This window comes from Amblyomma americanum, chromosome 4, assembly GCF_052857255.1.
Source record: "Amblyomma americanum isolate KBUSLIRL-KWMA chromosome 4, ASM5285725v1, whole genome shotgun sequence".
NCBI classification, from domain to species: Eukaryota; Metazoa; Arthropoda; class Arachnida; order Ixodida; family Ixodidae; genus Amblyomma; species Amblyomma americanum.
The window spans coordinates 63,206,973-63,265,713 of record NC_135500.1 but is presented as its reverse complement, the minus strand read 5'-3'; the positions used below and the strand labels follow the sequence as shown (position 1 = coordinate 63,265,713).

The 58,741-nt window shown below is 47.0% G+C and overlaps 2 protein-coding genes across 6 annotated transcripts; both read right to left on the bottom strand.

The window, feature by feature from the left end:
- Positions 1–292: 292 nt before the first annotated feature.
- On the bottom strand, positions 293–22,737 carry LOC144127984 (arginine kinase-like). 4 transcript variants are annotated; one of them, XM_077661015.1, is made up of 10 exons: positions 22,355–22,737; positions 20,848–20,904; positions 17,280–17,618; positions 15,726–15,887; positions 13,204–13,257; positions 8,930–9,132; positions 4,720–4,946; positions 3,752–4,078; positions 2,162–2,366; positions 293–785 (listed from the first exon to the last, which is right to left on the bottom strand). In XM_077661015.1, the coding sequence occupies exons 1-10, from the start codon at positions 22,366–22,368 to the stop codon at positions 643–645; spliced, it is 1,731 nt and encodes a 576-aa protein (XP_077517141.1). In that variant the 5' UTR covers positions 22,369–22,737; the 3' UTR covers positions 293–642. The 4 variants fall into 4 exon arrangements, with proteins under 4 accessions (XP_077517141.1, XP_077517142.1, XP_077517143.1 ...); XM_077661016.1 differs by lacking the exon at positions 13,204–13,257 and having other exon boundaries at positions 8,930–9,111; positions 22,355–22,736; XM_077661017.1 differs by lacking the exon at positions 15,726–15,887 and having other exon boundaries at positions 22,355–22,735.
- Positions 22,738–41,967: 19,230 nt separating this feature from the next.
- LOC144127983 (arginine kinase Lit v 2.0101-like) lies at positions 41,968–54,179 on the bottom strand. 2 transcript variants are annotated; one of them, XM_077661014.1, is made up of 7 exons: positions 53,976–54,179; positions 50,424–50,513; positions 49,277–49,482; positions 48,729–48,955; positions 48,000–48,326; positions 45,234–45,438; positions 41,968–42,249 (listed from the first exon to the last, which is right to left on the bottom strand). In XM_077661014.1, exons 2-7 carry the CDS (start codon positions 50,477–50,479, stop codon positions 42,107–42,109), a joined length of 1,164 nt encoding a protein of 387 aa, XP_077517140.1. In that variant the 5' UTR covers positions 50,480–50,513; positions 53,976–54,179; the 3' UTR covers positions 41,968–42,106. The 2 variants fall into 2 exon arrangements, with proteins under 2 accessions (XP_077517140.1, XP_077517139.1); XM_077661013.1 differs by having other exon boundaries at positions 50,424–50,498.
- Between the last annotated feature and the right edge of the window lie 4,562 nt (positions 54,180–58,741).

Sequence of the window (58,741 nt, the reverse complement as noted above, 5' to 3'; positions counted from 1 at the left end):
CGGCATGTACTGCGAAGGCAAGATAGCCGAGTGGATTTCAAGAGAAAGTAATCGTTGCAGGGGCGGCAAAAAGTTAGGTTGGCGGATGAGATTGAGAAGTTTTCAGGGATACGCGGTGGCCGCAGTTGGAAAATGACATGGTTAATTGGAGAGACATGAGAGATGCCTTTGCCTTGCAGTGGGCGAGGTCAGGCTGATGATGATGACGATACCCTAGGGGAAGGCACGCACACCTAGTTTTAATGCGTTTTTACGGTTATGTCCGCTAGTGACTAGGCTGAATCAGATGAAATCTAGCAGCCAGAGCACATAAATGTATTCGCCACAATGCAGCAATGTTTTGTTACAATCTTTGATGGCGGCACTGAGATTAATACATTCAAGAAATAACCATGTCGGCCGACGCTATGAAGTTGTGCTTGAGACATCGACAAACTCCGAAACAGTCACGTGACGCGAGGATCGTGCCTTGACACTATGACACTATGCAGGAGTTCTTCAGACCAGAAGCAGTACTTTGTTTCCGATTGATTCAAGTAAGACAAAGCATTATTCGGGGGCCAGCGGAAAATCTTTGCTTTCTTTGGGTCGACTCCCTGTTGTGGGCACACTGCCCCGAGCACATATGCCCCTCTGTACGGCCTAGGCGTCTTTCTCGAGCCTGATGAGTTCCAGGATGCCCTCCTCCATGGTCTTGACGGCGTCGTACTCGGTGAGGCCCAGGCGGCGCTTGTTGGAGATGTCGTAGACGCCGCCTTCGCTCTTCGTGTGCTCGCCACGGGTGCCTACGGTACAGCAGGCACTTTTGCATGACATCAAAAATGTGGCACACTTAAGCCGCTAGTGAGTTTTGACGTCACACTTTAGCAGCAAACTATCGCCATTATTGTTGTGAAGCTCTACAAAGGTGGGCGAAGAAAACAATTCGGCACATACACTTAAGACTGCTTACATGCGGCAATGCGAAAGCATTACTGTGCCTGATTGCATTAATCTGACCCATTCACACACGCGCGTATGACACCACCACCCGGAACGCTGTACTACGAAGGGTTGCATCAGAATTTTGATACAAAAGACTGGGAAGGCATACAATTGCAGTTGCATATCTCGCGAGTTAATGAAATTGTAGTCGAAATAAAGCGGAAGAAATGGGCTTGGGCAGGGCATGTAATGAGAAGGCAAAATAACCGCTAATCCTTAAGGGCAAGAGTGGATTCCAAGTGAACCCAAGCGTAGCAGGCGGCAGCAGAAAGTTGTGGGCGGATGAGATTAAGAAGTTTGTGGGCATACGGTGAGCGCAGCTGCAAAAGGACCGGGTTAATTGGGGAGACATGGGTGAGGTCTTTGACTTGCAGTGGGCGTAGTCATGAGGATGATGATGATGTCGGACGTTCTAATCCCTGTCGCCAGCTAGGATTTAACTTGACTAGAACATTTGAGCTATATGCAGTGAAAAATGAGACACTACCCAGAGCGCTGCACGACAAACGGTGGCGCCACAATTTTGGTACGAATGTAGTCGGGAAAACTGGCGACACACACACACACACACACACACACACACACACACACACACACACACACACACACACACACACACACACACACACACACACACACACACACGCACACGCACACGCACACGCACACGCACACACACACACACACACACACACACACACACACACACACACACACACACACACACACACACACACACGCACGCACGCACGCACGCACGCACACACACACACACACCGCCGGCGCTTCTCGTAATGGAACTAGTAATGCTTTCGCATTGAAATGACCACAGTTGGGCGTGCCTCAGAAAAACAAACGTGACAACAGCGTTTCAGGTAGCAACGCAACCCCCAGTGTACCACGGCTAAGAATAGTACGGTGTGCTGACATTGAGCCAGCCACGAACATGCAGCACTCTGTTGCGGTCATGATTCTCAGCGCAGAGTTCAAGCACGGCAAAGTGCAGCAGGACGCACTGTCACCACAGGTTTAGGCTGCGTCAGAGACGACAGCTTGGCCATCCTTGAGGTTAAAGAACTTTTACGAAATTTGCAGCTTGCGGTGTTTGATCGGAGACCATTTGTCATACGTGTGTGACCGTCATTTTTTACGCGTTATTCTTTCGTTTGCTACTCACCTCTGACTTGCAGGTCGTACTTGGCGGCAATGCCCTCGAGCCTCGACATATCGGCGGACAGCTTGGGCACCTTGATGTGCACACTGGCTCGGATGGTGGTGCCCAGGTTGGTGGGGCAGAAGGTCAGGAAGCCGAAGCGGTTGTCTCGGGAGAACGGCAGCTTCTTCTCGATGGCTTTAACGCCCTTCACTAAACGGGTGAATACCTGCCGGTTTCGAAGAGCGCTAAGCGTAAACGGTTTATAGTCATGAAAGTCGGTGCTACGAACCGCAGCAATAACCGCGACAACGAAAAAAAACGAACTTGTAGCGCAGTAAGACTTGAACGTCTTTTTACACAATTTCACCATATCAACTCGTCAATGGAGCGCAGGATGAAGTCTCCTCGCACGAGTGTATAGATGCTGTATTTTGAAAGAAAATACAGCTCGAGCTGGATACCTAGGTACGCGCATATGTAATGCTTATTTTGTAATATTATGATAATTAGAGTAAAGTTCAAATCCTCTGAAAGTGCAGTGATTATATCATACTTCGTCCAATTTACTACTATTCATTTAAAGATCATATTTGTGACTTAAATATTCATTTATACTAACTACATAATTAATTAATCAGCTATTCTATTAATTACTCCTATGATCTATGATTGACAGTTTGCGCCGACACGCTCTGCCGACAGGTCCTGTACACGCCACTCATGAGACGACATGCTTTCGCAATAATACTCATGATGTGGCCTTCGTTCATTGTGCCTTCTATTGGTGACAGTTAGAGATTACGACAGATAAACGCATGCGCATTCAGGCCAAACACACAGTGTTGCCCAGGTAAGCCGCAGCCATGGGAGAGGTGTCAGCCGAAGTGCGGAAGTCTAGAAAGCGTGCCAGCTGTGATGAAGTGGTCCAGGCATCCCTGACAGTGAGGGAATTTAGAGGGGACGGCTAAGACACTGTGCTGCTAGTTTGTCTCCACGTGGAGAAGAGTAGCGATAGTCTTGCCCCCTTCTCCTACCCTCCAAAAGCTCTCACGTTCAATCCCATACGGACACTAGGGCACATACCCAGGGGTTGGACGAGAGCGCCTACTAGCCGGCGCAATGTAACGTACAGCTCCGACAATCTTGGCTATCATCTCAGCTGTTTTCGCCTGCGCCTATTACCTGTTATCTGTACGCAATCACGCAGACATCCAACAAAGGCAAAGGGTAAGGAGTTATCGTTCCGCGGTTGCATGCATGACGTACTGTGCACGGAGCACATACGTCCTACCCAGCGGATCATGACGTCGCGACGCAGCTGCTATAGCGTTTGGTCGAATTGCACAAAACATGCTTCCAGTATCTCAGCTTTGAAGAACGGGAAGCATTAGAGAGAAAGTAACGTCGTTTATCGTGGGCTGATGCAATTACAACAGCCTTGCGTCTCATATCCTTCCGATCACTTGTGCCATAACTTCGACCTGTCTGCACGCTGCTCGGAAGGTAAAGAGCTCAGACTTGTTTCGCAATGCAAACTTTTGGGGAAAATAATGAAGTGTAGCTCGGCCGCACGCCGAGAGTCTCCAAGCGAAAAAGGAACGTCCTGCACACCTCCTTGATGTTGCCGCCCTTCTGCATGGAGATGATTCGCAGGTGGTCCTCCTCGTTGACCCACACCAGGAAGGTCTTGGCGTCGTTGTGGAAGATTCCTCGTCCCGTGGGCCAGAAACGACAAGAGTTGGCAGCCTGGAGGAACCGGTCGCCCTCCTTGAACAGGAAGTGGTCGTCGATCAGCTGCTGCTGAACTTTTTTGCTCATGCCCGTCAGCGGATAGTAGGTGCCGCTCAGCTCGCCTTCCAGCGACTCGAGTACGGCCACCACCTTCTTCTCCATCTCCTTGTACTGGGACTCGGTCAGACACGGGTTGAACGGGTAGCCCTGCAAAGCAAAGCAAGGACCTGCCGCGTCGAAGTCTCGTTTTCCGTGCGTTTTCCGCTCAGAGAACGTGCTACAAGGAGGACACACAGTGACTGCAACAACTCGGACGGTGAACTTGGCGTTTTATGCTTAACCTTTTCAATTCAATTCAATTCAAATTTATTTGCCACCATGGTACAGATGATGGCGGGGACCCGTAGTAAAAGCCGAACCTTCGATCTGCTTACATTATACCGGCAGCGATAACATCAACTACTAAAGTAGTCAATGTTGATTCTCAACGCAGAACGTGTTTCAAGCAGCCTCAAGGAGCAGCAGCAACTGCTGTTTAAATGCGACTGGAGTAATAGACGATGGGCGTTTGATGAAAGGAGACGCAGTGCTAAACAAACTGCGGCCCTCCTGGAAATCTTATCGACGCCCCATAAGCACTCAGTTTCGTATGCGACCAGTTTTCTTCGCCGAGACATGAACGCTTGTTGGCGCCCGTTGTCCTCTGCGGACAGCGTATAGAATCGATTGCATGGATATCAATGCACACGCCAGTGTGCCTAACCTGCGAGCTTCGTTCACTTCCCACTGCGGGCCAATGAATGTTTAGGCTGCAGTGATGTGGGCTTTGGTCAATACAAGGCACCCACCTGGAGGGAGCGGGCGCAACGGATCCGGGTGGACACGACAAAGTCGTTTGTGGGATCAACGTTCTTGAGCGAGCTCAGGTCACCAAAATTTGTGGGCGGGTGCCGATCGGTGGGCTTGAACCCCTTGTGGTAGTCCTCGATCACCGGGTTGAACAGGTCGGCGAACAAAGTGTAGGACTCGGCGTCCGGAGCGTAGATGCCCACACCGCTGTCCAAATTTTCAATGCCTGCGACATAAGTGCCGAGTGTTAACGGGTGTCTTGGCTGGATGTGTTGAAAATGGGGAATCCTGAATATTTGCAGGACTAGAGCCTACGAATTGGCGTGGAATTCTAGCATAGCCGGCTCATTGAAACCAAAAGCCAAGTTTCACTGCTAGGCAACGACAGACTGCCAACAACTCTGTTATGCCAGTCAAAAAGGCGTCTTGGTCTCAAGTTAGCTGAGCCTAATGTCCGTAAATGTAGTTGCATACAATATGTTTATTGTTTCTATAGAAAGAAACAAAGGAAAATGCAATAAAAATAGCAAAAACCAACTTCGTCATCGGGAGGCAGATTGGCTCGGATAGCTGACTTCAACTGCGTTTCTCAATGCTTTAGATTCCCATTCGTAAAATCTGCGGAGTATGCATTTTGGGTTTTGCTGATAAAACCTCGTGTATAACACCTTAAGAGATAGAAAACTGGACTGTTTAGTTTTCGTCACGAATGAGAGGTGAACATACAGCTTCCATAGTGCACGCGCAGATGGGACAAAAACTGCATCAGCCTGGTACGGCCGCGTGCTGGGAAAGTGGCACATCGTTGCTTGCAAAAAAGCGCTATAAAACATTCAATTCCTACCGCCAAACTGTCGCCTGTCGACTTACAATCAGCTGCGTTTTTTTTTGGTTTCATGGTCACCCTTACAAAAATTTCTTCATACGGTAGATAGACTGCCCATAGAGCCTAAGATATTCTATAGAAAAATCATATCGACTGGTCTGTAGGCAATACAAATTATATAGACCATCTAAAGATAATCTATAGATTTATGACGATACACTTTTACTAGACATTTTTTTTCTATGAACAACACTGACTATTAATAGACAAAATTAAATATCGATAGGAAGGCAATAGAGTATATAAGAAGTGTATAGACAGTATATAGAACATTTTTGTAAGGGTGAAGCATCACAAAGGCTCGTTTCACGGCGCTTTCTCAATACTTCGATTGCCAGAGCATCGCTTGCAAGAATAACAATCTAGTCACCAGGGGTACCGCGCCACATAACGTCACGTCACGCAACTTATCTAGCTCACACTTTGTTTTCAGGCGCAACAAAGAAGTGGGACAGGGACTAGAGCAGCGTCCAACGCTTGATTTGCAAACTGAAATTAAGTTGCCACGCTTTAGTGCTTCCCCAAGATGCCTTGTTGCTGTTCACCTCTGTCACGTCAGTAGGCGAGCACCAATTCCCTCCTGTAGCAGGCGATTATTATTGGTATCCTTTGTGTCTTTGTCATGTTCGAGAAAGGCACTCTTATAATCGCCGCTGCGCTTGTTCTCAGGGCACGTTGCTACGTTTCTCGTCTTGAGAACCGCTCCGTAAATTACCAGCATTCACTAAATGATGCTCTGCCATTAAACAGGCATCGCACTCTCACAAGTTCCGCTTAAAGAGAGAACCTCCTTGTTTAGTGTAAAATATATCTGCCTGCTCTTCACACCATTCAAAATAGGGCAGCCCGATTCATCTCTAAATCTACAACAACCATTCAAGCGTCACTTTCTTTGCAATACTTCGTCATCTTTCTTTGCAATACTAAGGCATACACCGTGACATCGCTTTACTAACATTATTTCACAAGTACGTGCACTCCAATACATCATCCTCATTTCACCTAGATGTCCCATCTCGCACATCCACAAGATTGCACAATCATATCAGTTTTACACGAATCTATAGTGACACATTAGCTTTCAATTCAGCGAGCTATCAGATTATGGAATAACCTCCCAGAGAACATCGCCTCACTTTCTTACCCTGACACCTTCCATCACCAACTCATTGCACATTTCACTGAAGCCATCTTAACATGTTGATGCAATCTCTTTTACGTTTTCTGTTACGCATTTCGTTTACTTTTTCTCTTTTTGTTTGTATTTCTGTTTTCAAATTTTGTTGACACTAGTAAACGCACCATGTGCTTTTTAATTTTTTTTTGTCATGTACTGTGTCCACTTTTTTGGATTTATTTTGGTGTTTATATGTCAACTTTACGTTTACTTATCATGCCTTCCTATTTCGGTGTTCCTATGTCAACTGCTCTGTATTATATTGAGGTGTTTAAAATTTTTACTGATCATGTATAGTGCCTTGTTTTCCTGTTTTTGCTTGTCCCCTTTTAAATTTGATCATGATGTTTTGCTGCCCCCCTTACACAATGCCCTATGGGCCTATAAGGTAGTTCAAATAAATAAATAAATAAATAAATAAATAAATAAATAAATAAATATAGCTCAGTGCTGTCTTCCCACCTTCCCACTGTTCACTGCTGTGAAGTGTTGTGTGTAGGCTCCACTCAGCTCTTCTATATGAGTTAGAATGCTTTGTATTGCATGTGCACGTAAAAGCGAAAATTTGCAGAACCGTTTTGTGCTAGTGGAAAATGACAAAAAGGCGGGCAGCAATGTGAAATAAATTAAAGGGGAGTGGTGAAAAAATTGGAATGAGATTTAGGTAAAATAAAGTATTCGGAATTATCACGTCTAAATTAAGAGCTTCATGACGTCACCCGTGTTACGAAAGGGCCGAGCAGATCGATAACCACAATCGATATTCATGATAATTCTAGTAACGCAGGCTTACGATAACATCCTCACAGGATTAACTAGCAATAGAGCACTTGCCTCTCTGATTAGATAGTTTTTCTTCAGTGGCGTTTGTAGCGATTTGCTTCGAACCGGCCCTAACGGAGGCTGAGGAAAAGATTTGCTTTGCACCAAGAGGTTAAGTTGAAGGCAGTGTTCTTAAGAGGGCACGCTGTTAAATTAAAGCGTCAACGAATGGGCCGTGGATACGTAGCAAGCAACATTTGCGTTGTCATTGAGAAGCTGTCGTGCACCAATGGGCCGTAGACACTTCAATTTGATGTTCTCCCAGAGAGATGCTCGTCGTTTTGTACTATGTCACGAGCACTACAGTAATCGTCATGAGCAACTAATTGTACAGGCAACTACCCTTATTTCGAAAGTAGCGTGCCAAAGGTGGTGCAAGTTTTAATGAAAGTTGTGGTATGTTTTCGGTAACAAATTTTCTGTGATAATAAAATTTCCTTGATTTAATAAATTGTTGCCGTGCTTGATGTTGATGCAGTTACCAGTTCATTTGCGAAATGTGGTCAACTACTACTGCCCCCCTTTAAATTCCTTCACTTAGCCTTAGAACGACTAATAAGTTTGAACATTTTATTCCTCTACGTACTGCGTTCATTTGGAGCCAGTGTCTTCTTCTTTGAAGAGGAACGCCACTAATGCCTATCCCAGCAGACGTCAAGGATCTGAGCACGACCATTCTTGAGATGAAATACTGTTTGCATTAAAAGCATACTGACAAGGTAAAGAGAGTGTCAAATGTTTTTACCGGAATCCGTCAAGGCGGAGTAGAATTTGTAATCAGGGAGTGGTTACTCACTGCCGTGCACCCAAGTGCAGCCGTGCGGCTACAAAGAAAAGCTATATAGCTTCTACACAAAGTTCGTAACAGGGACTACCGTTGCACCGGAGCAGTCAGACTACTAATTGAGGTAACGGGGACGGCTAGCATACGGTAGGGTGAGAGCATTATTATTATTATTATTATTAAATAACTTGAAGTGGGAAAATTGATATAGTCGCTCTCGCCCTACCATAAGCTGGCCGTCCCGTTAGCTAAGTTAGTACAGTGACTGCTCCGGTGAAGCGGTGGTCCCGGGTTCAAACCCTGGACCAGTACGAATTTTTCTTTAACTACAAAATATCTGTGGAAGCTGTACAACTTTTCCTTTGTAGCCGTATGGCTGCGCTTGAGTGGATGCCAAGAGTATTTACTCCCTTGTTATTAAAGAGAGCGTTTTCGCTCTAGTGTTGAAAGCGCTACGCTTCGACGCGGTGGGATATTCCCCTTCTGATGCTCAGCATGGAAGGCCCACGTCTTTGCTTTGGTGCTACCACCAGGTCTCACCAGACTGGATGACGTCCAGGAGAGTGGCGCCCATGCCGGTCTTGCGGTTCTTCAGCTTGTCGAAGACCTCCTTAGTGAGGTACTTCTTGAGGAGAGACTTGCAGTCCCTGGCATCCTGCAACTTCCGGAAGCCGGCCTCAAGCTTGTCGAGGATTGCCCTGTCCACACCTCCTCCGCGTCCCCTGGCGTTTTCCGTGGATATTCTGGGAAGATCAGTCGGCAAGCGTTGCGTCAAGGTTCTGCGAGACACTACAAGTGAGCGAACGGCGCCTTTTGCGATGTCGAAGAGGACGGCGTGATAGCTGCTAACGAAACCTGGATGCATGTTGAGCAATACTGTTTGCATTATGCAAAGCAAAGAGGCTTTCAAAGTTTGCCCACATGCGCATCCAGCGGGCCTAGAGGACGTCCGCATTAATCCGCGTCAGAAGTCAACTTAACTCACTTGTTCGTTCAAAGCACCTCTGGCGTGAGATTTTTTTAAAAACTTAAGCTTATTGAACCCATGTGTCACCGGTTCAGTAAAGGATTGACACAAATGTAAGCCACGTATATGACTTTATATTATCCGCTAGGCCAGCCCGCTTAGAGCAGGTAAATGTGTATTGTTCTACACGTATGTCACCTGAAGCAGAATTGAATGCTTGCTTAGGAAACAGTGCTGGATCATACCAGAACTTTCCAGAGTTGTGACGCACTTATAATCACACCTAAAGGATAAGCGGGTCGTGCTTTATCTATTCTAAAACACGAGCACTTATTGGAAGGAACACAAGATGAAATTAAACCTCACTCACCCGCTACCACAATGATGTGCATATGTAAGCTTGGATTTCACACCTACAGAGCAAGCCGCTGCGATGGCTCAGTGGTTATGAAACTCGGCTGCTGACCTGAAACACGCAGGTTCGATACTTGCCGCGCCGGCCGCATTTCGGTGGAGGCTGTATGCTAGAGGCCCTTGTAGAGTGCGATGCCAGTGCAGGTTTAGAACCCCAGGTGGTCGATAATATCCGGAGCCTTTCACTACGACGTTCGTCATAGCCTGACCCGCTTTGAGACGTTAAACCCTATTAACCAAACCAAACTAAACATTAAAAGCCTTTGCTCGCCTCACCGCACCGTTGGCGGAGGCGTTTCTATTACAGTCTAGAAAACGGAACGTGAAGTAGGCTGCAGACGGACAGTTTATTGCATGAAAAAGAACCAAGAGACAATCGTAACTAATTATCAGGAGGAGTGCAGTGAGCCTGATATTGAAGTGACAAAAGAATCTCCAGTTCACGTGAGATAACACTGGGATAAAATAACCGGAATGGGGAGAATATGTTGTGTGAAGAGGGACAGATCAGACACTTCAGACAAATAACATGAGATGCATGAAAAGATCGGTAAGCGCGCAAGATAACGCCATCATTGTCGCCATATAAAAAGGGTACGTCAACATGTGCAAAGCGTATGTTGCGCCGGCAAACAAATGTGGCCGCTGTAGAAGGAAAGGCGGGATAGACATTAACGTGGGTGACTGGAAAGACTGGATACAGACATAACAGTGACCGCGGTAACATACTGTGGAGTTGCACACAGATAGAAGCATTGCTACTCAATGTCGTATCAAAAAGCAGCGAACCATCCTTGGCGACCGGTGGAACAATACAGGTGTCATAGGCGAGCCTCACGCGTATCATGCTCACTGCACTCCTCCTGGCACTTAGTTATGTTTTCGGTTTCCTGGTGAATATTTTCCAGTTGGCAGCGATAAGAAAAGAATAGGATATGATTTTATTACTTATCTAGGCAAAACCACTTTCCATTAGCGAGGATTAAAGATGCAACTGCAGCTTGACTACTTCTTTAACGCTGTAACCAACTGATGTAAGTATTTGGATGCCAGCGTGCTATTATACACATAAGTGCTTATGTGATGCCTAGCAGCTGGAGACTGAGAGCTACGTGCGAATAAATAAGGCCTAATATCTTCACGATTGCAAACGGAATTTACATTTTGGTTGAAACTGAGATACAAAAGCGGTATACATTGAGTGGAGCTCAGCAGAAAGCTTACTCTGCGGGGCGCGCTTCAAAGACGTTGCAAAGTGAATAAAACGAAATTAACGTTTACTGAGTTCACACAGACACACGAGGGATATCAGTTATTAAAAGCAGAAGCTGGATGCGACATGTGAAGCATGGGGCTTCTTCAAGTCATTTTCGAGACCGTACCTCGATAAACGTAACTCAAGTCCGCAATGCCGTGTGTAGGATGTAATGAATGGGCCACAAGATTTCCGAACTGCTGCCGTTTCAGCGCGTGACAGCAGGACCATCTTAACGTTTAAAACCCGCGCGGGCACGTGCACAGCAACATCGTTAAAAAAAGGTATATTTTGGATGGCACAAGAGCGACGGACGTGCCTGTTGTTGGGTGAATCCGGCGCACAGAAGCGGATGCACCTATGACAGGGGCAGCAGCCCAGGGCGAATCCCAAGAATTTCTGCATGGCCGAAGACTTTGGACGGGCCGTGGCGCGAGATTGAGTGCATTCAGGCCCCGCAAAAAGGAACAACCGCAGGCGGAACGCCGAATTTAGGTGCCACGCGACACTGGGGCCTCGGAGGAGGCGTTCCCGAAGCAGCCATCGCAAAACTAAGGCTTCTTCTTCATTCTTTTGTCTGCGCAGGGCACGAAATCTGCAAACGTCTTCTTTCTTTGTATTGGGAAGATCACGCACCCTGGTGTAAGTGCAGCCGCGTTCGTCGGAAAGCTATTCATTGTTGATGCACAGGTACGCGGAAGCAGAAAGCTAGCACTGACAACGCGAATAGTTTTGGACTTCGGAACTTCTTAGCTGGGCAGAACTATCGCTGTAACGCCATGCCGCATGCTACGAGGAAAAAAAAAGAGAAAACGAACATGAAAAAATCAAACTTGACAGTACTGGTAATCTTTCCCGTATGCTTTGCCTCATCGGCTTCTGCTCATGGAAGAGGTGGCAAATTGTCGTCTTCTAATTCCTTTGGTTTGTGGGCTTTAACGTCCCAAAGCGACTCACGCTATGAGGGGCGCTGTAGGGGAGGGCTCCAGATAACTTCGACCTCCTGGGGTTAACGTGCGCTGACATCGCGCAGCACACAGGCCTCTAGCATTTTGCCTCCATCGAAACCGTGGTATCGAAACCGCGCCTTTCGTTTTGGCAGCTGAGCACCTAACCCCTGAGCCTCTGTGGCGACTATGTCTTCTGAGTAGACGTACTTCTGCTATGTGCTCTTTAAGACAAAAAAAAACAGGAAAGTAGTCCTCTAAATCTCACGTGGCGGCTGGGACAAGCGGGCTTTGTGTTGGGTTGGTGTTTTCGTGGCCGGACATGGGCACAGTTGCCCTCCAAGGTCGTGGCGCTCCATTTACAAAGAGAGAGATTTGCAGTGCGCATCCGTTATTTTTTTAGCACTTCTATCAGATGCAATGAAGCGAGATCCGAAGCTCAGCGAGTGCGATGTCGCAATGCGGTGCTGCGCTTCAACGCGTGAAGCTAAATTTGGTGTTAACTCCATGCCAGAGATCAATAAGAATTCACAAAGAGAACTCTGTAGCCATGTTCACTCATATTGTCTCTTCAATTTAGAGCTACAAAATTTGTTTTAATACAGATTTAACTCAATTTACTGCACTTCACAATGGCGGGATATTTTAACTTTTTTTTTTGGCGTTTCACCTATACTTTCCGTACTGTAGGTTTAAAAATGGTGACCAATAACTTATCGTGCATTCTTAGGTTGCTGCAGTGAAGTTACTTTTTCCCAGATAGTTAAGCTTAGTATGTTGCTATGGATGGTTTGCAAGAGAATGTTTGAGAAGCATGGAGCATAATTAGCTAAAATGGTTAACACTTGCATTGCCACCCACAGTCATCTTGTAGTTGCGTCTCGTCAGAATAGTCCTAAGCCGCAAATTGTGTCCAGGACAATTTTGGAGTGTGGAAGTGCACAGCCCTTGCGGCCACTTCAATCTCCTCTCAGTAAACGTTAACTCCATACGTGCAGTCGAGGCAGTATTCCTAGTCGCTGGATGCGATTATTCGTACGTCGGCTTAAAATGCGTAACGACCTTGAAAATTAGGGCGGTTGACATAAAGAAAAGATTTATTTTGACGTCCTTGACAGTGTCGTCACATATTCCTGGAACCAACGCTAAATGAAAACCATCACAGGGCTGATGGGTCAGCAGTGCGCCTGAACTTGTAGGGCTGCCATAGGACGGCAAAAAAGGTACTTACTTTTGAATAAGGGTAATGTAGCGTTTCCCCGTATCGCCAGGCATCATCGTGCGGCTTCGTATAAGGAGGACGGGGATGAGAAAGGACGGAGTAAAGGATTAGTTGATAAGGATAAACGCGTGACAGGCTACGATGCTATGAAACCAGCAAGCAGGATCGCTCTATGGTAAATCTGTCTCAATTTCGCCTTCTGGTTGCGGTCTGCTAACGAAATATTACATGCTAGAAATTGTTGCAGGAGAAAAATTTGGATGTATGGTAAGTAAACTTAGAAATACATGCCATCCTAAAAATTCTTGATCTTTGTAAGGAGTTAGTGTGCTCTGTTCGAAGTCGTTCTCAAATGAAGCCTTCAGAAATAGCTTCTACAGTAGCTCAGAACACATGCTTTCAGTTTGCGACTTTTAAATTTTTTTCGGCATGATATTACTAATTATCAAAGAGGAAATTGTCCTGCGTACGCTACGAAAGTGTCATATGCCACAAAAGTGGCTTTTCAAGAAGCAGTCCTGACAGAGTGTTGTGCCAGTCAGACATGTCACGTAATCGCAGAGAAACCCGTCCACCTGTGCTCTGTGGCATCCTGTGCTCTGTGGCATCCTGTGGTTTTTAAAGCAGTGTTTCATTACTTGAAGGGAATACCAGTCCCTGTCAAAATCTACGCGCCCTTATTCACCGTGAAATATTTGGTGATATCAAAAAAAAATTCTCTCGGGACTCTTAGAAGTGTCGAACGCTGCCTATTTAAGAGCTGCCCATTTTTTTTTTTGCGCCGAGCCTAATATTGCGCAATGCGCATATTATGAAGGCTAAAACACTGAATTGTCGAGTTACACATTTGGCGTTTACAGCAGCATATTTTCCCGGCTTAATTTGTCAACACAACTACATCTTACCACGACGGCCGTTCAATACGTGCGGCGATACACGAGTGCAGACGACTTTCGTAGCGTAGTGTCGCCATACGCTTGGGTCAAATTTCGCAAGCTTAAACGGCAATAACAATAGTTATACACTGCCAGGAGTGATGCGGCGTAGAGGCGGCCTAGCTGAGCTGTCTGCGAAGCATGAGATGACGAAGCGACCTTCATTTTGGGCGGTGTGGGGGCACTTGGGTTCACCGTTTCGCAAGACAATGTTCAGAAGGGAGTTCTGTCTATCGTCCTGAGTAACTCTGAATGTCTCTACTTGAAATTGAGGGTAAGCTAGAGAATCCAGTTCTTCATCGACGGCCTATTCACACAGAACGTCTGAAAAATAAGGGCCGCTATCGAGTTTCTAGTCAGTTCTGCGAATGCTGTCACATACACATTTCGGTTTTGGTTTTAGGAGCGTAGTTCTCGAGATCCGCCAACGTACGAAGCATTGCCTGGACGATATAATTAATGACTAGGGTATTTGAGTGCCCTATGACAAGTCTTTGCAGGACGATACTCCTCCTGCTAAAATCTCATAGGAGGCTTTTCAGGCCAGGTTGCAAGAAAGTAAGGATGCATCTATCGCGCATGCCCCTTAACGGAATCGCCAACTCGACGCCCACTCTGGGTGTACTCCACTGTGTTCACAACGGCAGAGGCTATGAAAGAAAAGCTGTGCCGAGACATTTGCTTTCAGGACAGCGGTTCGGAGGAAAAGCATAGAACTGTTGAATCACAGGCGACAAATAGCCTTGGAAGTACTCCTCAAATGCTCAACTACGTACGAGTGGGAACCAAACTAAACGTTATGGAAGTAACTAAAACAAGCTTTCCTGGCACGTCAAGAGTGTCTAGAGAGCTTTGCTTGTGGAGTCTGTTAGGTTGAGTCAGCAATTTTGGCGGGCTGGTATGTAGTATACTATGTTGTGTTATTAGCAATCATGGTTCTTGAGCACGGGACTGAGATTCTGGGCCGTCTACGCTGTCGCTAAACGTTTCCACGCCTAATGGAGAACTCGCTTTCTAAAGCCGGTGGGCAACAAAACTTCATTGTTTTGGCACATTATGTGCAGGACTACAATTACTTCTAGGTCCTCGGATGTTGCAACGACCGAAACAGCACGTTCACTCAGGAATGGCTTTAGTTCGCCTCTGTCGCGACCCCATACATGTATGCTGTCGCCTAGCGGACATCTGTTGATTGGAGACCTGTCCGAGCATCATATAGACATCACTTTCTACTGGTAGTGCTGCATTCCATGTGTGGGTGGGAGAACTGAATCTGCGTCGTAGTAAAAACCCTTGAAATACTACTTTACCCAGCGCACTGCACACAAAGGGAAATAATTTCGCCTGTATTGGCTAACCCTTGTTTCCTGAATCCGAAGGACATATATGCTAACTTCCCGATTCAACAGGCCACATGAGTAAAATCACAAAGATGCCTCTTCGGTCCTCCTAAACAAGAGAGTTAGTTCAGTACCTTATTATATTCTACCCACCAGTTCACTGCCGCGCGGTGCCCTCTCATGCTTCGCATCTAAATTGGTGTGGCCAGCTAACTAATGAAAATAGTAGGCGGTTCATGGAAGGCGGTGCACGGACCTTCCTTTGCCGCGGCTGGATTTCTTCCGTGCCGGCAGGTAATCGGACGGTTGGTCCGAGCCGCGTCGGTCCCGGCGTCCGCCCAAATCGCGACTGTCTCGCCTGTCGAGGTACTCGCCGCCTTCGCTGTAGCTCGGCCCACAGTACGTCATGCCAGACGACCTTCACAAGATCGCCGGTGAGGCGTTAAGGGCGCACGCGAAGCTACCACTACGAAAGTCATCTGCATCGTCACAGGTACGTGCAAAGTGCTGGTAGCCCAAGTAGGCGCAGCAGAGAGAACTGGCGCCAGATTCATACAAATGTTTGTATGCATTCTTGCGTACCTACCTGGCGTATGAAAGCAAAGCGCGCTAGGAGCCTCGAGAGACTTGGTCTGGAGCGCACGGAATTACTAGAGAGATTTGCCCAAAGCATGCGCGGTGTGTGTGTTTGGTCACCGAAAGCGAATTTTTCTTCCAGCTCTCCTGTTACAGCATCCGTAAATGCAGAACAGACACGTTGTTTAGTCTCTGAAGCATTGAAGTGCAGTGACCGACGGTTGTTGTCATCTTCGCAATTCGCGAATCATTATGTCGTTTTGTCCCCTGTTTGGGCTGCCATACTAGCACTTCCGCACTGCTGTGTGAGTGTACAATTTCTTGAAATTCTTGGTTTCGCTAAAAATAGAGGCATGTGTAGGAAAAACTGCCACTGCGTGAAACTATACGCCCCTGGTATTGTAGAAGATTCTTTCCTCTGCTGATCAATAATGCGCTACCGATGTACCATGCGGAGCAAGTAAGGCGACAACCATGCAAGAAGAACGGAAATCACAAAACTAATTCATGCTGCTCTCATAACTGCTGCTTAAAATTGTGCGACAGTGCTTACCGATTGTAACTACGCGCAAAACCTGAAACTTGCTTATGCTTGCTTGCTTTTTTTGCCGGCAACTTCGTATGCGTGAAAATGGATCTAGTTTTGTCTGCTTGGATTTCACACGCAGAATGACAAAGCACACGTAAAATAGGGTTAGAAATGAAGTGCAGCACTGCAGAGGCACCTGAAACGAGTGTTCAGGCCGGAACAAGGCGTGGTTTAGAAAAAAAAAATTGGCGGTTGTTTAGCTCTGGTTAAACCTGGAGTGGCGCGGTAGCTATAGCTGGCCGAGTGGAACTTGGTCACGTGAACAACCACGTGACGAACCACGTGATCAGCGACGCCGCCGGCAGCTGCTCCGCACCACGTGGCCAAGCACGTGGAAGCGTGGCGGCGCAGCCACAGGGTGGTGGCGCCGTCACGCTCAAGGCTCGAAATGCTGCCGTAATGTAGCTATCACTAAAAAAGTGCTCGCAAATGGGTTTCTCCAGCAGCGTTAATGTGTCGTCCCCTGCAGGAAGCTTCCTGCGTGCAGAGCTGTTGTGCAGTGATCTGCGACGATGAGATGCGCGTTGAAGGTCACCTTTAGCGTTGAGAGTGCGTATTTAGCTGCCCAGCTGTCTTAGTTTATGATGCCCTAACGGCGTTTGTTTCCGCTGGTTGGAGCGTGCGCGACCGTGGTCGCCTGCCTACCTCCTGCTGGCGTAAGCAGGTCCGGGACCCCCGTACATCATTGGAGGAGGTGGCGGCGGGCAGTAGCCCATCTGCGGCTGCGGCGCGTACATCATGGAGTCTGGCTGCTGCATGAACTGCTGCGGCATCATCATAGGTTGCGGGGCCATCATGGGCTGCGGCGCCATCATGGGTTGCGGCGCCATCATAGGCTGAGGTGCCATCATCATGGGCGGGGGTGCCATCATCATGGGGGGCGGTGACGGAGGCGGCGCGTACATCATTGGCGGAGGCGAGGGCGCTGTCTGCGGCTGGTACATCATAGGAGGACTGACCGGACGCATTTCCGGCTGGCTGCCACTGCAAACAGCTCATGCGGTCGAATTCGTATCCACAGACTCCCGCCACCACGCACGTCTACTTCCAGAGTCCTCTACACATGGCGCTAGCAGAACTCTTTGTGCAAGTGCAGCCATACACTACGCCTCCTTTCTGGAATCAACTACGTGGAGGCGCCGCACGGGAGCAACGGCGTCAGCAATTTGTGGCGCTCGGTGACTTTAGAGCAGCATCATCATCATCATCAGCCTTACTACACCCACTGCAGGGCCAAGGCCTCTCCCATGTCTCTCCAATTAACCCTATCATTTGCCAGCTGCATCCACCCTTTGCCTGCAAATTTCTTAATCTCATCCGCCCACCTAACCTTCTGCCGCCCCCTGCGACGCTTACTTTCTCTTGGAACCCACTCCGTTACCCTTAAGGACCAGCGGTTATCTTGCCTTCGCATTACATGCCCTGCCCAAGCCCATTTCTTTCTCTTGATTTCGACTAGGATGTCATTAACCCGTGTTTGTTCCCTCACCCACTCTGCCCGCTTCCGGTCTCTTAACGTTACACCTATCATTTTTCTTTCCACGGCTCGCTGCGTTGTGCTTAACTTAAGCTGAACCCTTTCGTTAGCCTCCACGTTTCTGCCCTGTAGGCGAGTACCGGTAAGATTATGTTGTTGTACACTTTTCTCTTGAGGGAAATTGGGAAACTGCCACTCATGATCTGCGAGAATTTGCCATATGCGCTCCACCCCATTCTTATCCTTCTAGTTATCTCCCTCTCATGATCTGGATCAGCTGTCACTACCTGCCCTAAGTAGACGTATTCCGTCACAATTTCTAGGCTCTCGCTGCCAATTGTGAACTGTTGTTCCCTTGCTAGGCTGTTGGACATTACCTTGGTTTTCTGCATGTTAATTTTTAGACCCATCGATCTGCTCTGCCTGTCTAACTCATTGATCATGATTTGCAATTCACCTCCTGTGTCACTCAGCAAGGCAATGTCATCAGCAAATCGCAGACTATTTAGGTATTCTCCATTTATTCTTATTTCCAACTGTTCCCAATTCAGGCCTCGAAATACCTGCTGTAAACATGCGGTGAACAGCATTGGCGAGATCGTGTCTCCTTGCTTGACGCCCTTCCTTATTGGAATTTTATTGCTGACTTTATGGAGGACTATAGTATCTGTGCAGTTGCTATATATATCTTCCAGTATTTTGACATAAGGCTCTTCTACCCCCTGATTACGCAATGCCTGCATGACTGCTGAGGGTTCCACTGAGTCCAATGCTTTCTCGTAATCAATGAAAGCTATATATAGAGGTTGGTTTTATTCTGCGCATTTCTCTATCACCTGATTGATAGTGTGAATATGATCTATTGTGGAATATCCTTTACGAAAGCCTGCCTGATCATTCGGTTGATTAAAGTCGAACGTTGCCCTGACTCTATTCGCGATTACCTTAGTAAATACTTTGTAGGCAACGGATAGTAAGCTGATCGGCCTGTAATTTTTCAAGTCCTTGGCGTCTCCCTTCTTATGAATTAAGATAATGTTTGCATTCTTCCAAGCTTCTGGTACAGTCGAGGTCATAAGGCATTGCGTATACAGGGTGGCTAGTTTTTCTAGCACGATGTCCCCTCCATCCTTTAACAGATCTGCTGTTACCTGATCCTCCCCAGCTGCTTTTCCCCTTTTCATTGCTTCTAAGGCTTTCTTTACTTCATCTTTCGTTACTGGCGGGATGACGCATTGCTGTGCACTGCTGTCTTTCTCATTAACGCTCTGATTACATTGGCTACTGTACAGGTCTGTGTAGAACTCTTCGGCTGCGTTAACTATCTTATCCATATTGCTAATGACATTACCCTGCTTGTGTCTTAATGCTTACATCTGGTTTTTACCTATGCATAGTTTCCTCTTTACTGTTTTTAGGCTACCTCCGTTTTTTATAGCATGCTCGATTCTCTCCATATTTAACTTCCTTATGTCGGCTACCTTGCGCTTATTTATTAACTTTGATAGCTCCGTGTGTTCTATTCTATCGGCCCTCATGTTTTGGCGCTTCTTAATCAGATCTTTTGTCACCTGAGATAGCTTCCCGGTATCTTTTCGAACTGTCCTACCGCCTACTTCTACTGCGCACTCCGTAATTATTGATGTCAGATTATCGTGCATTGAATGAACATCAAGATCGTCTTCCTCAGTTAAAGCCGAATATCTATTTTGCAGAGATATCCTAAACTCCTGTGCTTTCCCTCTTACGGCTAACTCGTTAATGGTCTTCTTCTTCGCTAGCTTCTTCCGTTCCCTCTTCAAGTCTAAGCTAATTCTAGACCTTACCATTCTGTGGCCGCTACAACGCACCTTTCCGAAAACGGCCACATCCTGAATGCCAGGTTTAGCGCATATTATGAAGTCGATTTCATTTTTAATCTCACCATTGGGGCTCTTCCAGGTCCACTTCCTGTTTTCTCGTTTGCGGAAGAAGGTATTCATGATCCTTAAATTATTTCTATCCGCGAATTCGACTAATAACTCTCCCCTGCTATTTCTAGAGCCTATCCCATAGTCACCTACCGCGTGGTAGTCAGCCTGCTTCTTGCCCACCTTCGCATTGAAGTCGCCCATCAGTACAGTGTACGGCGATTTTCCGTTATTCATTGCTGATTCTACGTCCTCATAGAAACTTTCAACGGTCTGTCATCATGGCTGGATGTGGGCATTGATGCGCAGTTAATTGGCTTCGACAAACCACAGGGCTCCAAATGTTCAAAGTAACGTATTTTGGAACGTGGCGCCCATTGGAAATTCGATAAGCGGTCTGAACAAAGCGCTGTACCCTAGTTCTAGGTAAATTTAGTTCAGTATAGTATAGTCCAGTGCTTCAGAGTTGTCGCAGTTTTATGCACATTGGTGGCAATGAAAAATATACATTGTAACCACGGTTTTAACTTCGGCTGTCTTAAAAAGCGATTAATCTGCTACACCATTTAGAAAATTACGTAGTGTTATTGGCATGCGAACATCTCGAGCCGCGTTTCCCCATAAGTAAACAATATTAATACAGAAACTGAAGTGTTAGACGTAAATGCTTACAGCTTCTGAACATGTTTGAACCATGAAGTGAATGGAACTGACATGCAATGCCTCCTTCCGCGTTCCACGCCATTAACATACAATTCTTGTTCTTTGGAACTTTCTTGAACACCTATAAGCTTAGATATAAAAAGTTGAAATCACTGGTACTTGCCTGCTTTTGCTTTTGCTGACATTGACTCGAGTCTGTGAACTGATGTCGACGTGAACGCTGCAAATGGAACAGAGTAGAGTGAATTCAATCCGAATACGCGCAATCAATAATGAAGCTTGTGGTGGTTTACAGAGGTTAGATATTTTCGCGGGAAAAGTTCAAGGACTATAGACAGCAAATTTTTCTTGCGTGTTTTCTTCTTTTGAATGATACATTATACATTAATATTGTGAGTGCGGTGCGCGAACTTTCACGTCTTTCACCTGTATATACCCATCATCGTCATCGCTCGCCTCTGTTTTGAAGATCGCGCGCAGAGTGCCAGGGTGTTCTGGAATGAAGACGCTTTGTTTAAGCGGTGGCTCACAACATTCATCAGTCACCGCCTGATATTCGATAACAACCGCTAAATGAGTTATAATTGAATTTCTTCTTGACGTTATTTCTGTTTCATCAATCTAACTATGGCTGTGACGTTTAGTTAACCATTAGATCACGTGAAGCACGAAAACGGCTGCACTATAACTGCTGTTACGTCATTTTTTCTCATTCCAGCTCTTAAGGAGGTTGGTTTAAATGCCGTGCTGAAATAAAACTACGTTTTGTCTTGAAAACTTGACCTGCATCTCGCAAGGTTATGAAAAAGTGCTAAAAGCAGCTCAACATCTGCTGCAACACTTAAAAAAAGTGCCCTATCACCGTTGAAGAAATTTTGTTTTTTAGCGTAGCTGTTATTAGATAATTCACCCTATATACGTAAGCATTAGCGTAGTAGCACGGCGGATCATGTGACCACCATGATGGTCATGTAATCTTTTGCCATGTGACGGTGGTAATCAAAAGCATAGTCGTCCATGTATATTTTTTTTCTGGGGTACTCCAAGCCTTCAGAGTGGCCCGAAAAAAAGAGCTGCCAACGTAATTTCCACGAACCAAATAAGAGGAATTGGGTTGACCGGTTGCAGAGAGATGTCTGGAGAACTATTTTCTGTAAGTAACCGAGATAGGCATATGCCTAACAGGGAATGAAGTCCACTTTGCGCTGGGTGAACCGTAGAACTTTGCAACACTTTCCAGCGTTGTCACACTGCTACGATGTCTAATTTTATCAGGCCTGCAGAGGCGCAATTCTTGAATTCTATGGCTAACGATTTCTGCCCTGAGCCATGCTGCTTGACTGCCAGGGCTTCCTGCAGGCCGTGGAAGTCAACCGCACGTCATGACACAATGCAGGAGATTGCTCGCGTTTCGTTGCTCTTATCGAGCACTACTCCGAAGGGTGTTTTTGGTGTATGGGCTCCAATGCAAGTTGCAGATTACACCACAGATCACTGCACCTTAAAGCGTTGTTTACGGTAGCTGTGCTTTGACCGAAGTGATTGTCACTAGGTACTACCGTGAGCTGAATCAAGGTGCCTAAAGCAGCACTTTCGATTTGAACGCTTTCACATGGCGTTACCAGAGGATTTCGGCGGCTGCTCAACGCTGCTTCCTGCTCCTCGCTCACCGTGAGCCGCTCATGGTTGCCGCCGCGTGTGAGCTCCTCGGTGCACCGCTGGTCGCTCGAACCTGGCCGTCGCAGGCGCCGACTAGCGAGGTTTCCTCCCGGGGCCTTCACGAACGCGTGGCTGGCGTCTTATTTTCGTTGCAGCCACCGCCGCTTTCCCGTGGGCTGGCCTTCCTCGACGAAGCGCGAGACGCGAGCGCCGATGTTAATGCTGATGCGGCCATTCCCCCTTTTTTTTATCGGGGTTAACAGCTTACCGAATCGGGTCATGAACGCAAAAAAATATTTACAAGTTAAACGATACTGAAGAATCAAAAGACCTCAGATGCTCTCAAATAGGTGCGGTGCATTGATCTAAGGGTCGATACCCACAGATGTTCTTGGTGGCGGGTTTGCCACCCTGGCTCAAGGGTCGCTTCGTCGTCTCCGCCATCTTCATAATCGGTGTCTCTCAGCCTGAGTGCCATTGCAAGCGCCACCGTTGGAGTGATTTTGAGAGCTGATTTTGCATGTCTTTAAAGCAACTGTAATTTATTAACGAGCTCTGATGTCGCTCAGAAAGAGTTAATTTACACGCAAACTTGAAACTAATCGGCAGATGATCACTGTTTGTTGTACAGTCAACAGGCGCCTCCTCCTCCTCTTTTACAAAAGTTACCTCCGCTAAAGGCCATCATCGTCAGCGTGGAAATGGCTTAGCACGCTGAATATGACGGCCGCGAGCGAAGGTACCGTCTCTGCCAAAGTTAACGAGGCGACGGGGTTTGCTTCTTAGCCGTATAGTGAAGTCCTTCCGGCGCCCCTAAAGGCCAAAAGCTGGAGGTCAGTACGGAGGGTCTCCTTACCTTACACATAGTTTGGCCTTAGGGGTCTAAATATGTGTAAGGGTCTAAATACACTGCTAAAACACAAACCTCGTTCCTTGCTCACTGTTCGCAAAAGCGTAATACATCAAATGAGAGCTCAAACGCAGAGTAAGGCCATGAATACGTCAGCGTGTACGAGTAAGACTACAGTCACGCGGCATTCCTCCAAAGCCTTTCCTCTAAAGGCACCATTTTTCACCAAAGGAGTGAAAGCTTAAAGGAGAAGCGGCGCAGCTGCACGGTGCAGCCCAAAGGTGAAACTCTCGTTCAGGCTTAGCACCCGCGGCTGTGCTCGAGGCGGCTGAAATGAGTGTTTTAAAATAAAGTGGTGTATTCTGTTCATTCGTTGAGTTCAGACAATTATTTTATTCTAACTGCTTCTTGAAAAAAAACTACAACATCTACACTCATCAGCAACAGCAGGTTTCGTGTATTGCCTTTTCCACCAAGAACACTCGGTATTGCTGCAACACTTTCACTGTCATGATATCTTGGCATAAAATATAAACACCCGTACAAAAAGCAAAGTCAGACACACCTTTAGTATTAAAAAAAATGTCTTCGAACATTGTTGGCTGTATCTATTTTTTTATTGCTTTTACTTTTTGACGTTGGGTGGCACTACGATCGCAGGTTCTTTAAGGCCGCGCCTTTGGGTTCCAAAGATTTCTGACGGGTGCCTTCAACTCAAAGGCCCTTAGCGGCAAAGGCGCAACATTTGCGCGTGTAGCTGCACTCCTTACGCCTTTGGACATAAGCACCTGATTCTCAAAGGCCTTTGCGGTGCCCGTGTGACAGGGGTATTAGACTACTCGCTGTGTGCCAGAAGCTCTCGTTCTGGCCTCCGAGAAAAGCGTGACAAACCCTTCCAGCCCTACTGCATTCAAATAAGAAGAAATAAACGGCATTTATTTTGAAGACTTTATTCATAAATGTCACAGGAATCAAAGCTGAAGTATCGATAAAAGGACCGTCTTATTCATATCGGGCAACACGGTACACTTCACTGTTATTATTTAGGCTGCAAACAACACGTAAGATGGCGCATGACAGAAATCAAGGATGGCATGAAATGTGCATGATCTGACATTTCAGAGCGTAGCTCCCAGGCACCCGTTCCAGGATTCCGCGTTGTAATCGTCAGCGTAGTCGGCGTAACACGTCACCTGACAACCGTGGCAGGAAGTAGCAGAGCGAACCGCCACCTGCCACGGCGTAAGCAGAGGAATGGAGAGAGAAAAAATTGGCGGTGATTTAGCTCTGGTTAAGGCTGGAGTGACACGATAGCTACAGCTGGCCGAGTGGAACTAGCTCAGTTGAAATGCGGTGAGCCTTTCGCCCCTACGTTTCTCGGGGCGCTCCTTTTTCATCTTTGTCCCACTTTACACGGCGCATGCGCACAGCTGCTGCATATCGGTTTCGCCGGCGCGCCGCGCCGCCGGCAGCAGCAGCTGTTCCGCACCACCTGACCAACCGCGTGACCAGCCACGGCGCCGCGCCGCCGGCAGCTTTTGCGCACCACGTGACGGTGGCGGCGCCGCCACAGTGGTCACGGCACCGCCGCCGTGGCGGCGCCGCCACGCTGAAGGCTCGAAATGCTACCGTAATGTTGCTGTCGCTACAAAACTTGTATTGTATAAAAGCAGAACGGAGTGGACTGTGGGTGGGGTCCTCAGTCCAGGACTCCAGTAGCTTCAGCCGTCGCTTTCGCGATGGCAAATAGCGCCTCCTGGTCTTCAAGGGGGTGCCGCTGGCCAGCGTCACCTTCTAGTGCTCCAGCGCCGCGTTGGGCGGCTGTTAGCGTCCGGGTTCATCTGTGCATTTCCATGAAATGCGTGGAAATGTAAAAGTACCACCATAACAGGGATACGTATCGGCCCATAATGTTGAGTGAATGCCGTGTAAATGGTGCAGATTGGGGAAAGTGAGTGTTTGGGTGCATCTTAGATGGTAGGAGCCGGCTGGGCAAAGTTGCTTATGTGGCGGGGGGTATATAGAGGCGCCGATTTAGGCGAAGGTTCTCTAGGCGGCTGGAAAAATTGGTTGAGAGGGGGTAAAGGCTAAGGTCGGTGTGCCCTGCTCGGTAGGTATACTCTCGAGCTAGGGTGCCGGTCCTAATGTTGTCGTCGAGGAGGAGCAAAAACTTTTATTGAGTTTAGTGTGCTCGTCTTTCTGAGTGGAGGCCTCAGCCCAGGGCTCCATGTGCCGCCGCGATCCTTCATTCAGGCCCGCTAGAGCAGCTGTCTTTGGTCTTGCGGGTTCGTGCTGGTCAAAGCGGTTTCAAGAGGAAAACTCTCAGTCCATGGCCCGGGTGGTCGCTGCTATCTTCCGGGCACGCTCGATGAGCTGACGCTCTATGGTCGGTCAACTCTGTGCTTAGCAGGGCATCTTTCCAAGAGGAAGATGTGGGTAGGGTTAATGGTGGGACGCCGTCGGGTGGTGTTGCGCAGGCCCAAACGGAATGGTACAGTGTAGATCGGTGTTCTTGGCAGCTGGGGCATTTGCCCGGGTAGAGGGTGGGGAAGAACAAGTGTTCGTGATATAGGTTAGGATACGTGTGATCTGAAGTTGACGACATGCCACAGCTTCGGACTTGGTCAGTGTTGGCTGTGGTGGCGGCATTGTTCGTCTTGGTATGCAGTAATACTCCGTAATCTGGGTTTAAGTGTGCAAAGCCACAATGACGCCATCTGTCTCTGCTTCCGTCGACAGCGCCCCGAAGGAGCTTGCTGCTCAGGCGAGCGCGTGCACGCTCTTGTTGCCTGCGAAGGGAGGCGTGACCAGGTGATGGCGTGATCATGCTGGAGATGGCCGCTCAGAACGCCGAGAGCCCGGGACACGACTACTCGTGTAGGCACTGTAGGCGGCACTGGAGCTTGTAAAAATGTGGGAGCAGTGTTGTTGGGTGTTTCTCATTTTAATCGTAGTGGATATAAGGATGGCTTCTGTGGCCATCGGGATCGGTGCCGTGCAGGATTCTCCAAGATGGGTTTGCTGGCGTGATTGACAGCACTGCAGGCATATCTATGGGGCTGTGCATACGAAGCCACAGCCACGTACAAGGCCATGGTGTCTTGGCCGTATTGCCTAAGGAGGCTGCGAAGATGGGTCTGTCCACGGGGACCAGGGACTCATGGTTAATGTGACGAGGGACAGGTTCCTATAAAGGCGGGAGCGGATAGCGGAGGGAAGAATTGCAATCAGGGCAAGGGTCTTGGTGGCTTGCGGGTCATCTATTCGTGAAAGAATTTCAATTTCAATTTATTTTTCCATGTACACATGGTGAGGGTCGAGGGAAAAAAAGCCAGAAATTGTGGCTTGACATGCCCCTCGGCCCCTACAATGCAGGGCAGCAGGCAACATGCAAATTACATACACAAGTAACGGCGCAAAATGCGAACAATGGTTGTCAAGAACGATTGGGGCATCATTAGAAAAAACAATAAGGAATGAAGCGTACACAAAAGATACCAAAAAGCCACAGAAAAATGTACTTCACAGAAAAACATGTAAAGTTATTCAAATCAGGTCAACACTTTATGGAACAAAAGACATAAAGATGCAGTGAAAGCATGGTGAAATCTTAAAAGTAGCACATACATCCTGTATATCTTTGCTGCATGCTCTTGATATATGAACTTTTGCAGCATGAAACTTATTTAAAAGACGTGGTAACGTGTTGGCTAGGCTATATGTACACATATATTGTGCGGCATGTTGGAATACGCCACAGTTCGCTGTGTCTGCTAGGGTAAACATGTACATTTAGCGAAAGGTGTGCCGTGTCACGCAAGTAGCAAGTAATTCACATTTTGTTTTATGTCCTTCTTATACTTTTCTGGAAGCCTAACATTATACATTTCAGGTACTTTTACGGCTTTGAACTGGCGGAATAAGTCGCATGTGTTTATATCAGAACCGACGTTTAGTATTGCACGTAGAGCCTTCTTCTGCAAAACGTAAATCTTATTTTTATTGATACATGTAGTTGTTCCCCAAACTAAGAGCGCATTGTTTACTAGGGACATAAAGAGTGAATTATACAGAAGTTTAACTTTGCATGGAAGTAAGTGACGATGCCGGTTAATGTACCTGTGACACGAGAAAGCTTACTGATGACAGCGTTAACATGATTTACCGGTCACAGCTTAGCTGGCTGTTGAAATGTACCCCTAATATCTTTATGTTGTCTACAACCTCTGTCATTTCCAAACCAAGCTTAAGGTCGCGAGGTAGAATAATGTTTTTTTATTTTTTCGTTTGAATATATTAGCCTTAGTTTTAGTTACATTATTTTGCAACTGATTATTAAGCGACGATTGATGGACTGTACTTAGTGTCCTATTTGTCTCGTTTATCACATCTTCACATATGCTTGATAAGAACAGTGAGACGTCATCTGCATACATAACACACTTCGCATTAAGGCATTTATTAACGATATCATTTATGTATAAGTTAAAAAGAAGTGGTCCAAGGATACTACACTGAGGTATGCCAGCAGTTACTTTTTTTACTGAGGATCGACAGCTATTAATACTTACAAACTGAAAGCGGTGTGCAAGATGTGACGAAAGAAGCGCATGAACACGACCCCTTAAGCTGTAGTCGAACAATTTTGCCAAAAGTATATTATGACTGATGTAGTCGAAAGCCTGCGAGAAATCTATAAAAACGACAAGGGGAAGTTTTTTCCCTCGAAACACTGTAAAATATACTCTTTTTGGCTTAGTAATGCTGTCTGGGTAGATTTATGTTTGATAAAACCAAACTGCGAATCTGGTATTTTTTGGTGTTTGTCAAAAAAAAGCATGATATTCACGTGTGGATAATTTTTTCCAGTGCTTTAGAAAAGATTGGAAGCACAGAAAATGGCCTATAATTTGAAACACAAAGCTTATCGCATTTCTTATACAAAGCTGTCACTCAAGCAATTTGCATGCGCCGCGGGAGCACTACGGATGCAAAACTTAAATGAAATATATTTGCTAAAATTGGGGCTAGGATATCTAACACATGCCTCACAGGCCGTATCTGCAAATAATCCGCATCGTGGCATCTACTGTTATTCATGTTCAAAAATGCAGTGAATACTTCAGAACATATTGTTGGATTTACATGCATAGATAAAATGTTCTGCTGTGCCGCTATTGCCTAGAATGACACTGAGGTTGTTAGGGTTCACAAAATTCAAAAATACGTCAACGAAAGAAAAGAATTCTGGAGTGCGGCCATCAGGAGGGCGGTGACAAACTGCAATAATAGTACGGTCAAAAGTTAAGCAAAAAATTTCTTCGTAAGAAGTGACACAACAAAATCTCGCTACTAGGTCACAGTTTATACACTTTTTTACTAAAGCACAAACACCGCCACCACGATTTAAGGATCTGCTCATGAAGAACGAGTTGTAATCGGGGCTATTAATTTCTTCATCACAGAAGTACCAGGTTTCCGTAATCATAAACACTTCAAACGTATCTAGTTTATTAAACAGGTACTCCGGATCAGCAGTTTTATTTACGGCGGACCGCGCATTAGTATGGAGCCAACGAAAAACATTGTTAATATTTTGTTACATTTTACTTTATTCATAATGATCTGTTTGTAAGCTCCTTGATCGTAATATTCGTTCATAAAGCTGCGCGCGTTTAGATTGATCAACGTTTCCGGCACCTTGACCGAGGGGCTCGTGGTTGAGGTTGAGGTGTTGAATGCTACAGGTGGGGTTAGCCTTGCTTTATCTGCCGGCAATTGCTCCACCGCAGCGTCCCTTCAATATTAACAATGCCGCATCTACCCTGCTAAGCGCACAGTCTCTTATAATAGCACACATTCTCTCCCGCAGTCACCATCTATGCACACAATCAATCCACACAGTTCACATCGCAGTCCATTCCAGAAGTCACCATCTATGCACATATTCAGTCACAGTAGAACATAGGCCATTGTAGTGCCACACTCCGTACACACATCCACTCACAGTATAAAGTAGTCCACTCCGGAAGACACCATCTACGCACACATTCAATCACAGTAGGCCATAGTCCGTTCCTGCTGTCATTATTTAAAAACAAGATCCGTGTTCTGCAGAAATGTTAAAAGAAGGCGTGCAGCCTTCCCTCTGCATGTCTGGTTTCCACTCGGGTAGACAATGTCCTGCACTGTGCTGTGACGGGTTCCTGCCTTCTTGAAGGACGCGAACATCACATGCCTTTCCGCGTTGTACTCTGGGCAGTACATAATATAATGTTCGATATCTCCGCACACACCACATAAAGAGCAGAGCGGAGACGATGCTATGCCGGTCTTATGCATCCATGTAGGAGTGCGAGCAGAGGCCGTGCGAATTCGATGTAGAAGGGTCGCCTGAGATCTTCTCAGTCCCTTGGTCACACATGGCTTGTGGGACGCACTCCACAGGGTACTTAAGTGATCGAGCACCGTTTTCCTGCAGAGACTTTTCCCATCTTGAGGTACTTTTTTTGATGGAATCCTTGAGAGAGCTTTATGGGCGAGACTGTCTGCCACCTCATTACCGTTGACTCCTATGTGAGAGGGCACCCACTGGAAATGTAGAGTAAAGCCTCTGCTGTGCAGATTCTGCACCAAGCGCAGAGAGCTTTGAGACAAGGTGTCAGTAGGGAATCCGCGCTCTAACCTCTGAAGGGCAGATTTTGAATCAGTTAGGATGACAACAGGTTGAGCCGGACAAGACCCTAACTTCCGTAAAGCCGCCTCAATAGCAACACTTTCAGCCGTTGTGGAGGATACGACAGCAGTACAGCGTACGGACCACTTACAGTCCAAAGAAGGAATGTAAAGAGCCGCTGCGCTAGCTTGTTTGACCTTGTCCACAGAACCATCCGTGAAAATGTGAAGATGGCAGCATAGCATACTCTGTTTCCAAGTATTCCAGTACAAGCGAACGCGTTGCTGCCAAAGGAGAGCTGCGCTTTGCGCTCACATGGGGGATTGTGACCTTACAGTCGAGGGTCGGAAAAGACCAGGGGGGTTTCAAACGTTTCCTTTGCCTTCGGACATTAATGCCTAAAGAACTAAGAGTATTGAGCTGCAAGTAAGCCCTCGACTCATCTCTCTTGCAGAGCCGAAGGAGAAGGGATCGCCCAGCTACCGTCTCTCCTAAGCGGTCAAGATGCATTAATAGTCTCTGAGAAGCGATAAGGCTAAGAGGTTTCGATAGGGACTCATGAAGTACTGCCTTATTCGCAGCCGCCTGGGGAACTCCAATGGCTCTTCTTAGGCCCTTTCTGTGGACAACTTCGAGACGCTCAAGTTGTGATGCCGAGGGGGAAATTAAAGCTAATTTATACATTATCCGGCTGACCACCAGCGCTTCATGAAGTTTGACCATTGAAGAAGGATGGTTTCCCCATTTCACGTGCAATTCTACGGATCACATTGAGACGAGAAGATACAGGTGAAACAATCGCGTCTACAGCTTTTCGCCACTGTAGACGGGAGTCAATAATGACGCCCAGGAAACGCGCGTGGTTGAATTGACGGATACAAGAGTGACCGAGGCCTATATTCAACCGCGCTTGACATCTTCCTACACCTGGAAACAGAATAAAGCCGGATTTGTCCACTGACAGAGACGACCCCACATATTGAAGGTAAGCTTGTGCCGAAAGTATAGCCTGTCGAGCTATCAGGGCTAATCGCTTGTGTTGGTAGCCAGTAATCCAAATACAGATGTCGTCAGCATAAAGTGACATACGCACTTGCCTGCAACTTTTTTTCAACGAATCGGGTAGGCCAGCCATTACGGCGTTAAAGAGCGTGGGGGAAAGAACACTTCCTTGAGGCACACCTCTTGATAGAACCCTTTCGGTGCTTAACGTACTCCCTAACCGTACACAAACCGCGTGATCTCTTATAAACTTGTAAATGAATCTTAACATATGGCCCTGTATGCCCATGCCTTGCAAACTGTTTAGAATTGAGCTCTGAAGCACGCTGTCGTAAGCTTTCGCAACATCAAGAAAAATGGCTAAGGTGGAAAGGCCGTAAGCTCTCTGGTGTTCAATCTGACTGATCAAGTCTAAGACGCTATATTGGGCACTAAGACCTCGGCGGAATCCTATAATACATGATGGCAGTGCCTTGCTGTCCTCAAGCTACCATGATAAGCGTTCATTTACCAGCTTCTCCATCAACTTAGCTACACAGGAGGTCAATGCCACAGGGCGATACGAGGCAAGGTCTGTCATGTCTTTGCCAGGCTTCAGTACCGGAACTACATGTGCCACCTTCCATGACGGAGGAACATCGTCAGTCTCCCAAACTCGATTGATGAAGTTGAGGAGCTCCTTTCTTAGTTGCAAGGGCAGATTATTCAGCATTTGATTGGTGATGCCGTCGGGACCTGGTGAACACCGGCGCCGCAGGCCACTGAGCGCAGTCTGAAGCTCACGAAGCGTGAACGGGACGTCCATGATAGACCTGGAGGAAGCAGGTGGTGAATATATATCTATTCCAGAATCAGCGCGTACGAGTGCGTCTGCAAATTCCTCTGCCAAACACGCAATAGGTTTTTCCTTGCGTATTGCAAGAGCTTCAAAAGGCTTCGAAGGGCGAGATTCTCCAGCAAGGCTGCCAATAACTCGCCATATTCTCGTTATCGGTGAGAACACAGTCAAACTAGCACAGAATGAGGCCGATTGCGACCTGTACAGCTTGTTCGTGTGCCGTCTAATAGCAGAATTCAGCCTAGTGAACGTCGTCTTCTGTTGCCTGTCGCCCTTCTTCCGCACGAGTTGGCGCTCCGCCCTTCTTCTCGCTTCGCAAAGGTTCCTGAGTTTTAAATCCGGGGCCGGAAAATGATCAGTTAACTTGACCGCCGTAGTTGCTGCTAGCTTACTAGAAATCATTTTGTCAACAACATCACCAGAAACACGTTCTAGGTGCTTTCTGTACTTGTCCCAGTTGACCACGTTGCTAATTTTAGGACCATGCATACGAAAGTCGGCAGCAAACACAAAAATTGGATAGTGATCACTTCCCACTCGGTCGGGTGCTGTTGACCAACTCAAGCGGACGTCAGGTGAATGCAGTGTCAGGTCTATAGCTGTCGCTGAGGCTGGAGGCCGGAAAAAAGTGGGGCTTCCGTCATTGGCAACACACAGGTCCAAACTGTCAATAACCTCTACAAGTTTGCGTCCACGGGAATCCGTGTTCCTGTCACCCCAGACGGCATGATGGGCATTGAAATCACCGCAGATGATTCTAGGTGCTGGGCAGCGGTCGCAGAGCTGCTGTAGTAACAAATCTAATGCTACCTTCTTCCGCGGAGACACGTACACGGATGCAATAGAAAGGGTTCGAGAGCCGAGCTGTATTCTTGCAGCCGCTACCTCAATGTCATCCGTGCAAAGATCGGCAACGGTTAGAGAAACATGTGGAATTTCTCTTATGTAAAGAGCAGCACTTCCTGCAGGAAATGACTTTATGCTGCAGTTTTTATGGGCGACATATCCAGTCAAACATCTCCCGCTTGGCAGGCCAGCTTCTGACAGGGCCAATACTGGAACACAAGTCTCTTTCAAGAATAGTTTGAGTTCAGCTAACTGACTTAAAATCCCAGCGCAGTTCCACTGCAATATAAACGGCACTTTTCGGTGCATATGAGATCCACGAGGTTTAGCCCCATCCATTTTAGTTCGCAAGTAAGTTTGCTGCGAAGGTGGAAATTAGGGACTCAAAAGAAAGCACCAGCTGTAGGAAGTTCTTCAGGTTACCAGGCGCCATCGCTGGAACATGTGAACGCAGGGCCCCAAACAAAACATGAAGAAGGTCAGACGTACCTTGATTTTTGAGCTCCTTATTTTGCGCAACGCTCTCACAACATCGACAAAAGATGCCGACGGGGACACACTCTTGGCCGCAGTAGCTGGTTTTTTTGTCACTTGTGCATATGAGGGTGCCCCTTGCCGTGGAGTCTGGCTGTGATCAGGCCGCTCAGGAACATAGACACTTTTTGCTGGAGGTCGAACAGTCGACTCGCGCGCACTGGGCCTTGGCGTCTTGCTGGACTCAGGTCTCTTAGGGACATTGTTGGGCAACGCAACATCAGACTCCAATACTGGGAACTCGTCTAATCCTGGGACAGGCGTCTAAGTCGGTGGGGGTTTTGGACCAGCCTCCGAAACTCGCTGGATGATCGCCACCGCAATTGGCGCAAACAAAATCTGCCCAGCAGGTTTTGAAGTCGTGGTCGCCTCCGCACCGCTTACATCGTCGATCCTTTGTGCAAACTTTGACCACGTGCCCAAACCGTTGGCATCTAAAACACCCTGGAGGAGCTTCAGTGAAATCTGCAATTGCGTGTTTTGTGAATCCCAGATCAATTTTTTCGGGGCGCTCTGAGTTGGGAGCGAATGTCAACACGATAGAGTTGGTAGGTTTCGCAGCCCATTCTTTTCCTGGAGACTCCACACGACGCACAAGTCGTTTCACGTACAGCACACCTTGTGATTTCAGATAATCAAGTAGGTCGCGTTCTGAATACCACTTTGGTACACCTTTAATAACACAGGTGTTCTTCATGTAGGAATAGGGCAACCGCACGTTAACTTTGATGCCAAAAACCTGAGTGCTCTGCAGGAGCTTGTCAACCTGCTCTTCCGTCGAGGCATCCAGCTGAAGAGCCCCGTGCATGGTGAACCGACTACGAATCGGAGCTGATCCCAGCAGTGATTGAATGGCTGCGAAAAGTAAGATGGGATTCTTCTCTCTTAAATCAACCCCCTTTTCTGTGGGCTAAACCACTACCGGGATCCCTACCGTTCGTTGCTTGCGATGACTCACCAACTTGAAGCCCTCGTTGTCCACGTCAGCCATATCGGCCACTGACTCGTCACCGTCCACGATCGTTGACTCAGCCCCACTAAGCGATGAGGTCTCGCTGGACGGGTGGTCGAGTCCATGTTCTGGTCGCTCCACAGCCTGGGAAGCCATGGCCGCCTCTTCCGAGCCAGCCTCCTTTGAATGACGTGGTCCCTTTAGGCTTGCCGGCGCCGGAGCAGCCGTACTCTTCCCGTAGGGACAGTGCCGCTTTGAATATGCTGCCGTCCTCGAATATTCAAATAAAACTAGGTAAATTAGGAGAAGGGATCAATAAATGAAATGAAATGAAACAAAGCTAAGGCGACAGGCGATCGAACAACGTCTTCGTCTTCCTCTTCCTCGTGGTTCCATAGTGTGCTCTACTTCGCGTTCCCTACCAACCAACGTGGTGAGGAGACGAGTGCGTTGGAAGTTCAAAACAGCATTCTGTATTAAGAAAACGCGTTGCCAGGCCTCAGAACGAGGAGTCAAGTGGTAGGTGTCCATATGGGGAGGCCCAGAGCTGTCTCTAGATAAGAGGCACAGATGAGGATATCAATCCTACTCTTGGCGTTGCGATCAACATTGTGGTAGGGGAGGCCATTTTGAATTCGACTGATGGCGAGGGTCGTGACGAGACGGACAGTGTCGTCCTCAGGCATGCCCTTGCGATGTCCAGCGATGCGTTGTACCATACGGGCGATTTTGAGCATGGCCGTGCGTAGAGTGGTAGTGGTGTGGGTGGGCTTTCCGTCATGCTGGGCGCCGAGGCCAAGCACTCGGATGGATGATTTCCCTTGTATAGGGTGGTAGTGAATTTGGAGCATGATTGGGCCGTCGGAACGATAGCGGGAAACGTAAATACGGATGATTTCCAGTTTACCCGGTGTACATTGCATACCGATGGTCTGAACAAAATGCTCGACCATAGTGAAGACTTTTTGTAGGGCTTGCTTTTTGGCGGCGAGGGATCCTCGGGTTGACCAGATGGTAATGTCATCCGCATAGATGTATTTCCGATGTCGGAGAGTGTGGAAAGCTCATGGGTGAGAGGGACCGTGGCTATGTTGAACAGGAGGAATGGGCAACCGGAAGCTGTGTGCCACGAGAAGAGCCGGATGTTAGCTAGCAGCGTAACACGCCGAATATGAAGGTTGATGGACCGACAGCTGCGAAGAAACTGACGCAAACGAACACAGAAGTTGCCACAGAAGCTACGACAAATGTGAAATATAATGCTGTCGCGTTCCACTCTTGAGGTGAATAAAGCGTCCCCATGGTTTCTTTTCTTAGTTTTAGTCGATTAAGAACTAATGCCTTTGCCACAAATTATGCAATTATAGGTGCATGCTGCACCACCTAGCTTGCAGCATAACAACATGTCTATCAGGTTCGAGTTCGACCGCGTGGGAGCGCTGCAAACTGAGTCAAAAGAGGTTGTTGCTGTCTCGTTTCTAAAGCAGTAAAGATGGAGGGTATTTCTATTCTCCAGTAGAATTGTCGCTCTATCGCATCTTCTTTCCACGATTTACAGCAGCTTATTCTTAAATTTACTTCAGAGATTATTTTACTACACAAATCATGGCTCTCTCCAAATCGTGTTTTTACAATTAAAAGCTGCTCTGTTTTTAGAGCTGATCGCCCAAACGGCAGGAGTGGGTGCTTGTTAACACTGCTTTCAACAACAACGTTCCATCGTGCTAAAGTGTCTCATAAATTAATGCAACCTGATTGTGATATTCTTGCAGTTGACATCCTTGCGCCGCAATGTGCCCCTGTTACAGTGGCAAATATCGACTTCCCCGCAGGTGTTCGCAGGACGGATGGCCTAGATGCTTTACCGCACAACAACAAAAATGTAGTTCTGGCCGGGGACTTCAATTCGCATCATGCTATATGGGGTTTTAGGACAGACTACAGCGGGCATTCACTCTGGTCTTGGACGTCAGCAAACGATGTGTGCTGTTACAACAGTCGTGCCATAACTTACATGAGGGCAAATTCTCATTCAGCTATTGATTTAACGTTAGCTGTCAATGGCATTGCGGTATCTTCGTGGTCTACAATTGACCATGGTACGTCAAGTGACCACTACCCAATCACTTTCACCATTGCATGCTGCCCGCATAGGGCGATTGGTTACGCACAAAAATTTGTCAATATTTCATTGTTCAAGAGACTTCTAGATGAGGCCTTCTCGTCTGTTGTTCCCTCGGATAAATCTGACAGGGGTCCTCAAGTAATAACTTCCGTGTTAGGCGCCACTCGGCGATCAGTCTTTACAGTTCAGTCAACTTTTAAAAATAACAATCCTTTGAGCTGGTGGATTGAAGACTGCAAAAAAGCCTATCGTCATAAGAAAGCTGTATGGAAGAGCCTAACGCATAACAAGTGCCCTAAGAACTGGATAAATCTCAAATTCTTTGACTGTAGCACGCTTCCAACGGTTCCAGCGCCTCCACTACTTGAGCCATGACCCTCTGCTTGCTGTAGCGGGTTTGCAACACCTGGCATTTCCTTGGAGCGTGCGGATGTGCAGTTCAAGGCAATGTGAGGTGTCCATGACCCACCTACGCGCAAGAATACCGCGGCTCAGTCTCTATTTACGTTGGTCAAGGTAATCTCGGACCAACCTCTGTGAGTCTTGTGGCGAGTCAATACATCACTTTTTTCTCTTTTCTGCCGGCCCGAAAGACGCGGGTTCAATCCCGGCCGCGGCGGTCGAATTTCGATGGAGGCGAAATTCTAGAGGCCCGTGTGCTGTGCGATGTCAGTGCACGTAAAAGAACCCCAGGTGGTCGAAATTTCCGGAGCCCTTCACTACGGCGTCCCTCATAGCCTGAGTCGCTTTGGGACGTTAAATCCCCCATAAACCAAACCAAACTTTTTTCTCTTTTGCTGGCGTTGGGGCTACCTCTATCTATTCCGATTCTCCTCTCCTTCGGAGCAAGCGCCAAGGGATGTGCCTTGAAACCAGTGCGCGATTTTATTCACGGATATATAATTGCATCAGATAGACTCCTCTGTTAGAATGTGAATTCACAGCTTTTTCATTTCCGTTTTTTATCTGCATTTAGAATCCAAATTGGGGTCTTGGTCACAAAAGTATCCAATTACTCCACTCATTGGCCATATGTGCGTTTGTATCAGCATTGCACCCCCTGGCCAATCCCCCGCCGTCGGTATGTGCCGTTAAACCTGTGGGCATCATCATCATCATCATGTTACAGCTGTCATACGATACGATACGATACGATATATTTTATTAACTCTCACAAGGTTACATCAGCAACAAGGAGAGAGGACACAAAGCAAAAAGCTGCGTTGTTGCAGCTTGAGAGACACCCTGCGCCCTCTGCCGTGGTGTATTGCCCAGTAGCTGATCACATGACAACAGTGGAAGGGCGCCCTCACAAACACACACACACACAAAAATACAGTTACAAAGTGTCTACATCTGACATTGGCATAATATTACGCTTCTAATATCACTGGACGATAGTTGACGAAAACTACTCCACATTTTTATGTACAGGAAACTCATTAACAATCACCCGAGATACAATGTAAGTAAAAGAAAGTACACGAAACTATATATATATATATATATATATATATATATATATATATATATATATATATATATATATATACATCTTCTCATCATGAACTATGTACATTCAAATATGGCAATAAGTGTGACTAATTTACACCGTGAAGTCTCTTCAAGTATAATGTTGTTATTCTGCAGAATATTTAGGTAGTGTGATAAACTATATGTCAATGACTGCTTACCGTATGTGGTGCGGCAGAAAGGTACACACCATGACATTTTGTTCCGTGTATTGTAGGATGGGATCGAACGAGTTAGGTTGAGACTTGATAAAAGGAAATCATTATTAGTGGAAACAGCATTTTTATACATGGAGATTAGCTTGAATGGGAATAACTCCGAGATTGTCATGATATTAAACTTTGCAAAGTAGGGACCCGTATGAGTACACCACGGTACATTAGCTATTAATCTAATTGCTCCTTTTTGAACAATTAAAATTTTCATTTGGTTTTGCTTGGTTGTTTTCCCCCATACGATGAGACAATAGGTTATATATGGCAATATAAATGCATTGTAAATTAATATTGTTATTTTAGGGGGAAGTGTGTGTCTTTGGCGGCATATGATGCCATTAATCCTGTTTATCTTAGCGCACATATTCTCAATATGTTTATCCCAATTAAGAGATTCGGTGAAAACAACACCAAGACATTTCACAGCTCGCACGACCTCAATTTTTTTGTTTCCTAACCATTGTTTCCTAACTGATTGCCGAGTGCTAGTAGGTCAGTTTCTGTATTACCAAAGGCAAGCATTGTGAGGTCGTCTGCATACGCTATTATTTGTACAGGAAGGGGAGCAGAAAATATATCATTAACGTAGATATTAAATAATAGCGGCCCCAGAATGCTGCCCTGGGGTACACCAGAGAGGATAGGTTGTGAGTTTGATATAGCGTGATTAAGGGAGACCAATTGTTTACGATATTTCAAATATCGGGCATCACGGGCAAAAAAGCCGACAGTGAGATTGACAGCCTCCTCTCCTTACCAGTCGCCATCGCCTGCTCAAGTGGGACCTATCTCCAGTTTATACAGTCGCCATGCGCTACTGAGAGCCACATTGCGACAAACAGTGCATTTGCTTTTACCAGAATTCTAATTGAACTGACCCCTCAGGTCGAATTCACGGGTAAACAAACTTAATCGACTTTTTCGTTAGGCTAGTAAAGGACGACAATGGCGTAAAACCCAGAATCTTCGCTGATAGAACTGCTGCAAAAATTACAGGAATACCTTAGAGAGTGAAGACGATCTGGACAACCACTTTTAGTTTGGGCAGCTGCCACAGCGTGCCGGAAGGCACTGAACATTCAGAAGTACCGCGGTAGTTTTAATGTTCGGTGTGTCCCATTAGTTGTCTATGGCAGCCGAAACTAATCGCTGTAAGCGCAGTAACCACTTCATGTCCAATTTTACATCGAGAGGGAACACTAGGCGATAACAATATCCGCCTTCGTGCAGCATCTCGCTACGCTCCATAGCTTCCTACAGGTGGAAATGTACCACCGAGGTGCGCGGTGTTCCCTACTCGCGGTCGACAGATACGCTTGTTAGAGATGTCCAGGGGCTTGATTGCCTAAAATATGTGCTACGCGCTGAGCGTGTCATCACCTGAAGGCTCAGTGGGCAGCACAACTAAAATTGCTGCCATCATTCACTCCTCATTTTTGGAGAAGGCAGCCCTCGCTCTTGCGCCGACAGCTAGCCCCCGTATTACCACCATAGTCAGTGACTGAAAATCAGCCATCCGCATTTTCGGCGCGGGTCGGACATCTCGTCCAGCCCTGCGCCTTCTGCTAAAACACTTTCTAACCCACTTCATCACCCTTCTGTATACCCCTGCACACGTGGGCTTGGCCGGTAACGAGGCGGCTCACGCCTGCGCTCGAGTTTTCACTGTCCGGGTGCCGACCATAAGCCCGCCTCCGACCACATGGCCCCGCTTACTGCGCGGGACCGCCTTCTCACCGTTCATGACATTTGTCACCACAACCGGCCCGGTCGCCTTACATACCCCCTTGCGCACCGCAAAACCTTTCGGTATCTTTAGATTCTATGGCATCAGCTTCAGACTCGCAATTTTGTAGCGATAGCTGCATTAGGCCACCTCTTCCACCCTCCAGCGTGGCACCACTTGGGCTTCGTGGCAGCGCCTTTGGTCACGTTGGTTGATCACGTGGAGCGGGGCAGCTGCTGCTGCCGGCGGTGCGGCGCGCAACAGCTGCAACAGCTGTGCGCATGCGCCGGGTCTAGTGGAACGAAGATGAAGAAGGAACGCCCAGCGAAACGGAGCGGCGAAAGACTGACTTTGCAATTCGACTGAGCTAGTTCCACTAGGCCTGATGTAGCTATCTCGTCACTCCAGGTTTAACCAGAGCTAAACCACAGCAACTTTTTTTCCACTCCTACCTTCCGTCACATCATCCATCCAGCTATCTACCCCTCATTGGCTTGTAATTTCTTGTAGCCAGAGCCAACCTCTTGTAGCCAAGCCAACTTCGCTTATAGCCAGAGCCAACCTCGACCACTGAGGATGTGTTCAGCACCCCCACTACATCCATTAATATTCAATCTGAAGAGGAGGAGGAGGCTGCAATGGTCAGCCCAGCGCCTGCTCTCTAGCGCAAGATCCTGGATTGGGTCCAGAAGGTAACGGAGGCCTACTCCGCATAGGACCTCCCTCCCTCCCCCGCTGCTTTCCCATTTCCCTCTAAAGATAAGTAAAGTTGACACTCACTCATTCTAATTTACGCGGCTGGTCATCCACGCAGTGATTCTATACCTGCAAGAACCATCCACGTCATTCAGCCAATTTTAACGTCTTCTCACTCACCCTGCACTTTTCAAGAAAAGTTCTTAGTGGAGACAGTGTGGAAACTGATATTTTTGTTGAGCAGCTGCCGTTCTTCAGTGGTTATGGCGCTCGGCTGCTGACACGAAAAATGCGGCTTCGAACCCCGGCATTGTGGCTCCATTTTTGATGCAGGAGAAATTCTAGACTCTCGTGTACTGTGCAATGCCAGTGCACGTTAAAGAACTCTAGGTGGTGGAAATTATCCGGAGCCTTTCCACTACGGCATCCCTCACAGAATTCGTCGTTTTGGGACGTTAAAATATTATAAACCATAACACGCTTGTTTCCACTTGGGGCGCACACTCAATAATAGCAGTTGCCTCGCTGAAGAACGTTCTGTCTTCTGCGCACAAAACGTAAGTAGGATGCTTATACCGGCGGAAGTTTTGTTGACCGCCGCGGGGAAGGAGACAGCTCGCTACTCCTCGACCAAATGCGCATTCGACGCGTCGGATTAAGCAGAACCGCTTCAGAAGCATTGCCTTCACACGAGTGTGTTGTGTTCCAATGTATTTCCTCTCCTTGGCCTATATACTACCGGCATAAAGCTAGCGTCAAGATTCTGCCCTCTAAACCTCCCAAGCCACTTCGTGAAGAGCTGGATAGGTGTCCACGGGGCTCCTATCCTACAAATTCCTAGTTAGTAAGTTATTTCGAGTTTAATGGAGCAAAAGCAATTGAGGCGTCATCTGGTATTGATTGTTCTGTTCCCCCCAAAAAACTCATGATATTCTATGATGAGAATTGCTGCGGCTTCTTGGCAGCTGTCTATCACGTCAACAATTTAGAATGTTTTCGGAAGATACACGCCCATGCCACCTGATCCTTTGGTTGTGACTGAAAAGTGTCACAGTTGTGTCGGTCGATACCGCTGATGATACTCTGCAGCGATGAAAATTATGTCCAAGCCCTCCCCAATACTTCAGCGATACTTTTAGAGACAACTAATAAATCACGTTCCTCTTTGCCTGAACATTCCATGGCAATGATTCGTATCGAAACAATCCAATAAAAATAGAAGCACTGTCTTGTGGTGTTTCTAGTTAATGAATAAAATTATTTGGGTTCGCAGTATCTAAGCGCGGTTTTTGGATGATGACGCTAGATGTTAAAGCCTTCGTGTTCAAAGAACCCCTAGTTTCGGTTCTGGTTCTCTGGTTCCCAGGAGGAGATGTACATGAGCCATGCCCATGTCATATACATTGCTATGTCATATTATATTCCCGTCTTCGTCATGGTTATGGCTAGGCCTTCCAAAATGAGTGAGTGAACTTGCCTACCAACCCTTCTTGGTACTCATGATTCCTAGTGTCCGCAGCATTTAAAGAGTTCTCTCGGCGGAGTATTGAGGAAAAATGAAGTTTGTTAGCATTCCTTGTAAAATGTTACGATGTAGTTGCTCTCGTCGGAAATCGTACAATTGAGAAATGTTATCTGTCCCGTCAAGAAATGTATTCGTCTGGAATTTATTATATTCTCTCTATTTACACGACAATTTTGGGCCCTGCGCTTAATGCGCATTTGAGCATGAATACCCCGTCACGCCGGTCTCTGCTGTTGAGGGCTAGCCTAGGATTCCTTTTCTAGCCTGATGAGCTCGAGAATGCCGTCCTGCATTTCCCGGACGGCCTGGTACTCGGTGAGGCCCAAGCGACGCTTGTTGGAGATGTCGTAGACGCCGCCCTCACTCTCCGTGTGCTCGCCACGGGTGCCTGCGATGAGCCAGTGAACCATCAGGTGAGGCGCTTGCAAGAAACTGTTCGAAACGCATTGCACGGGGATTTACAGCTGACATCATCACGAGAAGGCATGAAAGAGACAGCGTAGCGCTAAGTGTAATAAGGAAACATTTGCGGTCATGAACCGTTTCGACGGTCTCGAGGAAGTGGGAGGGATGTGCTATCAGAGGTGACAAAATTTGTAATCTATTATCCTATGATGAACTACCACTGCGCAGTAATGTCGACAGATTTCCAAGAGGTTTGAGAAGGTCACGATTAACATTTGAGAAACGCTAGGAACTCGATGATCACCGCCTCTGACGATAAATGTTGAACGCTTACCTTGCTTTCGATGCTATGCAAGGCCACCATTTTCACCATACAGCATTGGATCAACGAGACTGGGCTAACGTGCTTTTACGTTGCGTGTTCGAAAGCTTAGAATTTGAGAAAAAGACGCCAAGTGACCGGGGAAGTCTTCAAGGACACCGAAATAAATTTTTGTACGCAGAAAGTGATACGGGCGTCAGAAATATTCGCCAAGAATAATTGGCCTGTACTTCCACAGTTCTTTTTCTTTTTCTTTGGGGTGTTAATTGCGTTTCTTTCTCTTTAAGCTTACTTCATTTTCTTTGTTTACTGTGCAATGTCAGCCTTTATTCTTTAGTATGACGCGTCCATATTTGGTCCTTCCTTTTTGCGTGGCTCTGTCCTTCGCTCACCTTTTCTCTGCCTTTATTAGTGTTTGGCATTTCATTATTTTGGTAGTCGATAGCGACAGCACGTTTCCATTGAAATTGTGTTGGCATGCAATGTCAACACAGTTAATAATTTATTGAGCATTGGCGTTGCCTAAGGAAAAGTGTAAGCACATCAATTCTTCTCTTCATCTTTGCGATTTTACGGGACAGCATATACAGCTCGTTCGGTCCAAAAGCCGTCGGCGTCGTAGTAGTAGTAATTGTAGTTGTCGGCATTGCGCGTCGGAAATATTCGTGGGCTGCGTAAGAATCAGAGGGCACGCACGCTCATTGAATTAAAAACCAGGGTCTAGGCTGGGAATGGAAACAGGCCTTCAGCTTTCGAGACGGGGACGCTTTCACTCCGGCACGACGGCTCGACGTTTGACCGTAATAAAGACGCGTCTAGTGAATGCACGAGTTTCCTAGAAACGTATCTTCGATCTATACAGGGGCGCACATGAGTAACTATGAGCATGTAAGCTAAAGATGTAGGAATTTGGCGAGTATCATGCGTTTCCAGCAAATTTCCTGCGTGCTTGGCGTCAGTCATAGCGCCATCGTGTGGGACCCACTGCAACCCCCCTTCGCCTTGCACGGCGCCGGCCCGGCAGATGGCGCGCGCGTAGGCGACTTTTCTGTGTCGGTGTAGTGTCGTTCGTTTCTTAACAGGTGTGATGGAACCGCAGCCGCCTACGAGTGCTAGTGTGGAGCAGCGTCTTTCTTTCTCTGAGCGTTTTGTTCAACGGACAAGGCGTCGCGCCGAATGGGCGATGGCGTACCGTGGACTCCTTGGCAGCGCTGCAACACGATGTCGCGTCCCACTCTTAAAGACGAAGCTTAAGCGTCCTCGACATTTTTTGTTCGCGTGTTTATATATTGTGCCTATTTCTGCTGGGTGGTATGCGACCTTGCACAGAATAGACTAGGTGCAAAATAAAGTAAAATACCTGCATTTTCTATATTTTCATAAGGTACAACTTAAAGTGCGCGTCGCCTTTGCTGTGTCTGCGAGTCAGCTCCTTGTTCGGCTTGGTGGCCACTCAAAAAGCCGTGCGTACGCCGAACCAGGTGGACTTGTGTAATGCCCCCTGATTAATCACTATGGCAGGCAGACATAAAGTGATGCGAGTAACGTGGTGATGTTGACAAGGCGAATGCCATGTCTCGTAAAAGCAAGTGAAGCACCGAAATACCCTACGAGTAAATTCTAAAGCATACCACTCCCCAGAGGAGCTGCGGAAGCAATAAGTTAGTTTTCCTTCCCACCATTCCCTTCGTCTTTCCTAACGCGTAGGATATCCTGGTTTCGGGCAAGACTTCTCTCCAAAGTGGATCTTTCGTATCTGCGTGTGCCGCCCTAGACGTGGGACAGACGCGAGCGCCCTGGCTTACCCTCGGAATGATGTCCACTTATCTAAAGATATTTTCTGGCAGTAAGCGGTGGCTATCATACCGGCGCCATGACCGTTTCCGAACCAACGACGTCGAGGACGAGATTTATTTTTTGTTGCACGCTGTAAGCTTTGGATTAGTTCTGGCACCTTTTGAAAATTGTTTCTCATGTTGGGCTATTTTATTAGCGCTAAAATTCACGCCGAAATCGCGTCGTTGTGCCCGCATCGTACAGGAGTGCATTCGACATGGGTATATTAGCAGAGCGCTTGCGATGTAAATACCGAACAACCGGAACTTGACGATAGCCCCTGGACGCGCGAGTGAGCGGAGAGGAACGATGTTATCTACCAGGAGATTCTAAACGGCGTACTCGCCACTTTTATGTCTGTACAGCCTTTTCCACGCAAACGGTGTCCCTGGCCTGGTTGACTCATGCTGCTTGGCTAGTTGGTGCTGCATTATGGGTGTTGTATGACAACCTGAATTAACAGCTGCTGTAGCGCTTGTGAGTGCCTTATGTGTCTTCTTGTGCCCCTCGTCCGGTTTCTACGCTGAATTCATCCCATTGTGGCGTAATGCGTTAGTCTTGCTGGGCACGTGTCGTGCTGGCGACATCAGTTTTATATTTCTACCGTGCAATGTAAGAAAGTATCAATGCAATTGGTGCTACTGTAAGGAGACCTAGAAATACGCTTTAGCATAAAATATTACAGCAAGAAAAAGTCTGCAGTAGCGAAGAAAATACTGCCAAATGTGTTAAAATAACTACGCGGGGCGCCGTATAAACGCTCCAACGTGTGCCCGTACACGTTGTGCGAAATGCTTGACACAACGTACCTCGGACTTGCAGGTTGTACTTGGCAGCAATTTTTTCCAGCTTGGCCTTGTTGGCGGCCAGCTTGGGCAGTTTGATGTGCACGCTGGCACGGATGGTTGTGCCCAGGTTTGTGGGGCAGAAGGTGAGATAGCCGAAACGGTTGTCTCGGGAGAAAGGCAGCTGCTTCTCGATGGCTTTAACGGCTTTGACCAGACGACCGTAGACCTGAATGGAGAAAGATAAACGAAAATCGCAATACGCGGTGGCAAGAGGCGCGTGCATGGGTTCACGTGAGGGGCAGCAGGACGTACAGGGTCTCTAGACGCACCCGCACTATCTTTCTGCTCCGTGGATTCTGGTCCCGCCACATTTGTTTCTCGTATTGAAGTCATTATTGCGATCCAAGACATGTACGTGTCGTTCATAAAATCTGAATCGTTTTGATTTTCCACGAGCTATCTCAGCAGTGCTGCCAATGGTGCTTTTAGCATTAGTGGGATGCATTGAAGCAGCAAATATAAAGTCTCCTCACACCCAAAATATATATCTGCGTTTGTATTCGTGTAACTCTTCACAACGGGTATATGTTTAACTTCAAAATGGTTATGCATTTATTTCTGTAATAACACAAGCAGCTGCCATACAAAGCTACCGGATGATTCTTGGTTTGATTTTACTTGACCTTGTCGAAATCAATCATGAATTAAAAATTCGTCGATTGAAAGAGGGCTAAGACGACAAGGGAAGACGGCACACACTTGCTCAGGACACAGTTCGGGACCACCTTCTATGAAAAAGTTGCCTCCATCCTGCAGAAAGAACCCAAATACAGCTTTGATTCTAAGCCTTAAGCCTATGGCTGCTTCTCCAAAGGAGAGTTTACGAACCCATGTCTGGACGCTCTAAGAGTGAACAATGAACAGCGTGTCCACTTTTTTGCTGTTAAGCGGGTGTGTCATATATAGTTCCCGAATGATAAGAGAACACGTACTCCCTTTGCCAAAGCAGCCGAGCGACGGGGTTCGCTTCTAAGCCGCACTATGGAGTCCGTACCGCACTCCTACGAAAAAAAACTCCCGAATTGCGAGGACAAGTGTTCCCCTTATCTTACACTGTTTTATAGTTTCAGGGCTGATGTATGTGCCTTGCTTCATGGCTAAAAAACGAAAACCCGCTCGTCGGGTACTTGTGGCAAGGATGGTGCCCCAGGGATTGCAAGTGGTCGTTTGAATGTGCTTGTAAGAAATAAAAACGATAATTTATAGATAGATATATAGATAAAGAGGAGGAGGGAAAGGCAGGGATGTTAACCAGAAAGAGGTTCCGGTTGGCTACCCTGCACTGGGGAAGCGGTATTAGGGGACTAAAAGGAGAAGGAACAAAGCTGGCACTCTCTTCTCAGTCACTGTAGCGCTTCTGGCAGTGAGTCGCAGTCTGATGAGAATAATCTGATATTTCAGATGGCTGATTACCAGAGAGGTGATGGAGAACGGCATACTGCTACGTGCAGTTTATTGCTATGATTTTTATTGCCATAAAGTAAGCAATAAGGCTTATTGTATATGTAAACGCCTAAAATCTCATTTGCCATGCTTCAATTTTTGTCTTAGCTTCCTCCTTTTCGTTCGTTTCGAAGAAAATTTGAGGTTGTTGTGTGCGTTGTAACATTTATTAGGCACGATGTCGCTCTTGTGCGTGGTGATCGTCTTTTGTGCACCTGCTTTTAATCTTTTGGTAGTAGTTTCAGTGCAGCTTCACAAGTGCTAATGAAAAACTGCATAAACTTTGATACCGTACTAGCCGGGAAAGAGAATTGCATTGCTCGCTGCGTGCTTATTCCCGCCTCACTTTGGTGTTGCTGCTGATCGCGGCGTTTAGACATACAAGCGTAACTGAAATTCGCAGCATTTTTGAGGGTGCGTCGCTTGCCGAGCACTGAGCTCAAACTCCCGACTGCCACAATCGTAGCTCGAATGCAGCTTGCGTCTTACTGATCTTATCTGAAATTAACGGGGGCGTTCAGGGAGCAACGCGAGGTCCTTGTGAAACCACAGTCAACGGGTTACGAATGGAAGACTGATAACCAAACAGGTTATTGCTGAATTCATAGCGATTTTCTTGCTTCTTAGGCTAGCAGTTTTGTTCTTACGGGCACCCACATCAGGGTGTTGTCGCTGCCGTCTCTTGACGGATGCACAAGATCGCATTTAAGGACCGCATCGTCAGCTGACACTTCTAATCTCTTTCCCGATCATGCTCCTCATGACCCTCCCACCTTAAACGCATGTATTCACGATGAAGTTCACGACAACCTTCTCCAAGCACAGTCTGCACAGCAAGCCAACGAAAGTCAAACTATTCTGCAAGCCGCTGCGGCTGTCAGTGTGGTGGCTAAAAACAACAACCTTCATCAATTTTGTTCCCACTTTCTCCATTATGCTTCATCATCATCTCCATGCGCGTGCAGCAAACAATGTGTTAGTTCATCATCTCCATGCGCGTGCAGCAAACAATGTGTTAGTTGTGAGCACGGGCGCCAAGTTCGCAAACTCGGATGCTGTCGGCAATAAGCAGTGAAAAGCTCCACTGATTTACTGGGGCACATTGCAGCAAATTTGTGGCACTCAGCAGATCTTGCGATAAGCCGAACTTGTTTCGGACTGCCGTATGCCGTCCACTGCTAAAAGTGCGGCCGGGGGTTTAGCTCATTTTACAGATTTGCTACAGTTGCAATGATTCTCTAGAATCATTTGAGATTAAATGCTGCGCAGCGCCAGCGCACCCACCTCCTTCAGGTCACCGCCCTTCTGCATGGAGATGATGCGCAAGTGATCCTCTTCGTTCACCCACACCAGGAAGGTCTTGGCATCGTTGTGGTAGATGCCCCGACCAGTGGGCCAGAACCTGCACGCGTTAGCCGCCTGCAGGAAGCGGTCGCCCTCCTTGAACAGGAAGTGGTCGTCGATGAGCTGCTGCTGCACTTTCTTGCTCATGCCGGTCAGCGGGTAGTAGGTGCCCTTCAGCTCTCCGGTGAGGCCGGTGAGCGTGGAACTGACCTTCTTTTCCATCTCCTTGTACTGGGCCTCCGTCAAGCATGGGTTGAACGGGTAGCCCTGAAGAAAAGCGCCCAGAAATCAGACACTGTTTGCACTCCACAGGTAAGACTAAGCGACAATGGCACAGGGACGTAGCATTGCGGGAATGTAGGCGTCACAGCTCGTTCCGTATTAGCGCCCATCGTTGGCCCGGCTGGAAATAACGTACAACACTCTGAGAGCTGCATGCAGACTGACTGATGCGGTGTTGTTCTGTGGATTCCTCAGGTCTGCCTACGATTAGGATATGGCACAAAAAAGTTGAAGAGGAGCTGAAAGATTTATTTCAGATTCAGCAACTTCACTTCTCAGAAGCTATGGCTAGAACGTAAACAAAGAGACGTCTGGCTTTTCTCAAAGGTTGATCTAACTTTCACTTCGTGCAGCGACATGTGCAGATGTAAAGGTAGCAGAACTGACCTGGAGGGAGCGTCCGCAGCGAACCCTGGTTGAGATCACGAACTCATTTTTGGGGTCCACGTTTACGATGGTGTTGATGTCGCCGAAGTCGGTTTTAGGGTGCTTGGCGCTGGGTGGGAAGCCCTTGTGGTAGTCGTCGATTACCGGGTTGAAGAGTTCGGCGAACAGTGTGTAGGATTCGGCGTCAGGCGCGTACACGCCCACGCCGCTGTCCAGGTTCTCCACACCTGCCGGAGTGAATGGCTACACATTCTACTCAAAAACATCAGTAGGTAGAAAGATCGCCACTGCCACCACAGTGACATACATTGCTGTGAGATACTTTGCATATAGGGCGCATCACTGTCATCTTTTGCTCTCTCTTTTGCTGCAAGGAGGCCTTCAGGAGATAGATGGTTTCCAATTGACATGATATCATATGACATCGAAAAAGCTGATGTGTCCTGGTCACAGTGTTCAAAAGCTAAAACAGCGAAATGCCTGTAGAAGAAAGCTAGGAAGCTGCTGAATTTACATAATTTCAAAGCTCAAAAAGCGTACGCTCTCACCGGACTGAATGACATCAAGGAGGGTGGCGCCCATGGCCGTCTTGCGAGTCTTGAGCTTGTCGAAGACGTCCTTGGTGAGGTACTTCTTGAGGAGGGAGTGGCAGTCCTTGGCGCCCTGCAGCTTCTTGAAGCCGGCTTCGAGCTTGTCCAAGGTCGCCTGGTCCACCTTGCCTCCCTTGCCCTTGCCGCCACTCTGAGAGACCCCCCTGTCCCGAGCAGGAGAAAAGCGCGAACGCAGCGTAGGCACAATGATTGAAAGTTACAAAAGTGCAAGAAGCATTGTTAGAGAAGATAAGAGAGGAAAGCAGGTGTGGTACACTGGGAATGACTACAGTTTACGACAGCGCAGTACGAACGATATGCTTTACATAGGTTGCAACATTTTTTCTGCTAATTTTAACACCTTACAAAAGTGCGAGGTAAGATAGTTTTAGCCCTCTCATCATTGAAGGGGTGGCTTTTGTGAGCATGGTGGGTGCAATGTGTTCTCGACACGACATGTAGATGGACAATGCCATGACATTTAGAATTACAGTGAAATGCTAGGTATGTGGGCTGGTTGGTAGATCAAATTTGAAAGACTGACAGCGTAACGAACAAAACGAAGCGCCTATAAGAGCTCGTGTACCTATGTGCTAGAGCAGCTGTCTGGCCATGTTGGTAGGCATTCATTTTAAAGGACAAGAGCGCACCAACGACACACCAAGATAGAGGGACACACAACATGGTGCTGAATGTCTTTGATCCTGTGTCGTGCTATTCATTGCGCTGCTAAATTTCTTCAAATTCGAGAGGCGACCCGGACACAGTACGGAGTTTGAGGGGAAACACTGCAAGAAGAGGCATTGCACAGTCATTTCAAAAGTTAACTCAATCTGCTGCAGCACGTACTGTACTATCCTCCTTTTTTGTGAAACGCTTACAGGGCCAGGTTTGTAAAGCATCAGTGTACCCATCGGCTATAGCTTCCGTCTACAGAGTATTAATTACAGCGATTTAAGTAAATGTGCGACTGTGGCCTCCACCCTTTCCCCCTGCTTTTTGATGTACAACCGCGGGGCGGGGAGTTCGGCAAAGAATGAGACCCCATGAGCTAGTTCAAGCCACCTAGTGATAAACGTGAAAGAGGGTGAATTTATCCACTTACCATGCCCCAACCGTGAACGGTATCACGGCGTGCTTCAGGAACATTCGGGAGAACATGGTGCCGCTGGGACAGAGCCTGCGAAAGCGAGAACTGTCAAGCACCCTCATTCAACCTCTGCGCAGCGTAGAGCTTTTCTTTAGCAATGCCTTGCTCAACGGATGTCACTCGACCAGAGAACAAAACAAAGCACATTCTAAGCAAGCGGCTACTCAAAGTCGGCCATAACAACAAAAATTCATACACGTTGGTAGCGAATTGCCGTCTTTTAAAGAATGATTAACAAGCCAGAAGCTTCGTTCATTAAAATAATGCCCCGGAACATATCGCAGGGAAAAGAAAAAGGCGAATTGCAAATGTTATTTATATTTACGCCGTCGAAGCGTGTGACACAAATTTTGAAAAGCGGCGTCTAATGCGAAAACATCGCATGTCGAGCGCATTTTTAGGTTTCAGGTGCAGTTCTCTAGACTTTCTGCTGTACGGTAAACTGGAACTGTCAATGGTTGTGGTTGAAAGCAGCAATGCGGTGATAAAGACACCTCTGCCCCGCCCCACTTTCCAATCGTCCCCAGACTCCAATCATGTTTCAGTACTGACCAAAGAATCTTTTGCGTAGGCATTTAGCAAAGGCCCGGCACAGGATTAAACGTAGGACTCTGAGACTTCAATTCATCAGCGCAGTGCCTAATGCGCGTGAGCTGCCAATCGGATCAACGATCGCGGAACAAGAGAGCGCGCCTCTTAATTTATTCTGGGATGGGCGCGAATGCAGTTGTCACACCGGAGCTGACTATACGCTTCCTCTTTCAAGAACCTGCAGGTACTGACGGTAAATTCTCTCTAAACAGTAATGAAAACTTAAGTCAAGCCCTGTCTCTGTCGTAGGCTCATTACTAAGTCACAACGAAATAGAGGCGTAATTTTAAATATTTTGTTTCACAGCACGGTGTGGTGGAGCCTGGGCGGAGCGCAGAATACATTTTCGTTCTCTTTACTAAAGTTTCGAGATCATTCAGAACACGAGGGACGCAGGAGCTGGAAAGCAATGACTAACATGAACAGCCAGTCCGTATGAACCACCTCGGTTTTGCGTCTATGTGCTTGTGTTTGTTGGTACCTTCGGCAGGATCTGAATAAGCTCCAATCGGCCCAAGAATGAGCATTATTGTCTTAGAGATTTTAACAAGGAATGATTTCGACAGCAGCATGAGCAGAGCAGTTAGCGCAGGTGAGTGTTAAGTTGCATTAAGCCGAAAAACCAGATATAAACCAGATAACGTACTACGTAGTATGCTCTTTGGTTTATTAGCTCGAAAAGCGTTTGATTTGATTTTGTGTACACAATTTTAGCGTATTATATGGACATCTACCGTTAGTGAGCAAAGCATGGGTGTTAGGGACCTGTCAGTCGGAGCATATTTGCTTTTGCGCTATCACCGAGACCGCTTTTGCGTATAAATAAAATGTTCAAAATATAAATTGCTGTACTGAACAAACCACATGAGTGGCACGCCATGAAGTTCTGGTAAGACAAAGAAATATTGTTAAGCAGGCACTGTGATTATTCCGCTGACGACTTATCGCATTCATATTTGCTTCTCAAAAGTTCGCCAATGACCGTATAAGTTGACATATGTAGAGTGTATGAAAGAACCCGCGTCGTATCTTGCATCTCCCCTTAAGAAAACCGTATCTTTGGTCCAAAGTTTAAGAGGATTCGTCAAAAGTGGAGTACATTTTTAGTGAGAGAGTAATTACTCATTAGCACACAGCAAAGCGCAGCCAAATGGCTTCAAAGGACAGCGATTTAGATGTCACAGAAACCCCATTGAGGAAGTAAAATTCATCCTTTTGGGGTTCGAAACCGGGACCACGACCTGTCATGGGCAGTAGCTCGGCCAGTCTGCCAACTTAGCTAACGAGAACGGTCAGCAGACCAGATGGTATGCAAAGGGTGAACTGATCAGCAACTCGACAGCTCAGTGAAACGAATACTGTTTCTCAGCGAAAATGTGGAAGGCTTACCTACGGTCTCTCTTGAGCTTATCATGCAAAAATGAGAAGCTCCGTGTAGAGTAGAAAACTTGTGAGCGACATAGGATCGTTCTCCAGACACTCGCGTCTCCAACGCCATGCGATTTCTGCCGCTGTCTGTGACATACAGCGAGCATCAGTGTGTCACTCCGCGGGAGATTTCCGTTTGACCGTTTGGTCAGAAAATGCGCCAGTGATTAATGCCTGTTATAACTCCTGTGGGCACTTTCGAAGGTCAGAAGGGACAATGGCTGAGTGCCAGGACTTCATTAGCCGTGGTGTGCGTTCTACTACGACAACGAATGTCACGCTCTTGAGTCAAAACGCCGTTCGCATGAAAGTATTAGCGGCATCACAGCCTACTTTATTGATATGCACAGTGATTCAAGACTGTTTCACGCAAGAAATAAGGGTACGAAATTGTAGAAGTTTTATTATGTAAGACCAAAGTAGACTTTTTATTTCATTAATAGCGTGTTCCGTATGTCCAGCGGATGTGAAGCCAAAATTTCGTAAAAATCAGTTGGCGGCTGCCTTGGCGCGTTAGTTGTCGTTGTGTTGGCCTAGGGCCACTGCTTGGGCCAATAGCGCAAAGTAGCCACTGCTCAGGCGGTGCGAATTACAAATTCCGTGTTACGTGCGAGGACGTGCGAGCACCTTCGTGAATGTTGCTCTTGACTCGGTAATACAGTCCTACAGCCAGTTATTACGTAGCACTGTCGTGGTTCAGTGAAGCGACCTTGGCGTACTGTGACCTTGACCTTACGCTCACCGTATTCAGAAGCTCAGTGCCAAACTGAGGCTAATCGACACATTGAGAACATGTGCTGGCTGCTATTCATGCTGTAGGCCCTTTTCTGTATTGGCTACACTCTCCCTGACACGTCCCGTATTAGTTTCTCGTTTGAAGTCCACAGCAAAGAACAGTGCGGTATATAGCTTATTTATTTCTCATGACTCATTTTTATGGATTACATGAAGCGCTAACGCGTCTATGCAGTGTTAGCCGCAACGTTAGAACACGAACTTGACAAGTACTATCCACACTGTATTGGGATGTATTCTCAGACAAAAAAAAAACAACAACAGTAAACTTGTTACTCGACAGCATCTTCCGTTGAAGGCGCAGCGTCCAATCTTAAAAATAGTGCGTACTGCAGAGTGGGACGAATTAAATAAAGAAACCAGGACCTAACGCCACGCTACGGAAAGCGAACCACACGAAGAGACAGCGATGCTTTTTCTGATGGCTTCTTTCATTAATCTGCCTAGGCGAAGCTATGTTTAGCGCGTTACTTTGGTAGCCACCTGTTTCATGGCTGTGCGCACAATTACTCTGACCAGGAAGAACAGTGTGAGCTCAGCGATTATTGAAGAACGGGTCGCGCAGCACGCATAATCGACAGCCGTGTAGAAGATAACGCCCGAAATAAAGGCCAAGTTTTAGGTTCGAAATCAGTGCCGAAGGCAAGAGCGAAGCTAGGCTAACGTGTCGCCAAGCCGCCGCACAGGACTCACCTGTTTCGGCCAAAGTGGGAGCACTGCCGTCGGCGCAGACGCTACGAGAGGCGGCTTCCCCGACCAATGCCTGGGCCGTAGACGGCGCGCGTTGGGGCGAGGACTCCTGGCTGCTGTCGCCCACGCGTCCTCCGAAACCCAGGCGCCGCGGCCAAGAGCTCGCTCGCTCGCGCAACCCAGGGTCCGCCGAACACCTTCCTCGTCGTCCTCTTTGACATCGCGCCAGCTGACGGGGAGGGCAGGCAGGAACCGCCCGAAAATAACAGCGGAGCTCTTGCGGAGCGCCGCAACGCCGTATGAATTGTGATCACTGCGCGGAACCGAGTGTCCACAGCCATAAAAAAATGAGGAATAGAGGCGATAATGAATGAACAGCACCACTGCTGCGTTGTACTGAACAATCTTGAAAACAAGATCGCTTAAGACATCTGAACGCGAAAGCTCAGATGTATAAGTTTATTGATTGCAAGCGCAGAGCGATCGCCCAGAGATGTGATTATCTGGCCTGCTACTCTGTACTGGAGAAGGGAAGAGGAGAAGAAACAGGGTCAAAAGCAGACGACTTGAACACAAGTAACGCTAAAAATATGGTCGGCAGCTTGGGCAAAGTTCAAAACCCTTAAGTTATTTGTTTATCATTTGCGCTGAGGGCCCTAACGCTAGCACAACATTTGGGAGGGGGGAGAGGAGGTCGGCTAATATACAGCTCAGTATAAACGTAAGTACGACACCTGAGCATAATGCAGTGCATAGAGAGCAATACGAATCATATCAGCCCTAAATTTTCATCACAAACTATATGCCACGGCCATTAAACAAGAAACCAAAATGAAACAAAGTGGATGGGGGAAATAACTGAAGAAACAATGGCCACGAAATGAACAGAGATGGGCCTGCCATGGCTATTGTAGGTGCGATTCAATTCAACTCGGTTATCGGTAGCAACACAGGTCAGTCCTCAAAATGGTTTGTTTGAGGAAAGCTTAGACTTTGTTCACGTGATCGATTGAAGCTGAAGTCTGCTGAGTAGGGTGTAGAAGGGAGCGAGCGAATTTAGATTCATAACGATACATAGCATAGACAAATGAAAACCGGCCCATTTATCAGCGCGCGGAGAGGGGAAGGAAGTGATCTAAGGGGAAGAATGTGGATCTAGAGAGTAGAATCCGGCTCTCGCTACGAAGTTTCAGCTTTGGTCACTCTTGATGTAGCAAAGGCCTATGACAGTGCAGAATTTATACTATTTTATTAAACAGATTTGCTCAGTTACATTCTCCAACCTACATTTATGCGTGGATATGAGTTTCTCATGGACAGATACTTACAAGGACAGATATTATCAATCAAGAGGTGTGCCGCGAGGATCGGTGGTATCGCCACTGCTTTTTATTATTTTGGTCAGTGATATTCCCCTTCGTCCTGATATAACAGTTTTTGTGTATGCAGATGGTACAGCTTTTCCGCCTCGGTCAAGGATATCTATTGCCTTTACCAGATTCTGCAGGGATATTTGGATGCCCTTGAAGTATTGTTGCACCGTATTAATTTATTCCTGAATGTTGACAAATGAGGCGTATTGGTATTTCCTCCAGACACGCCTTTGCACATTTGACTAGTCCATCGCTCCGACCAGATTCCACAAGTGGAATCTGTTAAATATCTAGGTGTTACTTATCACTCAGCGTTAGATTGGAGCCTTCATATCAATAACACTGTGTTTAAAGGAGTACGCGCTCTAGGCCGGCTAACACGAATCGCGAATAAAAAGTTTGGGATGCGCCGCGACACATTATTGTTAATATAGAAAGCCTATGTAAGACCTATACTTGAATCTGGTTGTATTCTGTTCACTGGTAGCGCAAACAACAAGATTCAACCCTTAATCTTACTGGAAAGGCGCGCTATACGTCTCCGCCTTGGTCTCCCAAACTCAGTTTCAAACGCCCTGCTTTATCTGGAAGTCCGTATTCCTGATCTAAATTCCCGCTTTCAAATACTCGTGGTGCGAACTTTCCTCAGGTCGTTGGACCCGGTGACTGATGTCAGTACTGCCATTTTTGTGTCTCCACGGGCCTTATTCTTTCTCATCTTTGGCGACGGTATCAAATGCCACAAATTACGTTAACGCAGAACCTTTTAACAACGATCCCAAGCAGCACAAGTAATTGGCCCAACATTGGAGCCGTATTGGCAAAGGCCGGCCCTACAAAGGGCCAGGATGGGACCATCCTGTTGCAATATTGGGCCGATGGCTTGTGCTGCTTGGGATTGGTGTTAATCTCAGTTTTTTGCATAGGATTGTTGACACGCCGGCAGCAGTGGATATTCATTTTGACCACATGTTCCCATCTCATGCGAAACACATGCCCGCAAAACGGTCTTATTTCTGATAACATAGAGGAATACCTCCATCATTCTATTCTATAAAGCTATTCTGTCCGTTTCCCAGATTATATTATTATATTCTTAGCGGAATTTTTGGCTCTTGGTATGGTTCTGCATAAAATCCTATGTCATGTGTCACACGTTATCATCCTCGCTGAATTTTTGTCAGTTTTAGTCCCCCTTAAAACTTAAAAAATATTTTTTGAGCCGCGTCCTGTGATTTTTTGTCCCATGTACTTTGAAGGACGCCTGTTTTGTCTGACCCTTGGCCTTGCAGGTGTTCATTCAAACGAGGTGGCTGATTAATTAGCAAGGTCGGCTCTTGACGGGTCAGTGATAAAACCGGGCCCGAATTTCATTCTGCTCGCGATTTCCAGGCTTCAGCGGTTCCAACGCAAATCAGCCAGGTTACGTGATCCCTTCCTAAATGCCACTGATTATCAGCACTTAGCGTATAATTGGAATGTCCGTTCGTGTAAAACCAGGCTCTGTGAGGTATGAATGACGCGGTTGCGGCAGAGGGTTCCCAGTTTTAATTTATATCTATAAAGATGTGGGTCGACACCGAGAAACCTATGTGACCCTAGCTGGAAAGTTGAATCTGTAAACCATTTTCGCCTCTACTGTCCACAGTTCACATTTCAGAGAGATATTTACCTGGAGGTCCCTGTGTCTAGGTTAGGGCTCCCGTTATCTCTGCCAGTGTTATTATCGCTCGGTGCGAGCGCTAAAGGATTTTCATAAGGTTCAATTTGCGGGTTTCTATATGATTACATAATTACAACTGGAAGATTGATTTGCTAACTCTTAAACTTCTTCGAGCTCTTCTTTTTTCACCAAAATGCTGTTTGTTATTTTATTTAAATATTCGTCTCTCGTTTTTCATTGATACATTTTTCAAAATTCGTGCTTGGCGCTAATACTTTGTCGTAATCTCCGATGGAAATTTCTTTCTTTAAGACCCTACACCTTGGCCAATCCCCCCCATGTGGGTATGTGCCATGTTTTAAGAGGAAGAAAACAAAGAAGACCATCATGCTTCGATGATGCGAGGACGAAGATGGGATGGACATCAGTTAGGTCAGCATTGTGGGAATGTTATATAACTGAGATACATTTTAAAAGTTGCTTTAATTGACAACGAATATGCGGGAACAAGGCAGCAATGTGGGGTAATTGGTTACTCCCATCAAATGTACAACCAAAGAGCCCACATTGTTGCCTTGCTAGCTCATATTTCCCGTTCAACGGGCTTAAACATTCCTAACCTTCCGCCCTTCTTCGCGTATATTTTCTTGTGAACTGCATTGCTCAGGATAGATGCCGCACCCGTACCCTCACGTACGCCTTGTCTCAAGGCCTTTCGACTCCCGGGCTGAACTCTTTACTGGGAAGTATGGCTCCGATGGAAAAAACAGCGAGACTCCTGTGCAAGATTTTAAGAGGTGAAAGTGCGCGTTTGTCCTGTGTCCGTCGTTTCAGTTGTCGCTTTTCTTTGTGTAGCGCGTTGTTTCCAACAAATATGCGGGAAGTTGGATATTATAGTTTGCAAGTTTTTGCAAGTGTTTTTACTCATGTGGTTAATGCGCCCGCTTCGGGCTAATTTTAAAGAAACCGAATAGATCAGCTGGAGTATCATTACTACAGAACGTTGAGAGGAACAGTTTGTCAACGCGAGCAATTTTATACTATTATTGTTTCTAAAAACACCTTCGTTTTTTCATTCCTTCTTCTACAACTTGAATTAGAAATACCAGATGACCTAACAGAGAGAAAGAACCTCCCAAATACACTTGCGGAATATTTCAATTAACGTGGTCATAACTTCGACGAACATGAACTATTCATTCTGCAACCATGTTTCAACTCTGCAAGATATAAAAAAAATGAGAGATGCGTTCCTAGTCTACAGATTTAAAACCTTAGAACCAGCAGGGACAAATGATTTCAAGGGAAACTTAGAATAGAATCTCTCAGGCATATTTCGTCACTGACATGCACCTTTAATTAGGTCTTGCACCTGGTCAGAGAAAAAACAGCAGAGGAGTAAAACGCTCCATACCTGCCTTCTCATGAATTTAATTAGTCTCTCTATCGTCTTTTATCGCGTTTTTTATCGTTTTGCAGAGACGGCCATTAAGCGCCCGTTCCTGGGTTTCGCGTCGTAGTAGCATGTCGTTCTCCGTCGTAGTCATCGGCGTAAGCGGAGAGTGCGTTGCCATGGGAACCACACGGAAAGTGATTACTTTGCAAGTTAAGGTATCACGTGCGCGAAGAAATGCCTAGCCGGTGGGTGGTTACCACCGGAACTGTTCGGTGGGGGGGGGGGCTGTTACGGTAGAAGGAGGAGGGTATCGCGACAGCGGAGGAATTGGTACCAA

Bases quoted from the DNA above. Each gene is read 5' to 3' on its own strand.
- LOC144127983 (XM_077661014.1), bottom strand. From the start codon at position 50,479: ATGTTCTCCCGAATGTTCCTGAAGCACGCCGTGATACCGTTCACGGTT. The intron at 48,327-48,728 runs GTCAGTTCTGCT...GCTTTTCTTCAG, and splicing joins GCTGCGGACGCTCCCTCCAG to GGCTACCCGTTCAACCCATG. The intron at 45,439-47,999 runs GTGGGTGCGCTG...TTCTCCATTCAG, and splicing joins AGGGCGGTGACCTGAAGGAG to GTCTACGGTCGTCTGGTCAA.
- LOC144127984 (XM_077661015.1), bottom strand. The intron at 15,888-17,279 runs GTAGGCAGGCGA...GATCTTGTGAAG, and splicing joins CCTGCTTACGCCAGCAGGAG to GTCGTCTGGCATGACGTACT. The intron at 2,367-3,751 runs GTGTGCAGGACG...CGAAACCGGCAG, and splicing joins AGGGCGGCAACATCAAGGAG to GTATTCACCCGTTTAGTGAA.